Source organism: Gadus chalcogrammus, chromosome 21, assembly GCF_026213295.1.
Source record: "Gadus chalcogrammus isolate NIFS_2021 chromosome 21, NIFS_Gcha_1.0, whole genome shotgun sequence".
NCBI classification, from domain to species: domain Eukaryota; kingdom Metazoa; phylum Chordata; class Actinopteri; order Gadiformes; family Gadidae; genus Gadus; species Gadus chalcogrammus.
In genome coordinates this window covers 11,709,890-11,767,268 of record NC_079432.1, presented here as the reverse complement: position 1 = coordinate 11,767,268, position 57,379 = coordinate 11,709,890, and the positions used below count along the sequence as shown (strand labels likewise).

Sequence of the window (57,379 nt, the reverse complement as noted above, 5' to 3'; positions counted from 1 at the left end):
ATAGTCCTTCTGGCAAGAGAATAAACATAACCTTTTTGCCACCTCAAGTGAATTAACCTATCCTATCCCCAGTCAGATGTGTGTGTAAAGTCTGTCTCACTTGTATTAATTTTAGTCTGAAATAACTTGAATGGAACTTGTCATTTGGAGATAAGCAGCACAGCAGTCAGGTAGCTATTGTAAGCTATAATAAACTGCACATTTTGTTTATTTAGGTGAAGCATTATGAAAAAATGTTGATGCAAAATAAAGCATAGAATGCCATTTTCATTTTCCGTCTGGGCAAAGGCCCGGATGTTTATGAAACCTAGAAACACCCCTGGCTTAAGGAGTGGACCCATCAAAAACTCATTTCACAAATGCATGTTTTTCCAATCACAATTAGGTTGTTTCAGTCATTAGCCTGTGACGTCAGTGGGGGTGGCAAGTGGAATCACGTTACAGTACTTGGACGTTGGATGTCCATGTCCTACAAGCCGCAGCGAGACATTATAGAGTTAACCCCCTATTTGCAATGACAAATATATTAAATCTGTATCGCAAATCTTCAAATATTGAATATGTATTAGCTTATGGATTCCAAATGGATTTAGAATAATGATTTAAAAAAGTACTTTATTTTATGTTTTTCTTAGCTTGATGTCCCCTATGGAGGGTTGACGCCCTTTGTGACATCCCATACAGTCTATGCCCAGCCTTGTCTCCAAATGTATGTTCCTAGAGGTGTCTTGAAAAAAGAGAGCCTGCTTGAATTAAATATGAATATTGTCCATATTGCTCTCAAAAATGCTTGAAAAACCTTAAGCCAGCAACATGCAACTTTTCACTGTAGCGAATACTTTACTCAAAACTCATGTTTTGTTGAACAACCCTTTAACTTCCTCAGCACCCCTAAGGTCCCTTTCATCTATTGTATCCCACCATGGTTCTCCACCACAGACCAGTCCAACTATATTGTTATTCATGGGAAGCACGTTGGTTGTGATGATAGAGATGTTTTTTTTCCTTAAATGAACCTCCAAAAACAGGTACAAGCAAAGGCAAAGTGTCCAATTCATTGAGATGGCTCAATAGATTATCATACATGCGCTCAAACAGGAACTCTAAAGCATATTCAACCTGCCTCTCAGAGGGTAACAGACATCTATGTAAATCTTCTTCATTTACATAGATGTAAACAGGCATATGTGTCATTTGTTCGTTTGTGAACGTTTGTGCTGTTGGATGCATGTAACCGATCTCATAGGATATTATTTAAGCCTATCTAAATTGTCTATTCCTGATGATTGTACATCGTTGTGTTCTCGAGACTTGCTAGTGGCACCAGGATAGCGGATGTCCATCACGATTTAAAATTGAACTACTACTTAGTGCTGTTCTACACTTTAGTTTTTCTTTGACAGACAGACAGACAGACAGACAGACAGACAGACAGACAGACAGACAGTCTGTCTGTCTGTCTGTCTGTCTGTCTGTCTGTCTGTCTGTCTGTCTGTCTGTCTGTCTGTCTGTCTGTCTGTCGTCTGTCTGTCTGTCTGTCTGTCTGTCTGTCTGTCGTCTGTCTGTCTGTCTGTCTGTCTGTCTGTCTGTCTGTCTGTCTGTCTGTCTGTCTGTCTGTCTGTCGTCTGTCTGTCTGTCTGTCTGTCTGTCTGTCTGTCTGTCTGTCTGTCTGTCTGTCTGTCTGTCTGTCTGTCTGTCTGTCTGTCTGTCTGTCTGTCTGTCTGTCTGTCTGTCTGTCTGTCTGTCTGTCTGTCTGTCTGTCTGTCTGTCTGTCTGTCTGTCTGTCTGTCTGTCTGTCTGTCTGTCTGTCTGTCTGTCTGTCTGTCTGTCTGTCTGTCTGTCTGTCTGTCTGTCTGTCTGTCTGTCTGTCTGTCTGTCTGTCTGTCTGTCTGTCTGTCTGTCTGTCTGTCTGTCTGTCTGTCTGTCTGTCTGTCTGTCTGTCTGTCTGTCTGTCTGTCTGTCTGTTCCCTCAGCTCTCCCTGTTGCAGGAAAGAGAGGGCTTTTGGAAATGGAAAAAGCCCTAGAAGAAGCTGAACAACTCTTAATTTAATCAAAGTGCATTGTTGCATTTTTTCAGTGTGTAAAATTCAAGAACAAATCGTCATAGATAAAGTGTGTACTATTTATGCTTAACAAATTATCCCTTTCATTAACATTGTAAATGCAATAAAATTCATTTTTCATACAACATACAGCACATTTTTGGCTCAATTACAATTAATTTATATTTATACGATGTATAAACTAATATATCGTATTGCATAATGCCCTGACCAAGCTGAATCCTTTGGCTCGGCAAGTGCTGAGAGTTTAAAATGTTCACATGGAACAACAGCATTAGACCCACAATGCTTAAGCATCCAACTTTTAAACAGTAACATTACAACAACAACAAGCCTATATGGTGCATCATAATTAAGTCATAAACCATTTAGGTCAACAGATAGTAAGGCTTGGCTAGCAAATGGCTGAGCATTAGTGGCTGTGCTCTAGCCCTATAATACATAATGACAAACACAATGCACTTTATCAACAGTTTATTCAAACAAATTCTTACTTGACAAACAAATAATAAGCCATTAACAAACTACTACGTCTATGAAGATGGTAAAATATATTGACCATCAATAACCTTGCCCACCAATTGCTATTTATCCTACAATTTTACGACCCCCTATTATCAAGAACATAATTATTTTTGCATAACTGCTGCACAATTACCAGTAGCTAATTAAAAAATAATGCAATACATGAAGAATTGCACAACTCATTGACTAATCCGATTTTAAACATATCAAACTCAAAATTGGTTCCTCTTACAACGTTGCAGTTGATTATGTGAGTAACGTCACATGACGTTTTGCGTTATAACTCGATTCAATGGGTGTTATCATTGGGCTGATGACCATTCAATCGACTGTCAGTGTTTCAATCAGGTGGTAACAGAACCCAGGTCATTTGAGTAAGGCCTCATGCAACACAGAAGGAAGAAAGGCATCATGAGCACGAAGGGGAAGATTTGCATGCGCCTGCATCATTCAGTAACATCGGTCATGTTCTGGCTGCTGCTGCCGGAGCTCTCTACTTCAAATACCATTTCACTGGTTTTGTAGTAGTAAAGAAAAAGGAAAAAGCCTAAGAGAAGGGAACAATGTTACTCAAACACTATGCGTGGGGGAAAACCTTCATAAAACCATGTGTTGGCCAGCATATTGGATCAGGTTGGTCTACTGGATCTTTTCCTGGATGGTCTCTGTGGCCGAGCTTATCAAAGGTTCTCTTTTGTGTTAATTCCAAGGAATTTTTTGTCATTTGCTTACAGGGAAGCACTATTTGGTTTATTCAAAATACATGCCTCTCAACTTGTAAAGTGCATCACCTTAGTACTTGCAATGGAAGAGCAGTGCGGCTGTTTAGTACAATTGTTTTTATTTTCTGTATCTAAAAGTTACTAAAATAGCCAAATAGTTTTGGTAAGATGACCCAGGTTATGATGGAAGGGAGATCCAGAGAGCACCTAGGGGTCCACCTATGTCTTGCATCACTCCTCTCTAACACAGAGAGGTCACTTTTGGATCAAAATGAAAATGTGACCGTACCTTGGAAGGAATTGAGAGTGGTGAAGATGTAGTAGGAGGGGAGCCGCAGGACACCGTGTGCAAAGAACGCAAAGCCCCACGTGACGCCCAGAGCGGAGCACAGTCCAAAGACACTGCAGATGCCCGCGCTGCTTCCGCCCATTCTGACGTTCTCTTCTCGAGACGTTTTGGTCAGGTGGAGCCAGGACAGGAGGACAATGAGGGTTGAGAAGGTGAAGAGGAAGACCACGGCGTAGTAGGTGATGTTGATGATGTACTGGATCTCCTCATCTGTCATCCAGCACCTTTTGGACAGAGTAGGTTAGTGTTGACTAGAACGGTAAACCACGTACATATTTCACTTTTTGTATTTGTTATATTGTTCTTGATGTTTGAAAACATGTTTGTCGAGATGTCGCCAACTCATTTCCTCCAGTCTTCAAAATGGTTGTAATTGAAAACTAAACCTCAATCTAAATTAATCTAATCTAAACTAGAGGCTGCCTGGAACAGCCATCATCCACACACACTCCACAAAGACATGTACCTCAAGGGAATCATGTAGGCGTAATACTTACATGGTAGTCTTATGGCCTTCCGAAGCAATGGCTATCGCTCCATACTTTCCCAGAATTAAAAGGGTAACCACCAATACAATTGGAATTGCTAGAGATAGAGTGGAGGACAAAATCCCATTTCCATAAATCCACACATTCCTCCATAATCATGACAAATATGTATACTATTGACTACCACTCTCAAACTAAAAAAAAACGTCAACAACGATGGAGAAATTATAACTCACCCCAGGCTGTGACAGACACTTTGAGTATGTAACGCTGGATGGAAATGTTACCGCCATAGTAGAAGTTCAGCCAGAGGTGAAAGGCATTCATAGCAAACCATGTGAAGGTAACCAACATGGAGTAGTGCATAAAGGCTGCCATTGCCTGGCAGCTCCAAGTGCTGTGCAGGTTTGCAACCAACGCGTTGGTCAGGAAGGAGAGGTTGAGCAGGAACAGGGCAATCATCAACTGGATCAGGATCTCTTTGCTCTTGCTGGCCTTGGTCCTCCTACGAATTAATATATGAACAGTACATATAAATAAACAGATTTTTAGAGCATCGCCATTATATTTCATTATTCTGAAATGTCCTATTTTTTTACAATGTCCGTCCATTCATCTATCTACGACCCCTTCCTAGATCATGGCCTGGCCTCGACTGGACTGTATGTTCTAATTATCTTGGCCGTGTGGTCTGGAGCTGTAAGCTAGCTGGTAGAGTCACCTCAGGGGAACTTGTCTAGGGTGATATAGGTTTGGAGGTTTCGATCAACATTGTGCTTAACACACCCTCTTGGCTCTGCATGGTCCCCTGGTTGCTCTCACCATAGTTGCCTATGGTGAGAGGTAGCCAGCGAGACAGCCAATAAGTTCCTAGCCGGCTGCCACCTAGTAAGAGTTTGTCCTGCTGGCTGTGTGGACCTTGAGCGAAAGGGAGGAAAACTGAATGTTGTGTGCGCATTTGCAATTTTTTTTGGAGCATCAGAGTATGCAGCCTTCTCGGCGAAGGTGACCAAGACATTTCTCCAGCTCCTGACTGAGACATTGCCCACCTTAAGCTGAGGATTGGGGCAGAATGGCTTTACTTGACAGTAAAGTATAAGGTGCTTTTCATTGGACCTCTATGCTCGCCATGCCTTGACCATAAAAACCAAAACATTTTACCACAAGGTTGTACACAAAAGCGTACGTGGTCCTTGAGACAAAGCTTGATGAACAACTCATTATGTGTCATGTTTTGAACACTCCAACCAAGAGGAAAGTAGTGCTCGGGTATCCGTGGCCTACTGGTTAAGGAGTTGAACCGAGTTGGTTCGAATCCCGACCGTTGTAGACGGGGGGGGGGTAGTTGTGCAGCACTCTCGAGGTGTCAGATGCCTTGAGCAAGGCACCTGAATCCCCCACCTGCTCCCCGGGCGATGCACTATGGCTGCCCACTACTCCAGGTGTGCCGGTGTGCCCCCATGTGTGTGGACCTCTGACAAGGTCACTCCTCTGTGTGTGTGTGTGTGTGTGTGTGTGTGTGTGTGTGTGTGTGTGTGTGTGTGTGTGTGTGTGTGTGTGTGTGTGTGTGTGTGTGTGTGTGTGTGTGTTCCCGGATGGGTCAAAAGCAGAGAAAGAATTTCCCTCAAAAAGGGATAATAAATGATAAATTAACTTAAATCCATAACTGGGTTAAATCAGATGGCAAGGAAAACAGCTGGACAGGCCTGGTGATCCCAGGCACATTGTGAGGAGGATCCTTAGGCTTGATGGAGGCTTGATGGAGAACGGTTTGAACATTGGATTTCAACTCTCACCAGGATAGGGTCAGGAACATGATGTCTGAATGGACCCTGTTCTGAAAGCACTATGGCAACTCAATAACCTGTTGGTGGTCAAGAGTCGGAAGATAGAGGCCTTCTGGTTGTGGTCGGCTGGCGGTACTCCTGAAAGCTGAGACGTTTCGGTCATAAAAGGGCAGCAGAACTCAACTCATGGGACGTTGTGGCAGAAAGCACTGAGGCGATGAGGAAGCTCTGCAGTCACAAGGCATTGACTGGATGGGTAATGCCCAGAGTGTTCAGAATCAGTGTGGGTCTCCGGTGTGGTAGCAGAAGGCTTTCATTTTTGTTGTTTGCAGATCAATGATATTGTCCTTTTGAGCTTTGTCACACTGACCTCCAGAAAGCTCTGGAGCATAGCATCTGGACTGCTGAGCTAACTCCCAGTGATGGAGAATGTAAGAAGTTGGGGGATAGATGGGTAGATGGATGGTGTTTATAACCACTGACAGAACCCGTACAACCAGGTCAGAGGTTCCACCTGAGTTCTAATATGTTCTAACATACCCTATGACATCCATCATTTCCATAGGTTCCACATTTACATACCAGACAGCCACAGCGGTCTGAAGGGGATTAACACTATTTACATTTAGCTACCATTCATTGTTAGTGTTGTTTTTTTGCTTTATTGATGTAGTTATCATAGAAACAAAAATATGTTTTCATATTTTGTTACACTATCAAAACATTACTATTATTATTTTTGGTGGCTTCAGAATGTTTTTAGTGTGTTTCAAGTTCAACCCACTCTCCATGCCAGGCATATCAATGTTAAAACTGTCTGAACTATTTTAGTTATTATATTATAATGACTTATATAACAACTTATTTTACTTTCTCAACATTTGATCAAATCTATGACGGTCAGTCATTATTATGCAATCACTATGGTTACCTCATCACAAAATGCATGAAGAAAGCTATGCCCAGGAAGAAAATCGACAAGCCACATCCGATGTAGGTGATGTAGTTGAGGGACCTTAGGTCAGCTGCCGAGATGGTTGTGTTGTAGAGTGGAGACTGTAAAAACATTGCATCATATTATATATTAATTGTATTGCCGTATTTTTTGAGGGGAAGCAAGTTAATAAGCAACAGTGGTGATACCCGTTGTTAATCCTGCACTATGTTATGTTTCTACTGCAGCTATTTACCCAATTGAATTATCTAGAAAGAACAACGTTTTTCAAGAATTAAGCGTGCTAAAGCAAAGGTCAATCCATCCAGGGAAATGTTCTCTAGAAATCACTTTACTCATCTAGCAAATCAAGAGAGGTTGCTAATAGGAAGCATTACATATTGCAGGTTAAAATGGTAAATTTGTTGTGCTTGTAATTTTTCAATCCAAGAAATTATATTGATTTGTAGACTCAACAACCCACCATGATCACAGCAAAGAATGTCAGGTGGGAGCACTGGCATGAAACATTGTCTCCAGACACTATTGTGTCACATCCATTCTCTGTCCAGTTTGGCAGACTACCTGCACGGACGTAGAGTAAAAATGTTTTCATCTCACTAAATAACAAGTGCCAGATGCTTCTGCCAGAATGTATTTTAAAGCTTTCGGAAAAAAATTATGCGGGAATATCTCAATGAAAGTAGAGTGGAGAACAAAATAAAATACCTTCACCATTCCACGAACGACAAGATGGTATCCCTTCCTAGAAATAAAACATTTAAAATGAATAAATTCAAGATCTTTTCTTATTTTTTTAAGCACCCTTCATGGCCTACCTCTGTCCCACTCCTGAAATTTAATTTAATTCTGTCGCTGAGATTGGTTATGGCAGTCCCCATGTCAATTGCTATGACCTGGTTGAGCAAGACACCGCTGTTCAACTCATCCTGTGAACGGAAAAAAAAACATGAATAGAAAAATAACACATTATATACATTTTGCATCTCGTCGGTTTATTGTATTTGTTTTTCTTTTTACCTTATCCATATTGTTGAATCTGAAAATACCTGCAAACGGAACAGTGGCGTTCCGTATGTATGCATCTTGAAATGCTTCTTTTGAGATCAAAACAGATCCTGCACAGGTAGATAGATCTTTTTCATCATCAGCAATCTGATGAAATGTCACAGGTAAATTGTCAATGGGATAGGGTTTTGTGGGGCAAAGCACAGGGCAATAAAAATAACTTTAATGTGTATGGATGAGGATTACATTGATGTAAATTTTGCATGACAGATTGTGAATGTGAAATACTGTAAGAAATGTAACTTCCAATCTAGAAGTTTAGAACTATGTTTTCACCACTGACATTTTTATTTCATATGATTTTCTAATAACAAAAAATTAACATTATAGGAACCTAATAGACAAATAACCTTTACAGTTACATCAATGCGAAAGGACGAATCTTAATAGGCACACTCACTAGCATATCGTTATTTTCCCCACAGCCATAGCCAACAGAGACCCCACCGATCTCGTCGATTTCAAGCTCATCTTGTTTCACCATGACGCCCTTGGTGGCACCAATGGTCACGAGAGCCGAAGACTCATTCATCTTAGTAAGGTACGAGTCCAAATTATTCATAAATTTCCTGTAACAAAGAAATGGGATAAAATTATCATTAGAACTAATATCATTATTATTATCACTACTATTATTATCCTTATCATTATTATTATTTTTTTTTTATAAAAGCCTGTGCATAAATACAACATGCCAATATGTCCACACTTTAATAGGGTTCTTACGCTGCCTCAGCAGGGTTAGGTCCTTCCTCAGTGAACTGATTTTCAGATATTTCTTGCCCAGGTTTCATCCCTCTATTCTTACAAATATAGCAGCTTGATCCATTGGTTTGTATGTTGAAGAAGTAGAAAGCATCGCCCCTCATACCTAAACAGCAACAACAACAACAACAACAACAACAAAGCAGTATGGACATAGGGTCCAGAAGGAAACCGATTACACCCATCACAATTAGCACGCACAACAAAGACCAACTCTAACTCTTACTCTTAACTCCAAGTTTACTTTAATACTTTGTTTCTTCCCACCAGTTTGAGGTAGGCCTATACATACCTTTGAACCTCTCACAGTATTCACTGTTTTCATCTACAGTACCATTGCATGGGTCCCCTTTAGGGAAAAGGGTGCAGTTCAAGTCTCTGGTAGCACATTCCGGGCAGCTGCCTTGAGATTTTGGATAGCAAAATAATAATAATATTTTTTTCTGCACAATGGTTTAATTAATTCTATTGCTCATTGTAAACAAAACATTAATTTGTTAAAAGGAGAAAAATAACTGCCAGTTTTTTTGGAAATGTACACCTTTATATAGATATATAATTCGGATTGGGTTGGGGCCGCCTTTGACACACAGAGTCCTCGGTTCATCGAAGAAGGACTTTACAATTCTTAGATGTGGATCTTGATTGGTGTTTTCAATGCTCAGGAATTTTCCTAATCATGAAATAAGGAAACACACGTTAATTTTCACATTCAAGTTGGAAAATATACAAATGCAAAATTACAGTACAGTAATAAATGTGTGCATGTGCTTACCCTTCTGCAATGCATTTTTTTGCTTGATAAAACAGACATAATCCCTGCCTGGGCAGAGAATGTTGAGGAATGACACATTTGGAAAATGCAGCAGAGAAAACAATTATTGATGCAAAATATTTATTTATATTTGGTTCATCCTTGACAAAAACATATTTGAAAGGAAAAATAACTATAATTTTTATGAACTCACAATCATCTCCAGTCATGGTCACAGTGGTGAAATGACACTTATTCTCAGTAGGCCAATTGAGTTTTTTTGTTTTTATGTCGCATTTACATACTCCATTATTCCCCATGCAAGACAAGGCTGGGGAATAAGGGAAACCGATAAATTAAATGAGTAAACTTCTCCAGATAGGCATGTAATTTATCGTTGAAGATTACATTGAACATATGTGTCATACACAAATGTAAATACTGAATCGCTGAAGTAGAACCATCCCATTTTTAATTGAAAAATTGTTGTTTACTCACAAGCAAAGTGTGCCACAAACAAAACCAGAGCCATCCATTTATTTCGGTCCATGATTTTCCTCGGATGATATGATCCCTGAATTTTTCAAAGACTACATTTTAATACACATAGCAGAACTTTATGAGACACCCTACTTCCACACCTACAGTTGACATGCTCCAAGTGAAGAGAAGAATAATGCTGCATTTCTCAAATAGACTACAATATATTAAATGAAAACAACATCCCTATGATATGACATCTGAATAACCAGTTTTTTTAGTCCTGACCTGTTTGACTGTACCAGAAGTGTTGACCGTATGCTGATGTAATTTTAACCCCTAACAGTAAACAGTTATTTTCTTTACCCATGTGACCCAACTCTTAATTTGCTTAGCAAATACATTTGAACAACAACCTTGCCAGACAAACTCTGGGAGTATTTTCAGGTGAGGATAATACATGGGAAAAAATAAAACATAATGCAAAACAGACGTTATCAGACAAATGTATATATTGCACCAAAAGTTCTCTCCAGCTGGGAGAGGCCCCTGTGACTGAGAATACTGCGGTACACAGCACGCGCATCTAGGATAATGTGTTTACATAATTTGCATTCAGGGAACACGAACCACCACACACACATACAAATGCATGCACGCACACGCACACACGCACTCACACACACACACACACACACACACACACACACACACACACACACACACACACACACACACACACACACACACACACACACACACACACACACACACACACACACACACACACACACACACGAGGATGAACGGAAAACTTTAACCTTTCACAGTACTAAGGTAAGATCTGTTCTAACCTTCTTGTTTTTTGAGAAATAAGGTTGTTGTACAACTTAAAGTATTAAATATGAACTAAAACATGGACATTTTGATAAAAAAAATTACATTATGAACCCCCCCCCCAGTTGAATCTTTTATTGTGCTCTGATCCGTTTTAAATAATACGATAAAGGAAAAAAAAAACAACGAATAGGAGTTATTTAGGATTTCCACTATTCATACTTATGTACAGATGGTGGCGGTAATGAGACTACATTTTGTTTGGCCCCAGTAAAAAGAAGAAGAAGGGCGGAACGCAACGCTCGAATGATCCCCAATGGTAGTTGGTGGTAGGTCGACCACCGTGGATTCACCATGAGCAGAAAGAAGCTTTGAACTACAAGTGAGTAAACACAGCAACGTTAATGCAAATAAATGTCAGCGTCCATGTAATCGTATTGTGACTGAATTGGTGCGAAAAGGGTGTCCAATTTGACCTTCTCTTAGCATAAACAGTTACATATGTCAATATAACCAGCAGTCACTGAATTTGCTCAGAGAGCAGGACGATGTTCTTGAAGCAGTCGCTCAAGCAGTTAATTGGACATGCATCAACAGTATATCAGTTGTTTGTAGTTTGTACTTGCAACGATGCTATTGTGCTTGGTAATTTGTGTCAACACAGTCACAGAGAGTTAACATCCGACTCTCACTCTGTCTGCCACGTTACTTGTTATGCATTCACTTTTACGTTTAACAAAATGTTATTTTGATTAGTCGTTTTTGATTAGTGTAAGGCATTTAGGGCAATCAGGACCATGACGGTTAATATGATGAACACACCATGAGCATATTTCTTGTTCAGGTATTAACATTTATAATTGTATCAGTAATAATTACTACCAATTACTAAAAGTATTAAAGACCAAAAAAGATTCAATGCTTTGTTGGTTTGCTGCAACTGCTAACCTTCAGATTATTTGCACTTTAAAGTAAATAAATCTGGATTTGGAAATGTTAAAGTATAGCATAAACTGAGATGTTTTATAAATACACAAGCAAGAATACAAGTGACTTACAAACCAATGATTTTTGATTGAAATGACCACCTATTACCCACCTCTTCCAAAAGGTTTTATTTTGGGCCAATATACTACAACAAAACATCCATCTGTTGAGATATCATGTCGCTCTCTCTCCAGGCTATGTCTGCCACTCATCTTCGCTGGGCTTTGAGCCTTGCAGCAAGGCGAGCGGGCCCCAGCTGGACCGCCTCACCCAGGGCTCTTCCAACGTGCGGGGAGGAGAAGGGCTTCCTGCGTGGCCCCCCCACCGCCCCTCCGGGCCCCGGGGGCCACTTCTCGACGGAGGCCGGAGAGACCCCCCCGGCCGCCGTCGTGCCCCCTCCCAAGAAGAAGAAGCAAGACCCCAATGCGCGGACCACTATCAACAGCGTTGGCCGCAAGATCCACCTGCGGCTCCTGCAGGTGATGGGCGTGGGGGGGGAGAGCCTGGGCAACATGCACCGCAGCGACGCCATCCGCCTCATGGACGAGCAGGGCCTCAAGCTGGTGCTGGTGGACGACTCCGCCGACCCGCCCCTCTACCAACTGATGAGCGGGAAGCAGATCCACGAGGAGCAGCTGAAGCTGCGCGAGAAGCAGAAAGCCAAGCCCGGTACTAGGCGCTTTGTGGACATTTTTGGGTTCTTGCTTTTGTGTTGGGTTCCAAAGTGGACTCGCTGCTTGTGTTAAATGCAGATTGAGCTGATCCTTCAGGTGCAGTGTTATTGGTAGTCCCTTAAAGGTGAGGAGCTACTGATATTATTAAAGCTGCTGTAGGTATGATTTGAGAGTGAGCAGAAGAGAGCAAGATTTTGAACCTACACATCCAAAAAAAGTCCCCCCCCCCCCCCCCCCCCCCCCCCTGTGATTGACAGGCCAGATGGATTCCCCGAAACAATCAGGGAAGAGATTGGTCAGCCATTAGCCTGGAGCAGTCTAAAATCAAACTTGGCTCATAAGGAGGCAGGTGCCGTCAACTCAAAACAGATATTCTCAATGGGCATTTCATTCACCAATGCATTTTACCCACAGACCCTTATAATGGATTCTTTGGATTTCTTTTTTCATAATCTCCTGTTTTTCGCATACTCATAAAATTCTGCACCCTTATCAGACATGACACGCAGCCAACATGCATCATTACTTCACTAACTTTCTCTATCTGGTGTGCCCTTATTGTGGATATAGTACCAGTTGGCTTTTAAAAACGAACCAAACACAGCCTCTGGTACCCTCTTCCCAAGTTGTTCACAATTTAGCATTGATTTTTATTTGTTGTTTCTAATTGGTTCATCAATTGACATTGGTTTTTACATGCCATTTGTTGGAGTTAATCACAAATGATGATTTAGTGCCGTCTCCCTTGTGACCTTGTTTTAGTGTTTGGCTACTCCGCGCTGAGTTCCTCAAAGTGCTATGCTGATAATAATCAGACTCAAGGAATCTGAACTTCCTGTCCACTTTGCCCAGCCGCTGTTCAGGTGAAGGAGCTCACCTTTTCCTCGGATATCGCCTCGCATGACCTTTCGACGAAGCTGAAACAAGTCCAGAGCTGGCTAGAAAAGAAGAACCACGTGCGAATCACACTGCGGGCCAAACGCACAGCATCCAAAGTCGCCCTGGTGAGTATAGAAATATGGAACCACTGGATTGGTTCTCAAAGGAAAATAAGGCAAATAAATGTGAGATGCTGCAAAAAAAATAATGCAATGGTTTACATCTTTATTTCCCCCCCGTTTTGAATGCACAGGACCAGACCCTGGACGACATGGTGCAGCAGATGCCGATGACGGTGGGCTTCGTTGCCAAGCCCAAAGTCATCAGAGACGGCAGGGCCATGTGCATTCTCCGCCCGCCCTCCGCCAAGGAACTGGCGCCTCAGAAGGAGAAAAGCAAACCGCAACCACCGCCGCCAACAGACGCTACACCACAGTGCAGCGAGCCCGGAACGCCTCCCGATAGCCCTGCTGGCCCTGCTGATGCATCAAAGTACCAGGCATAACAGTAGCCCGAGAGAAGGTCTATGAACGTTTCGGTCATTTTGAGAGCACTCTACTATAACGCTACTTTGTGAATTATTGTACGAGGGTCATGTACATTGAGGTACACGTTTGGTTTTATCACCATGCTGTGTGGAGGAAGAAAGGTTGGCGATAAAAGTTGTATGGGATCATTCATTGCACTTAAATAGTTCCAAAGTCTGATAAAGGAACTATCTGGAAAGACGACGGGCGAAATGACGCCCTTCGAGTATTTTTGTGTGTAAATGTAAATGTCCAGTTCCTTGTGTGGAATCCTGCCTAAATAGAAAGTCTGGCTAAGCAGTGGTACTTGGTTCAGGTTTCTTTTGTGTATATTTTCTGATTGAGGTCTGACGGAGCTCTGCAGAAGAAGGAAAATCAAATTGCAAAGATGAAATTAATAATAAATTATGAATAAATAAATAAATAATTGGGTTAGAATGGACAGTTTCTACCAAGAGGTTTGTTAATTAATGAGACTGAGTTGCAAAGGTTAATTAACGCATTTCAAGGTAAAGTCGCCAATGCAATAAATAAGGCCTACATTTTACATCTTTATTCCAGATTTATTTTTTCATGTTTTGTAAAAAAAGAAAAGGGAAACAATTTTGGCATTCAGATACATTCAACTGTCACATTTAAATGTGTTTGACTGAAATACTAGTTTCACAACCCTTCGAGTGTAGCAGTACTTTTCCCTCGGAAGCGTGAAGACTCTGTCTTAACGCATTCAACTTAAGCCGTACTATCTATTTCTACGTAAAAAAAGTGGAGAAATATAAAGGAAACATAGGCACTGCAAGGTCCGTTAAGACCTTTTCCAAGGAACGATATTTCTGTTTTCAACGATTGCTAATGAAAAAGCGACTTCACTAGCATGCATGTGCAATATTTGTCAATAGGCCTCGAGTACTTTGAACGAGGAGAAGGGTTTGACAAAGTGGTAGTCCAGGTTTCCGCAGTGGGGGCACTGTTGCACATTGCTGTATTCTGAGAAGTACTGCATTCCCACCCGCACGTCCACCACTGGCTTGCCACAGTGCTTGCAGTTGAGACGGGCCTGCAGATATAAAGCATTAAATCATTTTTTTGTGCAATGTAATGAACTGCAACTACTCCCAATGTTTGCGACATTCATAGAACTTTTGCTGCATTTAGTGTTTCTTGATCAAAGTTATTGCCCGTAGCTTCAACTTGCAAATCCCTATTGGGCGGCTTTCTGATTGGCTCAAATTAGAGCCAGCTCAGGGGGCTCGCCATATTAAGTATGGCAACATATATTTTAGCCAATGAAAAAGCACATCTGCAGTAACCCGATTTACCCAGTTTGGTGCCCTTGCTCAACTTTCAGATTCAGCGCTTGGTTATTCTTTAGCATCTGATGGGCTTAAAACTCGCGCTCGAACTCGCACACACAGTACCGTAAACCTACCTGGCAACAAGGGGTTGCAGCCAAAATGTCGTACGTGTACATAGTGCCCAGCTGGTGCCAGCTGCCGTCCCACCGTGACTTGCACTTGATGCAGACAATCTTGTGGACGCCTTCCAGACAGTCCACACAGATGGCGTACAGGTGCATCAGTCTACCTGTTGAAGCGACATGGTGGATAGAACAGTGGGCTAAGTCTCTTATTTGTCTTCAGCAGCCATTTGACAAGAACATGAAACTGAACTGCAAATACCATTGTGGATGCTGTCTGGTATGGTAGGGGGAGGCCGGGGATATGAGTTAAGGTACAAGGACACGCAAGTGTTAGATTTCACGTTTATAAAACTGTTTAACGAAAAACATATACATTAAACATTCTTTCTATTTGAATGTTTAATCTATATGTGTATGTTACATTTTATATCTTTTATGTATTTTTATAAGTACAAGAAAACTAAGAATTATTCTATGTTTCTTCACGAAAGTGTTTAGGAACTGTTTTACAACTAATAATGACAATTAGCTAGTCAGATCATAGATAAATCACAACTTTATTTGCAATAATGCTTTGAAATTACATTTTTGTCAAGATAGAGATATAATAGTTTGTGTCACACAGTTGCACAGCCATTAGATTGGAAAGAACAATTGAGGTTTTAATTTTGAAAGTTTCCTGGATTCTAACTTCTTACACATTGTGGCTAAGTTAAGTTATAGTAAAGTGAGATCCTCTATTTAGTCTATCTATGTAAGCAGCAATAGCTGAGATTTCAGAGTTGTAAAGAGAGAGGAAGCAAAAAAGAGTGGAAGAGAGCTACATTTTGACACTAAACAAAAAAAACATCTCTTATATGCTCCCTCCCTCCATACGTTTTTTTCTACAAATTAGACCTGCCTCATTTCGCACACCTGTTTTTGACCGGCCAAATGTATCCACGGAACAAATCAGGTAGGGGATGATTGGTCAGAAATGAGCGTTGAGCGGTCTGTCTCTTACACTATTATACTCTACTTACAGAGGCAGGCGCAGTAGACTAGGAACAGATGTGCTGCGAGAGCATTTCACTCACTAATAGCTGATGGATGACCATGCCATTTTGGACAAATTGCAATTAAAAATTGCTCTTACATTTGACCTACAGCCGCTTTAATCCTAATATTATATTTCTTCCTGTGTCAGTTTGCACCAATTATGCGCATCTAGCATTCAGACGTGAACAACATTGTCAGCTATATCTGTTGTCGATAAACAATGGATAAACCCTTAACAAAGGGACACCGACCTTGGAGGTGGCAGGGGACGTCGTACTCGATCTCGTCGTGGCGCGAGGGGCTCAGGAAGAGCGTGCCGTCCACCAGGGGGAACTGCTCAAACACAGGCAGGGCCCGGTGGCACAGGGCACAGTTGACCACGTTGCGCTGGCTGGCGCTCAGGGCCGACAGTATAAACCTATTGGACCACACAGAGGGCCTTAGACACTTTATTGGGTCCTACTATGGAGGATATTACAATGTGAAACGATGGTAACACTTTAGAATTTCATTTACAATGATTAACCATTGATTAAAATTGGTTAATGCAGTAATAAGCATTGACTCACAATTAACTAACAGGTAACTTATGGTCTAGTTATAATTTACTAATGGTGTTTTCATTTATAAAATAAGTTAAGGGTAATGGGCGTTAAATAATGGGCTAATAATTTAGTTAACATGAACACCTTTAGTAAATTGAACTGTTAGGTAATGGTATGCTAATGCGTATTACTGCATTTACTAATTTTAATGAATTGTTCATTGTTGTACCCTCATGGTAAAGTGTCAGCGAAACAATTTCCACATCCGCTTTATTCATATCGTTCAACTCTATTAGAAATACATCGCTACGGGGAAAGAGAAAATGTTCTTTGACTTAGACCCACCTGACACACATTCACCTCATGCAAACGAATGCACAAAGTATGTACACCCATAAAGCAGTGAAGGTCAAGCAGAGTCAAGTTTCTTTGTTGCCCTTAACAATAGTTCGTCTTAAAGGCCTCACTCGGGAAAACTCGCCAGAAACCAGCAGGTGGAAGGATAGGGATGGCAATGGGTGCCCTTAACGACAGACGTCAAATTGTAGCAAGAATAACAATTAGTAAAACAATGTTTTTAATCTGTTTCCGTTCTCTTGTCAAATGTGTATATTTTTATATAAATGGGGATGTGTTATAAATAACTTCAATTATGTCTAATCCAAGAAGACCCTCATGAAGATCATGAAGTTATTGTCTCTGGTTTCAGTTACGGTGATCCACTTTTTCTTTCCATTCAAACCATGGCACATAACTTTCTTTCTGGTCTGGCTTGAGAAAGGAATGCATGAATACATTAGACCTCAGTTGAATTGGGACACATAATTTAATGCTACCTGCTGTGAACTTGCTCATAAACAACCCAAATGAGGGAATCAGTGATGAGTCATTATCAAGCCATGTAGAAACTGTCCATATGTTACCATCGGTAGAACTGGCCATAGAACGTCCTTAGTGTGTTCAACATTTTTGACCATAAACTATAACCATAACTGAAATAAGCAGTGTTTCCATTTGATCCGTTTAACTAATGACACGGAATGGTTGCAATGCTAAGACTTCGGCGCAAATTTGTTTTGATATGGAATGCCAATATGAAACATCTGGTCGTGTAGCACACACTCAGCAAAATAGTTTGCATTCACGGATCATCTGTCTTTATTAAGACAGATGGGGTAAAGTATTTTGCAGCTGCAAGGGGCAGGTATTATAGGTACAAAAGGACATCAGTGTCGGGGATCAGGCAGGATGGAAAACAAGGAGTAAGGAAAATGCTGCAAGTGAGATATTTAGGACCTACCATGTAGGCATGGTAGGTAATTTGTTGATAATGTATGACAAAACACACACACACACACACACACACACACACACACACACACACACACACACACACACACACACACACTACACGTGTTCCTACCTGCGCAGCTCCTCCCCCTGGCCCGCCTGTGTGTCGTCCTCCATGCGGACGTGGTAGGTGTTGAGCTTGTGGCGCGGGACGTGTGCAAACAGCTCAGAGAGGTCCAGCCTACGGAGGAACTGGACCGGGTGGTGGTGGTTGAGGTGGAGGTGTTGGTGGTGGTGGGAATGGTGCGGGTGACCGGCGTCGTGGGCCAGGCGGTGGGGGAGGGGCAAGGCGAAAGCCAGGGGGAGGACGGTGCCTCCGGCGTCCAGGTGGGACGCCCCCATCCCTCCGCTGCGGCTGATTGCCCCCCCGCCCCCGCCACAGACCCCGCCCCCGCCGGCCCCGGACAAAAGGTGCTTCCTTTCCATGAGCACGGCCGACTTGAAGAACTCGCCGAGGTGGCGGGACCCTCGGGTGGCCGGCCCTCCCCCTCCCACACCCGCCCCGAAGGGGGAGGCGGCGGAGCCGCCTGGGGAGAAGAAGGGGAAGCCGGCGGTGGGGGACTGTCCCGGGGAGCCGCAGGGAGACTTCTGCAGAGCCCCGAAGGGAAACGTCCCGCCCGGGTTATGGTGGTGCCCCGGGTACCCTAGCCCACCTCCTCCTCCTCCCCCACCCGTGGCTCCTCTCTCGGATGAGTTCTGCCGCTCCAGGGACTGCCTGCGAGGCAGCTCCTGGCTGGAGGCTCTCTGTATCAGCTTGCCACCACCAACTCCTCCCCCCGGACTCACTTTGCTCTTCTTGACCTCGTCCAGGGCGAGGCCGTCCCAGCCGGCGGCGCCCCCCCCCGCTGCCCCTCCGCAGGCCCCCAGCAGTGCCCCGGGGCCGGCCCTGCTGGAGCTCCTCTCCGTGGGCTTCTTCTTGCGGTCGTCCTGCGTGCGCTTCACCTGGTACCAGTCCGTGTCCTTGCGCAGGTGTCCCTGGCCGCAGCGGCAGGAGCAGAAGCGGAAGGCCAGGTCGTAGCCCTTCTTGGTCCACATGTTCTGCCGGCACTGCTTCTCGTTCCAGGAGCGGGCGCGGCCGATGCAGTTGAACTGGATGAGGATGGAGCTCTCCCACTCGTAGAAGCACTGCAGGTGCATCCAGTTGCCGTAGGGGCAGAGCTCGCTGTTGCAGAGCACGCGCTGGTAGTCATCCTTGTCCAGGTCGATGGGGCGCGCCAGGCTGCAGATCAGGGGGGTGGCGCATGGGGCTTCTGGGGGATAGGTGTCAGGGCGGCGGCGGGAACATACGTTTAAGTAATTAATGGAAGATTTGAGACTTTTGGGAGACCATATTCATCTTAGGTAGTACAGTAAGGATAATTATAAGCTACATCTCTTGTGCTTCATTAACATTGTCATCAACTGAAACCATCATTGAAAATGTGAAAATATTGGGCAGAATGTGGGAATATGCCATACATGCCATGTATGTAGTATATAGTGATTATAGATTAGTTATCAATGATTAGTGAATGAAAGAAGTGTGTTTAAAAAGTTTTGGTAAAAAAAGACATTTACCTAATTATGATACATCATAATTACATGGCACAACTTGAGAACAAAAAACTGTGCTACAGCATAGTGTGTCACACGTTTCAGTTTGTCATTAACTTTCATACCTTATTCAGTTTGGGACTATTAAATATTGATATAAATATAGAGGACAAAAATAATATTATCAGGAACTTCAGGTTCATTTTAAGAGTAATAATATGAGAACAAGAGATTCATTACAAAAAAAAACATAGACATCCATAGACATCCAGTTCATTTATGCCCAATCCGGGCACCTCATCCCTGATCTCTCCGCCTCCCCCACAGGTGGGTGAATGCCACAGCAGACACGGAGGGAGGCAGGGAACAGAGAGGGAGGTGGCGTTTCTTTGGTTTTTGTTTAAATACTGCTCTGTCTCTTTAAAATGCTCTAATCTTACCCATCAGCTTTAAAGTGAACCATAGGCCTATACATTCTCAAATGATGGATGTTGAGGGTAATTATCTCCGGAAATTGTTATGCTTATTATGAAACACTCTTTGATACACAAAATAAGAAATGTATAATTGTTGTGAGAAACGATATCGTCCTTCTTGTTACTCATCTGGGTACTTCATGAACATACATACCACTAACAAAATTCAATATGTTTATGTTTAAGAGAGTTTTTCAAAACGATTCCAGCTCTCTGCGGGGAACTTTAAGAATCACACAGAACAGGAGATTGTTGTTTCGATTGTCATTGGTATAAGGTCAAAGTTGTAAGTTGTAAGCGACAAATTAAAACGTAACCCTAATCATTATTTTTTTTATTCATAGAATAAAGAATGAATGACAATATGTGTAGGAAATGTCTTATTTCAAATAATAGTCTCAAGTTTCTCTCTCTATTTCAAACACACACACACACACACACACACACACACACACACACACACACACACACACACACACACACACACACACACACACACACACACACACACACACACACACTAGTAGGTAATTAAAATGCATATGCCGTTAAGGAATAAGGGATCTTAGAATAAAACCATTTTGAACATAGCCTAAGTCAATTGATTGTTGCAAATGGTCTAGGTGCGTTGTAACTTGTGTAGGCTACTATGCGTACATCATCATATTATAATAGTTCATCGCAACTGTTCCAAACAGAGTGCAACTGCGACGATGGGCATATGTGCATAACGTTACAAAAACAAGTAGCCTGTCACTCTTGCTTATCCTGCCCCAAAGGTGGAAAAGGCGCTAAAAAGAGTATAACACTCAATGAAGGCCATAACCCCCCCCCCCCCCCCCACACAAAGAAAACTGGAAACGGTGCGCGTCATAAAGACGAGACAAAATATGTCGGGCCTTATCCAATAATATATACTGCCTATAAATATTCGACTCTGCGTCGATTACATTTTAAATGACAACTGCATTAAGTGTTTATAACAACATATTTGCAGCCAGTTAATCATAACTCATGCAACTCGAGATCACATTCTTGAATGCTACTGAGGAGAAACCAATGCATCACAGGCTGCTTTATTGTTATAAACATTGCACACTAGACCACTCTTACCACTTGTGCGCCCGCTCCGAGGTGCAGCAGTCGCCCCCACTAGAGCTGCTGTGGCTGCCCCCCCTGTTGCAGTCGCACTGGCTCCATTTTCTTGTTCATCTCCGCTGCTGTTGGTGCGTTTGCTTTTCTTCCCTTTGATGTTCTTCTGGTTGGGCATTTTACAGCACTGACACCATGTATTTACAGGCACTCTCAACGACTGTCAGCGACTGACATTTCTGCTGATTCCATGTTGGGCTACCTGTCTAAAATGGAGGCTTCTGTTGGTGCCGTCTTTCTAATATAAGACGTGGTGGCGAGATTGTCTTCTCTATGATAATGCAAATCCACAGTCTTATTTTCATGCACTCTACCAGTGGTTATAATGCTAGTCTAGAAAGGCAACCTATGCAAAAGAAGGCGTTCCCGTCTCTTGTTTTGATTCCTGCTCTCCGTGCTCGCCGTCAGTTGCTGTTTTCTGCCAGCCCCTGACGTCACAGCGACCCGCCCATAAATAGAGAGCGACCAGCGGAGTCCCAAACATTAGTGACGAGCAGGAATTTGTGACCTTACCTACCTGGTACAGGTCACAAATCAACAATGCAGATGATGTATGCATTCAAGCTTGTTTCAACACGCGGTGGAACATATTCCAACATTGCAATCAAAAGGTTTTTCAAATTGTGTTCTTGTAGTAAAAAAACATTACTTTGAGATTAAAATGTTTTATGATATTTAGAATTGATGTAATGTTACATAGGTGCCAAATTGTTCATACATAGCACGATTTATTTACCTAATCAGTTCGTTAGAAATAATAAAATCGGAATAGATTTACATAAAAAATGAACTTTGCTGCAATGCATGCAGGCTCATTCGGACATGCATTGACAATTCAAACTAATCCAAATATCAGGATACAACCCCTCCTCAGCTATATACTCAAAGTTGAACATACAACAAACATGGTAAGAAACTAGTATTACTTGTATTCTAGTATTCTGTTGGACTGGTATCTGAAAAAGACCACTCAATTTTAATTAAAAATGATGAATCACAATAATATTTTTTTCTAGACGATTTTTATTACAATCCAATTGGATGTGTTTAATTTCAATGATAACGTTTTTGAATGTAAAGTGTGCAACAACCACCAAGTCAAAAGACATGGGTCATATGACATCAGAGTTCCCCTTATCCTGATCAAAGACCATATAGCATACCATTTACTTAAAGGACATAAACACTCAGCATCAAGAATAAGCAATGTGATATAAGAGAAAAAGGGAGTTTGAGAAGTAATGTAAAATAAAGTAAATATAACAAAAAATCTATTACATCTAAGCAATATGTAAATTTGATATTTCCTAAACACGGACATCGTGTAGACGATATTCATCTATCACAAGTCTTTGAAACATTTTTATATTTGGTCCTGAGAAACAACATTGCAAAAGCTCCATTTGGCAACAATTGAAATGATAAGACATTTGCAAAGGTCATACAATGGAAATCACTTCGTTGTTCAACTTTAGGAACATTCCCGATAGGTACCCTCAGACAGTGGTATGAATACAAACATCAAATTAAATAAGTCTGGCATTAGGTATTTTTGTTCCCCGTTCCTTGAGATTGAAAAAGGAATATTGGTCTAACGTCATCCTATTACAAAGTACACCAGAGGTAGTAAAAATCACCCAATGTAAACAATAAAAAGGGTCATTTGGTGACCCATGGTGGACCCCAGCATATTCACTGTAGGAGAACCTGTAAGGCTTGGTTTCAAGAACATATGTAGCCCTTTGTGGTCTAAAATGAAACCCAGTGGCTCTGTGCAATCCACAATCCATCTCTAGAATCAGCCCACTGTGCTTGTGAGTGAGACTTTTTTGTTGAGATTGACGGCCACATTTCCTAGTACATTTTCACCACAGTGACATACATAGTATACATAAAAAGGCATATCTTGATATACATTTTGCATTCCTGATCTGTGCGTTTATAGTCTTAAAGGTCCATAAAATATGCGCAGTAGATCGTTTTTATGATCCATGATTGCTGGACTGTTTGCGCACGCGAGGGTGAACTTTTCATTTTATTTTTAAAAAAATGTGATGGAAGTTAAATGGAATTTGTGACCGTTTTCAAACCCCAAAGCTCATTAGTGATGTAGACGTAGCATGGTGTCTTGCCAGCTTAAGCAGTTTGTTCACTTAGCAACTTATACAACGGCCATGCTTGTTTATTTGAAATCTGGGTCTAAAAGATTAAGAGCAGATCTGGTCACATCACATCAGAGTATCTTTAAGGCTCCCAAATGGTATTTCATTTTTTTGGCAAATGGTTACGCTTGCCCAGGAGAGAACAAGCAACAAAAACAAAGATAAGAGGGTCAAATAAGCTGTATGTAGCTGTAATTCAATGTCAAATAATTAAATGGTCACCATGCCTAACGGCTGGGCCCTGACAGAGACACAGTCCATAGAAATACTGTCAACCAATCACAGTCAGTGATTGACGAGGGCCACCTCGATGAAATTAGGTGATTGATCCGAGCTCATGTTATTGCTAAAAATAAGTATTTGGAATGATTCACATGACCCAGATATGCTCAATGCTGACCCCTCCCCCCCACACCTCGCTGAGTGAGAGGTGTCACTCAGCGAGCAGGACAACTTCAACGTTATCGTGGACCCCTTGCAGTAGCAGCTCCCCCTGAAACGTAATGATCTTCCTCTTTTTGGCTGCCCGCAAGGTGCCAACCAGTGCCTCAAAGATGTTGGCGCACCGGGTGTCTTCGAACAAGACCCCGAACTTCACGCTTGTCTTCCCCTCGGCGTCTGCATGACAAAGGTTTGCTTAGTAGGATTGTGAGAGTGAGAATTACAATCGCTGTTCGCCTGTCAGATTAAGCAAATATTGGGCTCTCACACGGGATAAAAGCAGAAAGTTTTAAATCAACACTATGTACGTCTTCCCATTAGCAAACTCTAGTGGCTTGAGTTACAGCTACAATTGTGTGACTGTCTGTCCCACGTTGGGGTGGAATGTCACGGATTGGTACGTTCAATTCTTAAGAAAGCAGTACAAAAGTTACATAGTGCAGTTTTGAAGACAATGCAATGCATTGTGACAAAACAATTCACTGATTGTCAATCGCTGTATCTCTCTTATCTGTGATAAGCCTTGTGAATTGAGCATAATATATAGTTATAATCGTCTCTATAAATGCAAAGCAATCTGTGAATTTCCTAAATGCATTGCAGAATTAACCAATTCACAAATCCAAAAACATAAATATAACTTACTTGGACTCCCAAGACGTTTGATTTCCTCCACAAGCAATGAAACTTCATGATCGACATTCATTTTGACTAAAGGAGGGACAAAAGTAATTTACATTAATCAATTGATTAATACATTGCTTAAAACAAGACAAGACGATAGGATGCAAAATAACAATGATTAACCTTTGATTTTAGCTGACCAAATATAGCCACTACGGTTGAATGTAATGCGGAAGTGATAATCGTGGTACATTTACATATAGCTGACGTACCCCAGTTATGGCTCTTCTAATGTAACATTGAGACTCAATTTATTACGTATACCTGTCAAATACCAGAACTTTCCTAGTTTTAAACATTTAGACAAACAGATATCTGAAAGTAGACAAAGCTTCCGACAGTTAAACGCCCGTTACCTAATTTAAGCCCTGGGTAGACTCAATGAAATAGTGCCAACGAGGCTAAAATGACCTCATTCGGTAAACGTATGAGGTGTTTCAGAAAACACTAGAACACAATATTAGTATGTTATAGTTTAAAGTGTTCTATTACCTGAAGATGATCTTTTTCTTAGGAGCTTGTCGAAAGAGATGTGATTGCGTCTAGACAAGAGTCAGGAATTTGCCCCTCCCTCTACGTCATGTCACCGTGGCCCAATAGGAAAAGAGCTATAGAGCGACACTGACTTAAAGCAATGGCACCGACTTTTCCGCTAACATAAAATTACAAACGCCCTTATGTATTAATTTAAGGATTGTACTTCTAGAAAATGTTGTGGGAAAAAATTAAATGCATTTGGAGAAGGTTTTCTTCAGTAAAGGTACGGTAAAGGCTCTTTAGGGTCCACATAACTTTAGTGTTGACATCCTTCATCCGGGCGTTCGGAGGACCCATGGACCTGGAGGACCCGCAAGCTGTCGGAAGAGTGGGCACGCTGACGTCACGAGGCCATAGGAACCCAATGGGCAGGAATGGCAGAGCCGACTCCGGGGGAAGGAACTAAAACAGCCTGAAACTTTACTTCTAACGGTTCTGCAAATGAATTTATCGCAACCGAAACCTGGACTACCACTATTAAACGGAGTATCGAAAACAAAAGTGTTATCAGACGTGGATATTCCAGAAGATATCTGGCTAATCAGACGGGGCGCACTTTCGGAGCCGCTTGTTAGCCTTGTGCCGCTGACTTTGATTCAAGGTAGCTGCTAGCTAGGTTAGCTGGCGTGTGCTAGCCAGCTGCTGGCTTATTGGTTTAACTAGCCCAACAAGTTAACTGTGTTGGAGAATTTAATGACTCCATATTCATACTGCTGAATTATAGTATATTGCAAATACAATGCAATTTACACATTTGTTGTCAGTTGAAATATAAGATCTTAACAGAGCAGACTTGTTCATTCACATATTGCGAATTTCGGAGCTAACGTGAACGCTAGCTAGTGCGTTCAGGTTAGCTGCTTAGAGATTCTGAAGTATCCCCATTTTTTGATCTATCCCCAACCAGTCAAAAGGCCTGATCATTCGCCCACGAATCGAAGTTCAGTCTTTTAATTGATTATATAATGGAAAGCCTAACGCTAAGTGACGGTGAGCAGCGATATTACTCGGATTTATTCGTTTATTGCGACACGGACAATACCAAAAAAGTGGCGTCTAATGGGAGGGTTCTTGACCTTTTCCGGGCGGCCCAGCTACCCAGCGAAGTTGTCCTGCAGGTAAGCTACTAGTCACCAGTACCCTTGTTACTTTGCAGTGTCTTGTGGCTACCCTACAATCCCATGCTATCGTGGTTGAGTTGGCACTCTGATCTTCCATACATTGAAGCTAACGTTAGGGTTGCTGGTTAGCTGTCTTGCAAGTGACACGCCTTCTTCTGGCTAATGTCAGCTTGGGCTAACAGTAACAGTTAGTTGTTTAGTTAACGGACAACTGCTGACGTTTTTAAAATGGCCCTTATAATGTATGCATACAAAATTGATCTCTGCATTAGACAAGGCTATTTCCTAACAGACAAGACGGTATCACTAAAAACTAGCTCTATCAAAATATACCCAGGAAACAATGTATCCCTCCTTCAAGCTTTTGCTTAACTCACTCCCTTTCTAGTGCTTCTTCTATAGATTGTCTGTAGATATAGTCAGTTTAATTGTTTTTCCACTAGATTCAGCCTAACGTTAATCATTGGGGATATATACACTAAAAGGCGTCCATACAAGACCAAACCAAGCGATTGGATCAGTGTTTATGAATTTCAATGGCCGAGTAGTCGGATAAGTATAGCAGTCCACTCTTGTGACCATTCTTGGCTTCAGCAAGCCAGTGTTTGCAGTTTATGAGTCAGCATCCTTTTCAAGGTCAACAAGGGAGCTGTTTGATAGAGCGTAAAGCAGTTATTTTTGTTCATGCCATTCTACGAAATGGCATGAACAGAAGAAGACGCCTTTCAGTGGTGTTCCTACCTGCTCCTATTAATGAATGCGTGTTTGGTGGTATGCATCCAACACATTCAGACTAAGCACTTAGTCAGCTAAATGAATCTGAACTGGGCGGGGTGTTCCTGCCGTTTTGTACTTTGAAGTTACACACTTTTGCAATATAGCTGCTTGCCTGATTATTCTGCCTACATTATGCCGTTATGTTATTTCTGCATTGTGCATTAACATCAATTTCTCAATGAACTGAAAGTTATATCAAAGTCAGACGTCAGAAAGGTCCATTTGTGGACATCTAATGAATAAAATTGGTGTGCACATTAACATTAATTTTAATCAAGGGAAACCATTTATTTTTGTCATTGCCTGTGCTCCTCTATTTTGTACATAGTTCTGTCCGTCTGACAGTGTGTAAGCAACTGCTCTGTTGATACTACATGCCAAACAGTCGTGTAGTAGGTCATTCCCTGTTATCGATGTGAGTATGAGGGCATATATTGTCAGCAGAGTCTGCCTGGATTTCTGCACATTCACACACAGCTGCTTGTTGCTAGTAGTTAGGCATGTACATGGCTACATGCCACCCTTTCCGAGGGTGATAGTGAGCTGCTCGCTTATTAGTTTAACTAGTCTGTGTGTCTGCAAGAGTCCATATTCAAGTGGCGTTAGTACCACATTGCAAATACAATACAATCGACCGTTGCTGTCGGTGGTAATAGAAGATCTAATATGAGAACAGACCAGACTTGTTTGTCAACATTTTGCGAATGTGAAGGCACCACAGCCACATGCTTGACATTCGTTCCACGACCGTTCTGCGTGTAGTTTAACCATGTCCACAAGGTTCAGCGTGTGAACTGTTGTTCTTGTGTTTCTTGTTTGTCTTTGTACACATGTTCAGATAACAGAGCTCTGTGGAGCCACTCGGCTGGGACATTTTGGGCGGAGCCAGTTCTACATCGCCCTGAAGCTCATCGCCATTGCCCAGTCTGGTCTGCCTCTCAGAGTGGAGAGTCTCAACTCAGGTGAGCACTGAGAAGATGGGTCAACTTTTGAATTGGTTCATTCAAATTAATTTCTAGGTTCTCCTTCCTTGTCCTTTATTCAATACTCCCTCAGGGCTTAATAGGGCAGAGGCAAACATGGTTTGGCCTGTGCCGTATATCTAAAAAGTATTGTTGTGTTTTAATCCAAACTGATCTTTTATCAATAACAATTTAAACAAAAAAAATGTTTGTATTAAGTCCAGTAGACATTTGTAGCTAGCTGAGTGACAGTTTAAACATCAATTTGGATTTCGGGTTCAAGCCTCTCAGGCCAAAACTTAAACATATGTTAGGTTTGTGTTTTCATTTGCTGTTAAAAACACAACAGTGGATTTGTGATTGCTCAATTTCTGATGTTTAAAAGATGAGGAAGTACATTATTTACTTCCTCAAACCTTTCCAGGCATGCAAATACAAAGCCAACTTTAAGAAGCCCTGTTCTCAACTACAGCTTTTACAAACTAAGTTTGGCAATATAGCAAAGAATATCTCAATATATTTTTGTCACCTTTTAGGCGGTTCATGATCTTGATATGATAGCAGACTCTATAAAATGGTTAAAAGAAAGGATTTTCTAATCAGAAGAACCAAGATCAAACGTCCTTTTTAGAAAAAAACCATGACCCATTAAAATGACACATTTTATTCAAAAGTATATCTTGAATACCTTCTCCCTTCTTGGTTGTTTGTTTTTCTTTGTATTGTTTTTGCATGTAAGAAGACCCATATTGGCAACTGAAATTGGTCATCGACAATAACGCAAGTCCTGGTGGGTGAAATGACCCACAGCATTAGTTTGGGAGGCCAAATTGCAGATAAGCTGGTGCTAATATGGAGGACTTCACCCAAAGGCATCTCTCTGACTCAGTTTTCTGCCTTGTCTTCTGTTCTCAGTCAAGGACCTGCCGCTGCCCAGGTTCGTGGTTGGCAAGAACGAGGCAGAAGCGAGGCACGCAGCCCTGTACCAGGAGGCCGACAGCCAGGGAATCTATCCCGGTGCCGGGGTCATCCCCAGGCCGCCGGGCCGAGGCCTGCAGAACAAGAAAGTCACCCCCGTCGTCCCCCCAGTGGTCCCCGTGCACGAGGTCACCCAGGCCCTCGCACCTGCCAGTGAACCGCAGGTTGGTAAACACGCCGCTCTCCCATGCCCAAAAAAACCAACCCTCTTATCACCAACGTAATAGTGCTGGCATCCATCCAAGCATGTAGATAAGCCTAAGATTAGTCCAGCCCGGAGGACGCTTCATAGAAAAGGTCATTGATTGGTTTGGTCTAAAACTTCAAAGCTATAACAATAAGGGGTGTAACGGTACCCAAAAATCTCGGTTCGGTACGTACCTTGGTTTTCAGGTCACGGTTCGGTTCATTTTCGGTACAGTAAGAAAACAATGCAAAATATAAATGTGCTAGTTGTTCATAACACACTTTTGTGCTTTTAACAATAGGAACATTAGACAATACAAAGCTAGAATTCTGCTCAAAAATATAAATACAAGATTCTGAAATGTAGAAATAAAAATAAATAACATTGGCTCAGACTGTTTCTTTAAAAAATATATTTTCTCCATGTACAAAATTGAACAATTGCAACACTAAACAGTTTCAAGTTGTTGCTCAGATTAAATAACATGAATAAGCTTCAGACTGTTTCTTTAAAAACAATTTTTTTCTCAATCTAATGTGCTAGAAATGTGTTAGAAATGTCAACAATTTATTTGGGATTTAACATAGAATATTTAACATTCAAAATTATTTAAAAAAAACTTGAACAAGGAAATGTAACATTCAACATCAATGCAACCTCCAGCTTTCCTCGTGAGTGCCCGGTTTGTTTACATGATGTGGTTGATCTGTCTGCGTCACACAAATATCCGGCGCATTTACTGACGCAAATGACGTTTACAATGTTCAGCGTAGTGTCCGAATTCTCGTTTGTTCGTTCCCTAAATAGTGCACTATATCATGAACACTATATATGGAATAGTGAGTGAGTGAATAGGGAACGATTTCGAACACAGCTATGGTGTGCGCAACTGTGCATGTTCGGCTGCAGCATGTTCCACACATGTGGTCCTCTACTTAATATGTCCGTATGGAAACTCGTTCGGTACGCCTCCGTACCGAACCGAGCACCCCGTACCGAAACGGTTCAATACAAATACATGTACCGTTACACCCCTAATAACAATGTATATGTTGGATCTGGTGAGATCTACTTTAAGGGTCAAACAGACAAAAATAACATTGGAAATCCGGGTTAGCAATGACATTAGTACGACATCACACAAACAACTTGAAATACACTGCAAACTACAAAATACGTGCATTTAAGTTTGAAATCAAATGCAATGTTCAAGCAGGTTATTGGTTTTTCCCTCTAAAAGAAAAAGAGCAGGGGACATTCACAGATGTGTTCATTTACACAGTATACATATGCATGCAGTCTTGTCAGGCTGCTTACACATGAGCTGAAATGAGTCGGTCAACTTGCTTGACAAGTTGATCCATTAGAGAGGGACCGAGAAAGAGAGCAATGTTTGTTCTTCACACGCACACAGTCAGGCCAACACGCCCCCGAGGAGTGGCCTTCGTTGAACCATTTTGTTTAGGCGCGCGCCTGCATGTGGACTCCCAGAGGGTCAAACCCTCTACGACGCGCTGTATCTTTTGTTGGCCGATCTTTTCTGTTCACTACCTTTTTCCTCTTATTGCCGGTATGTTCTAGTGCATGGTCCAGCCCGACTCCACGTCGCCAGTGGTCTCCCCCCACCAGTCCCCACCCACCTCACCCCACTCCTGGAGGAAACACAAGCGGCAGGCGAGTGGCGGCAGCAGTGCCGCAGACCGGCCGCCGGCAGTGGCAACCGCCCCCGCTGGCGTCTGGACACAGTTCAGAGAAGCACCGACAGGTGTGCACACCTGCACGCATCTCTGAGCCAAAGCACTCGTATGTTTCAGAATTAGATTAGACGGTTCACTGTGGATCCCAGGCGGGAATTTCAGAAGATAATAAATAATCGTATAATATATAATCCGTGAGCAGGGTCATAATAAATAAGTAAATAGTGTGTTTGAAAACCGGTAAAGATAAAAGTCTGCCTATCTTTGCCTGCCTTCAGTACCAGTACCAGTGCCTGGGGACGGGATGTGGTCGGCCCATTCTCCCCCTCCGCCCCCTGTTCAGGAGACGTGGGTCAGCTTCACGGCGGACACACCGCCATCCAGTGCCATCCCCGCCATGCACCCCTCGTCCGTCCAGGTAACAGCATCTGCTGAGTCCAGGTCGTCCATAAGTGGCTCCATGAGGCCTGGAAGAACACGGCATGTCACGTAACGCCTGTTAATGAGAGCCAATCTCAGAAACATAGGTTTATTGTATTTTGAACAAAGACCCATCCCTAATTTATGCCCTCCCCTAGCACATTGTTCAGTGGACGATTTGTTCGCAAGGTAGCCCACCTCAGAGTATGCGTACTGCATGTCCCTAGCAACATTCTGACAAAACGGCGTCTTTAAATGATGCAGCCTCAAAATGGAATGATCTTCCCCTTTTATTTCTTATTTTTACACTTGTGGAAAAGTTTAGTTAGTTCAGTTAATTCCGAGGCAATCTAAACTGCTTCATGGCTCTTCTTCTGAATCAATACAAAGGGACTTCATCTGATCCCTCGACACTTAAATTCTTGAAAAACAACAAGATTGTTGAGATTCTTCCTTGCAATATTATCTTCATTGAACGATGATGCTCTATTTTTTTATCTTTCCTCATCTGATTTCCCACATGTGTCTTCGGAGAATCTGATCCTGTCTCTTCCCAAACTGGTTTAATTTGATGCATGTGACGTTCAGAACTGTAGGCCAACACTCAAGCCTACCCTTTCTACTTAAAACCATCTATCCAACCATCCAGGCATTTATAAAGGCTGTGTACAGATTTGCCAACTTCGTGTTTTTATCATTGTGTGTATATGCATATATATATATTGTCTGTGACCATTCCTTACGACTCGTTTGCAGGAAAGCACGACGGTGCGGACGGTGGCCTCGGCAGCAACCACCAATGAGATCCAGCGTCAGTCCAGCGCCTACGACGACCCATGGAGGATCACGGACGAGCAGAGGCAGTACTACATCAACCAGTTCAAGACCATCCAGCCCGACCTCAACGGCTTCATACCCGGTGAGAGACACATACACACTCCTCAAAGACGCATGTCGAAATGGGTTTTTTGTTGACACGTTTGTATTTGTTTTTCAGGCTCGGCAGCAAAAGAGTTCTTCACCAAATCCAAATTACCCATCCTAGAGTTGTCACACATATGGTGAGCTCCTCCATAGGTTTTCAGTATGGTTACTGAATCCTACCTACTTATTTTACAACAGAAGTGTGTACAGATTCCAGGGAGGTATGTTTTGATATAATAAATATTAAACTGATACCCGTGTGCATTTACTATATATCCATGGAATCTGAACATTTCAGGGCATTAAATCAAAAGCCTTTTATTACACAATTATAATTTAAAATAAAACCCTTTGGCCTTATGTGCCATGCCTGTTTCCCGTTGCTTTAAGCTACTCCTACTGCTATGGACATTGTTGTCACTAGCTGTCTTCTCACTGTCTCTCTTCATCCCTCTCCCTCCAGGGAGCTGTCAGACTTCGACAAGGACGGCGCGCTGACGCTAGACGAGTTCTGCGCAGCCTTCCACCTGGTGGTAGCGAGGAAGAACGGCTACGACCTCCCAGAGAAGCTACCCGAGAGCCTGATGCCAAAGCTGATAGACCTGGATGACTCGGCAGGTACGCAGTGGCCCCGCCCCAGATCAGCTCCCGACTCAGTGGCCAGAGGCTCAGGCCTCACGGGTCACAAGAGCCAACGTTTTAGTGAAGCACATTGTTTTAAACGTGTGTGTGTGTGTGTGTGTGTATATATATATATATATATATATATATATATATATATATATATATATATATATATAGTTTCGAAAGATTCATAATTAATTCCAAAGTTGTTCACACTTCGAGTTACACTAAATTGAGTTGACCCAATTGCATGTCTTAACACTGATGGGGTCTTGGGCTGTCGAGTGAAATAACGCCCCCGGCGTTGCGGTTACGTTCCCCTACCAGCTCGCGCTGTGTTTCTCTCGGCTGCTCTGTGTGTGATGTGTATGCGTCACCGCACCGTGTCTCTTCTCCTGCTTGCAGAGGTGTCCGAGGCAGCAGTGGATGTGGGCTACTCTGGCTCACCAGTGGAGGTCACCCCAAACAAGTCTCCCTCCATGCCCTCACTCAACCAGACCTGGCCAGAGATGAACCAGGCCAATGAGGTTCTAAACGCACGCCACAGATTTAAACTCCTCTTAAACAAACTTACAGGCACACACACAGAGCTATGCCCTGTTGTTTAGGATGCAAGTGACTTAGTTCGTCTGGTGCTATTTTCTATTTTTCTGCAGAGAGGTTGAATTTGGTTAGTTTTTCGCCGTGCTGGTTGATATTGTGACTTGATTGCCGTTTGATTCATAAACTGATGCTTGAATGCTCCCCTGAATAGCCTTCCTAATGTAATTCGACCCCACCGTTGGCACGCCGTCTCCTTCTCCTGTGCACATCATGTCCCATCACATCACAGGGGTGGAGGGGGCTGCTGTCGCTCAGAATGATGTGTCAATTGATGTCACTGCGCTTGCTGACTGACATGTTATTTCTCCTTCTCCCCCCCCCCACCCCTCTGACTTCCTGTCTGTCTCCTGCAGCAGTGGGAGACGTTTAGCGAGCGCTCCTCCAGCTCACAAACTCTGACCCAATTTGACTCTAACATTGCACCAGCTGACCCTGTAAGTCAATCACTTAGAATGTATGCATGACTCTCTATTAATTGGTTTGGATATTAACCTGCTGCGGATTTCTGACATGCCTCTCTCTCTCTCTCTCTCTCTCTCTCTGTGTTTCTCTCTCTCTCTGTCTCTCTGTCTCTGTCTCTGTCTCTGTCTCTGTCTCTGTCTCTGTCTCTGTCTCTCTCTCCCCCCCCCCCCCTTCTCTGTAATCTATTATCTATTGCTATCAATGCATGGGGTTTCCGTTGTACAAATCAAACTACATCATCAATGGCAGGGCTATCTTCTGATTTGGCATGCAAAGCATCTCCTGGACAACAACTCTTTTCACAGTGACATCAAATCCTCATTGGAATGAAAAGCGTCTTTCTGTTTCCAAAACGTCACAACATTGGCTCATATGGCGTTGTTGTCACCAGCAAAGACGGATTTAATAAACAGAAAAAATAGAAGTTTAATACAATAGATGACGCAAGTCACGTAATAACTGCTGATTGAGAGTCACCACATGACCTACCATACATATTGAGAAAGGATCCTATACTATGGAGAAAGGATGCAATAAATAAATAAACATGAATAAAATGTTCTTTATCTATTTGAATCAACAACCAGATGGCCTGTGTTTGTTCAAACCCCAACAAACAGTGTTTTAAGTTATGCAGCACACTATCAAACATCCATAAAAACCTTGGCTGAGCCTTCTTTGCTGAAAATATAGGCTTTCCCATACAAGCGCTGGAGTACCTTTGCAGTTTGGGCTTTTACCTCCAGTGAGTAATTGAAATGCACACGAAGCAGTTAGTAGGTAAAGTTTCAAGCACCCAATCTTTATCGCCTTAATCATCGGCACATCGTATTTGACGATGACCTGTGAATCAATTACTTTAATTATCCATTGTTTAGGAAGTCCCAATCTGAAAGTACTGGACACTGTTTTTCTGCTCCCCCGCTCACTCTGTGAGTGGAGAATGAGCATAGAGGACCTGTCGCAACACATGTGAGGGTGCATTGATTTTCCTGGCTTGTTTGTTCCTGGTCAGCACCGCTCACCCTCTTTTTAATTACAGACTCGGCTTATTGTTTTGTTTTGTGCATCGGTATCGGCTTTCTATAACGAGAAAACGATGGGCTGAATGTAGCACCGTGAGGCGGGAGAACAGTGGTGGACTCTAAACCTAATGTCTTACCCACTCTGGTTGCTTAGCGCATTCGATCGATAGGAGTTCTTTTTGGAACAGTGGAAACATGTCCAGGGCGCTAAGTATCATCGTTAATCCTTCATTCCATCGGCATATTCAGTCGTTAAAAGATTCTTGGGAAGAGGGTTAGGGTTGATGGACTGAGCTGTTTTTATCTTTTAAATATGAATTCCATAAGTATAATGCAGTAAAGATTCCAGTGAAGACAACGTTGAAAGTTGCGTTTAGATGTGTGCATTCGCATTACAGTATCTTCAATGGGAGCTTATGATTTAGGATTCAGATAGTCTTGCGGGGAGTTGCACAATCACATCAGGAATACATGACTTGCCTAGCTTGTTGTACAACACAACGTATCATATTATACACCACACCATGTACACATGCAGCATGGGCCATGTTGCAGCTGAGCAGCTATACTCAGAGATGATGACGGAGGTGTTTCCTACAATTGATCCTGTTGACTCGGGTAGAAGTCTAACCCCTCTGGGCCCCGTCTCTCCTTGTCTGACCGCTCCACAGGACACCGCTATCGTCCACCCGGTCCCCATTCGAATGACTCCAAGTAAGATCCACATGCAGGAGATGGAGCTCAAGAGGACCGGCAGTGGTAAGACACCTGCTCTCTCGGAGAGCCAAACATTTACTGTCTGCCTCCAAAAGGACATGAGTGGCTGGGCTGGGCAAGGGGCGGGGAACGGGGAATATGTGACTTCAAAACTGGCAGATTAATCAATTCGAGGTACATTGAGCATTTAAAAAAAGAAGTGCAACAGTGTGTAAAACGGACTGAAATCCACATTCTCTGTCAGGTCCCATAGATTACCCCTTTTTTGACGGATACTAATTCTCTGGTGTTTCCGGTAGGTGACCCTGCCCTCCCCAAAGTACAGTACCCCTGGGAGAACCCAACAGCCACCCTGATCCATTTGAAGCTTTACCATGTTCTTAGGCGGCCAGGCCCGGCTCCTGCACCGTGGCAACATTGTATCAGGGAAATGCCCTCTTCACACATGCAAGTCATTGCTTCTCACCCTCAGACCACAACCACCCCACAAGCCCACTGCTGGCGAAGCCTCCAGAGCTGTCTGAAGAGACCAAGCTGGCTGCCTCCTTGAAGTTTGTTGCTGACAATGCTGTCGGTGAGTACCTCCACAAAGGCCAAGATAATGGGGAACAAGGTCCCACACTTTTTGAGTTAATATTTCTCTATATGTATGCATATAATTTCATGAAATCCATTGCAATCACAGGTAATTTCGGTATATTAGTTTTAGCTGAGTTGGTGACCAATTACCGTACATTCATGTGGCCCAGGCAGTGACCAATTACTATACAATCACGTAACGGCAACGCTGCAGCTAATAAACGCTTGACAGTGTTTCAGACTCGAGGGAAGTACAAACTACACAAAAAAGCGAGGGGTGGGAGGGATTTGTCTTTATTAGCTGACTGAGATATAGATTATATATGTATTAATATACATTTTCAACTTTTGCCTGACAAAGATATTTAATAATAATAATAATAATGGCTAGATTTGTTAGATCCTGTTCATCACTTTAGGTGACATTTTTCCACCAGCCACATTTCAAATGTTTAATTCTTCTGCTTGTCGTTTCACAGGGGAAGGTTACAGTAGTTCAGATTCCTACACCTCGGACCAGGAGCCGATCACCAGACAGAGGTTAGTGAGAGTAAAAATCATCCCTTTTGTATGATTGTTTACTCTGTTGACCGTTTCCTCTGTATGCTATGTAGAATATTGGTCCATTGATATCAAATATCAATATCAATATATATATTAAATATTGATCTAAATCAAGATAGTTTCTAGATCGGCATGATGTTTGTTCCACATGATCTTTCCCTCCCTGTGCATTCACACCTCCTCCATCTGTTGACTGTGCCCAGGTCTCATTCTGGGACGTCTCCGGAGGCCTTGAAGGTGGTGGGGGCTGCGCCTCCCCCCCCTCCGCCGCGCCCCCACCCGTCCCACTCGCGCTCCTCCTCCCTGGACATGAACCGCAGCTTTGCAGCGGGGGCGGTCGCCGGACAGCCGCAGCCCGGTGCCATAGCCTACCCCCCTGCCGTCCCGCCCCGGCCGCTGCCCACACAGGTGAACTGAAGGGACCCACTGGGCCCGACCCCTTTCCACTCTCTAGGGGCAGGAGACTCCCATCCAGCACTTGCCAGAAACTATGTTCGAAGGAGGATTTGTAGGCTATTTTATGATTTGTTAAACCCCTACTTTTTGTTCTTGCTTAAGTTGCTAAATCTCAATTTTTTTTTAACATGAAGAGACACAGGTACGAGGCAAACTGATCCGTTCAAACCCCCTCCTGACTCTCTGTTCCTCCCCCCCCGCCCACCTACCAGACGTCTATGCCCCACGGCGGGCATCGCAGCGAGGTGGAGGGCGGAGGGGGCACCCCGCTCACCGCCTCCGCCCCCACCACCGTCACCACCACCACCACCGCCGCCGCCGCCGCCGCCACCCCCGCAGCCCCCGCCACCTCCCCGCACCTGATCCCCCATCAGCCCAACTTTGCAGACTTCAGCCAGTTCCAGGCCTTCGCCACCTCGGACCAGCCCTCGAGCCTGCCCGAGGTGGACAAGCACAGCGAGGCGGCGGCAGCGGTGGTGGTGGTGGCGGCGGTGGCGGCGGGGCAGGTGGGTGTGCTTCACACGGTACGCCGGGTGGGGGACACCGTGGGGACGCGGGGCAACCGACTGAGTGTATGGCGATACCACTCTGGCTTTGTGCTTTTTTGGCTGGTCTTGAACTTCTACCCTTTTGCTTTCCGCCATGAAAATGATGGTTCACCATGAGAAGACGCATGGGACAAACCCTGTGTGTGTGTGTGTGTGTGTGTGTGTGTGTGTGTGTGTGTGTGTGTGTGTGTGTGTGTGTGTGTGTGTGTGTGTGTGTGTGTGTGTGTGTGTGTGTGTGTGTGTGTGTGTGTGTGTGTGTGTGTGTTCTCCCCAGGTGGAGAAGCCGCCGGAGGGAGCGGGTCCGCTGAGGACGGTGAAGAGCGACGGCCCGGCGGAAGAGCGGACCCCCACCAGCCTTAACTCGGTACGTCAACGGTGGTCTGTGTGCCGCCTCCGGGGGGGGGAAACGGAACCCCTCTGCGGAGAACAGAGGAGGAGGGGTGGGAGTGGGGTGTCGCAATGCGCCAATCAGCGCATATCCGTTCTACGTTCTTGATAGGGAGGCTAATCAAGCGGCTAGGAGGCCTAGTCGACCGCCGCAGTCTCCATCGCCCCACCCATTGGTTCAGAGGTTCTAAAGCTTTCCCCCCCACGGTCCGTGGGCTCCGCAGGCCAAGGGGGCGTCGGGTCCCCTCGCCCCTCCCCCCAAGCCGGTGCGTCGGAGGCTGAAGTCGGAGGACGAGCTGCGGCCGGAGGACGAGCCGCACGGCCCGCAGAGGTCCAACCTCATCGCCGCCGTCCTGGCCACGCAGCCCTCCATCCCCAGGTAACGGCGGCCGGTCTGGGCGCCGACAGCCTACGCAGTGGCCCAACCCTGGAGACCAGGGAGATTAGACTGCTGGAGGCGCAGGATTAGGCTGCATAATTGGAAGCATTTTGTCATTGATTATTGTTTTTTTATTTTTATGCTAATTTGTATGGTATGTAAGAGATGCGTCAACAAGGCAGGAATGGGACAGGCAAACTCGTGTATCAACAGCAGTAGAGTTCATGATTGCATTCTGATGGCTAGTGTGAATGGAGGACCTGCTTGCTGTAGGGCTGCTCGATTAGGGAAAAATCATAATCACGATTATTTTGGTCAATATTGAAATCACGATTATTCAAACGATTATTTTTGGATTTGAAAAACATGTTGTATTTATTCAGCGTGTCTCTCCCAAAAAAAACGTTGTAACCGAGAACTTTGAAATTTCGCGTTAAAAAAATAAACAAAATGGTCAAAAGGAAAATGTATCTAAAATAATATCCCGATATGTATCCAGCTGTTCTGCCCTTTCTATAAAACATAAAAAAAAGAAGAAAATTCGATTATTTAAATTTTGTGATCGTTTGACGATAAAATCGAAATCGTGATCAAAATTCGATGAATCGCCCAGCCCTAGCTTGCTGTAACGTTTAACCTATGCCTTTTTGGTTTCAGGTCAATAGGGAAAGACAAGAAGGCGATCCAAGCATCCATCAGGAGAAACAAGGAGACCAACACAGTGCTGGCACGACTCAATAGTGAACTTCAGCAGCAGCTCAAGGTACAGCGCACCCCTTGGGGAAGGACCAAACAATATGTAGATATAATTCAGGCTATAGCCATCTAGAAGTAACATTTCTGTGCATGCGGCTCCAGGACTAGCTAGCCAGCTCACGTGCTTCCTAAGCTCATCGTGTCCCGAGCCCTGTGGCGTGTCCCTAGCCTTGTAGGAGAGCCCAGAGCTGTCCCCCTATCCCCAAGCTCACCCTGACGCCAGCGTGTTGCATGTTGTCGTTGCCAGGACCTGCTGGAGGAGCGGATATCCCTGGAGGTGCAGCTGGAGCAGCTCCGACCCTTTTCCCACCTCTAGAACCAGGCCCCGCACTCTTAAGAAGAAGAAGAAGAACAACAACAGGAGGGGGGAGGGTGGGGGGGGCCCTGGTCGTAGAGGGAGCCACTCGCAGGGGCCCTCCATGTGATCAGTCGCCCTAAAGCCACTTAACTTCCCGCCTCCATCGCCCCTTGCTCCCTGTACCCCCCTCGTCCTGCCACGCACACCAGCCCTGCCAAACGCTAATGACCCGATGCCCTGATGTGGACTAACTCCTACAAACACACACGTACACATTCACATGCATACACATTCATCGACACGCGCATTTCAGGGGGGAGGTTGGCACGGTGGGAGGCGTGGTAACAAACTGGCACTTTCTACAAAGATTCAGTGGAGGAATGCATAACGAGTCCAGATGGTTTCTGACCCTGCCTGTTCGGCTGCAGCGTGAGTCGCCAGACATGTTAATTTTATACTCTCCCAGTGACTGAATAAGAGAGATTTTTTTTTTTTTAAGTTGTATTGAGTGTGTGTGTGTGTGTGTGCGCGATGGAGCGTGCAGGTGTGCCTGCTAGACCCTGCGACTGTGCCTAGGTCTGCGTCCCTGTCCCATCCACACTCTTCTGAGGAGTTTGTGTGCATGTTTGTCTAGGGCCAGGTTCAAGATAATCACGGTAAAGGCTTTCCACCATCCATGTGAACAGAAATCAAGCTTCCTTCCGTGTTTGTGTACGTACGTATGTGGGTGGGTGTGCGTGAGCATGGATATGCATTTCAGTTGAATGCAGGACTAGAAGAAGTGGGTATAGGTTCTATTCCGGCATTTGACTTGTTGTGCGATTGCTTTTCTGAATGACTCGCTGAGTACAAGCTCGCTCTCTACTGAATACCAAGTTCCAATTGTCCAATCGGAAAGCCCAATTTTCTCTCTTTGGGTTAACGTGTCTTTTTTTCTTGCTTTGCTCTTGTTGTTCCACTCTGCATTGGAATATAGCCTTAAAAGGAACCGCATGTTATTTAACAAGGGTTTTAATAGCCTGAGGTTGCCGCAGAGCTGTCCCACATGGGTCCCATAACCCCCCTTCGACCCTTCTACCTGGAGCGGTCAGCCTACTGGAACATGCTTGTCATGTTGTTAAGGCGACAGGGGAAAATAAAATAGACGGGGGGGAAAAGAGAAGCCCAACTGTTGTGGACAGACGTTGGTTATAAAGTCTGATGTGGACATAATATACGGACCCCCCCAGTAATTTGGCGCTATGCAACCCTTGACGGTATATCCTCCATAAACATTTACGATACCTTTTTCTTTTTCTTCTTTTTTTCGTTTTTTTTTGTAATCCGGTAACAACTGTGTCAACTGTTGTATTGTCTCTTGGGTATTAAAATAAAACATGACCCATGTCCAGGATCTAATCGCCACAACCCCCAACTGGTGCTGAATTAATCGCAGTTCGAGGATAACTGGTCCTAATTTGGGTACCTGCTATTGCATTTGGGTATAACTGCGCGTGTTCGTGCACATGCACCCTAACCTGTGAGGCTTGGCAGTAGATGAAGCTTAGCGACATACCAAATGGATACCGTTGACAGAAGAGGGAGACCTGAAAGACCAAGCTGCACTTTAACCCCACCCTAACCTATTTTCTTTTTATTTTTGGTTTTCTTTGACGTTTCTATTTGTTCTGGCACATTCTTCCTTAACATAATTTTTGTTTTTGTAAACCTGCATGGTGTTCCAGTCCTATATGTCTATTATAATAAATTACGCTTTAATGAGAAACAATGAGAATCTTGAACCACTCTTGTTTTTATACACTGGTAACCTGAAATCACATTCAGAACGGCCTCTTGCTTTCTACTCTAAATCTTGCATTTCTGCTGTGTTTCTTCTCTTAACCATCATGTATTTTAGGAACCCCCCTCTCATTGATGTCAGGTTTCCATGGTGACTGACCTTATTCCCATTGATATACCAACTGTGTGTGTGTGTGTGTGTGTGTGTGTGTGTGTGTGTGTGTGTGTGTGTGTGTGTGTGTGTGTGTGTGTGTGTGTGTGTGTGTGTGTGTGTGTGTGTGTGTGTGTTGGGAGTAGACCTGGAACTAATACCATTTAAAACCTTAATTACCTGATACAGGATTGGTTCCAATCTTTCCTGGCACATTGCCCTCCCCATCTGCCTATAAACCCTTGTCTATGTTGAAATGCAGGCAGAGAACAAATTATTTCCTTTGAATGGGCTTTTGGATTGTTATTTGCACCCAGGTCTATGTTGTACATTGTACATGATAAACTTTTGAACTCGTATGTACATTTTCATCAATTGCTGACTAACGAGAGATAGGAGATGATTCCTTTAATAATTGTTTCTCTTGGATGTGGGATCCTAGGTGTTTAAACTGCATGGATGTGTCTCTGCAGATCAACTAGCAGCTGTGTGGTTTTTACACAAATAAAAAAAAACAGCACAATATTTAAAACATGGTCCTCAAAATACGTTTTTATTGACATGTGTGGTGAGTGTTTCAAATTTAAACCAGCTTTCTTAAATCCCATGGTTTACCTCGACAATAGGTAGGTAGAGGTCATTAAGCAAAGTGAAGTTGTTAATCTCCTTAGGTTCTGCTGTTACTGCTGCCTTGATGGACTTGGAGAGTTTGCGAAGGATCTTGTGACTTGATATACTATTGATTGTATTTGGGATCATGGGTTGGACATAGGGATGGCCTGTGTTACTTTCTGGGAAAGTTAGGGTCAGGGGAAAGAGGGCTGATTCTGTTTCTAAAGTGACTGAAGACGGAAGTCGTTGATTTTAATGTTACGCTTGGCAGAGTGGAAAATAGGAGCAAGTCAGGGAGGGTGTGTCAGGAGAATTTGGAGAAAGAAGAGAGGGGGAGACAAAAAAATATTTTCAAAGTTGGGGTCAACAAGTTAAACACCTGTTGGTCGGGCAAAGAGGGATGTGGTTAAATTGACAACTGGTTTGGGCACAGTGGGTTGAATCCCTATCTAGGGTTAAAAGGAAGCACTTCACGGGGTTGTGGGAATAGGGTCGTGAGGAGACACTACAGCACTTAATGTTCTACTGTAGGAGTTAAACTTTGGAATATGTTGGGTGTAATTCGTCTGCAGTCCTGTGGAGGGCATTGTTGCGCATCAATAGATTTAATTTGAGGGAAAGTTGGGGAAACCAAACAATAATTCCTGTGAGGAATTATGTTATAAATAAACTCGAAAGTGCTGTATATCACTTGCTGCAAAACCCAGATTTTGAAAATGTACTGACGAAGTCCATTCTGCATTTTATTTATTGCAGTGGATTCAGTTTGAAGTGGTTATTGAGCAGTCAGGGCCATGTGTAGAATTCCTGCAGATACGATGCAGATATTGGGGATCAGAACCTTATGACTGGGAGTGCAGCACCCTGGCCCCGCTCCTAAGTAGCACATATGTGTGAGGCCTTCTACATTCCTGTGTTGGCATTCGACTAATGTTGGAGTTGGATATATTTACAGCATGTGTGCAATTTTTTATTTTAATTTTTTATGTATCATTTTTTATTCATATATTACCTTAATTGAAGAGAGGGGGAGTTTTTATTTGGGGGAAAGGGATTTGTTCAGTAATGAATAATGATTCTGAGCGATCTGATTGGCCTCCTCCAGCCAACACTCCTCAACTGATCTTAGGAAAGTAAATGCATTTCAGTATTAACAAATTAGACTTCATTGGTTAATACTGAAATGCATTTAGTTACAATGAGACTTCATTGGTTATACTGAAATTTAGTTTAGCATTTAGTTTCCTTCAATTAATTGTATTCATTGCAATAGATGTTGAACAGTTAGGCTCCTCTTTAATGATCAACATTGATAGACTGCTATAAAAGGCAAGGAATTAATTATTAATCCATTCCTTTAACTCTGATAGGCCTAGTATCAATCTGATACCCAATGATTGATCTTGTTGATATGTTTAAGATTAATGACTGATTGTACAGAAGATTCACAGAAGTCAGGTTGAGCAGCTTTTTATTAATCTCCAAGCATTCCTTCACTGCTGCGCTGATTTGCATTAGAAAAAAAAACGCTTGCTAGCTAGTTCAATCAAGATTAAAGCATATCCTTCTACAAAATAGGCTTTAGTTTAACTAATAAGACCACAACCTCGTCAATAATGAATGGGTGGTGGCTTTTGCCATTACCCATTATCTCCGATCACTTGAAACAAAAACGTAGGTGTAGTTGAGTAGCCAAGTTGAAGAGCAAAGATCCATTTCGACCTGGAATGGGGTTCATTTGACTTTTATTATTAAGTATTAGGATGCGTATCTGGTTATTCATCTTATCTATAATCAAATCAATAATCGATTTTGCAGCCAGAGGTCTGTATATCTATACTTTATAGCAGAACAGAAAATGTCTCCCAGCCTTTCGGGTGACCAGGCGTTTTCTGCCGGACAGGCAGGGGTGCAGGGTTCTTTGCAGGGATTCCAGGTGTGCCAGTATGGTTAATGTCTTCTTTGCAGGGGTTGTTATCTATGCAGCTCTGGATGTAAATAAGGTGGGTCATTTCTAGAACATTCTATGGTCAGCAGGGATTGCAAGAGGGGGGGTGGGTGGGTCAAAGTCCAGCATGGCTTTACTTGACAACCCTGTCGGGAGAAAAATATGGACTTTCAGAAATAAATAACCAAACCATACCATCATGTCAATTATTGATATTATGATCATGATTGATTCAAATCAAACTGAATTCGGAATCGATGCACTTTTGTACACAATTGTAAGCTTGCAAAGGCTTTGAATTGTACGTGTGGCCGAACGACTAGTGGTTTTGGACCAATCCTTATATTTCTGAGGAACTATGTGATCTATGGGAAAGACAGCGTATTGGCTATTAACCTATCAGGTTAATAGCCAATACTTGGTTATTAACCTGCCAAGTATATTCATAAAGTGCCTGCCTCTTCCAAACCGTTTCCAAGGTTGATGGTTCTGTGCAGCCAAGCATCTGGCGCGTAAGATGCCTACTCTGTCTCTGAAACCACAGTCCTGATGATGACAAAGCCCTCTTCTAAACTACACCGCCCGTCAATCACTCATAAGAACAGCGCACCACAGAATACCCAAGCCTCTAGACCAAGACCTGAATGCATTCGAGATCACGCGTTCGCTGGCCTCACTTACACTGAGCCCTCCTTATAGCGATCCAGAGCCTTCTGGGCCACCACCTCGGTGAACTTGGGTTCGGACCAGGGTATGTCCCCCGGCACCTGCAGGGTCATAGGGGGGGCGTCGAAGAGGTGGACGGACACCTCGGTCTGGCCCGGCTCGTTCTCCTCACCCCCCTTCTCCTGCCTTTCCTTAGAGATCACCTAGACAAAACCATGATAAAAAAAACAACATATTTTACTTCATAAACTGGGCCGAGAACGGCAGTTCCTAAAAGCGGGAGAATTCCTATGAATCCTTAATATTTATAAAACTAAATAAGGGTAAAGAAACGAAAGAGTTGTTGGTTGAGAAACAGACTTGAGAGGTGCGAGCCACTCACCGCTTGCACCTGGAAGATGGGGTTTTTGGCGTCGGTGCTGTTGGCCAGGCTAGACACCCAGCTGAACTGCTGGTTCAGGAAGTCCAGCACGGCCGAGGTGTTGTACATGCGCTCCTCGAAGCTCCTGAGGAGGGCGCTGTAGAGCTGGGTCAGGCGCTCGGCCACGGCCAGGGCCTCCTCCAGCTCAGCCTTTAGGGGTCCTTCCAGGGGCTTTCTGCCCGAGCAGTCTACCACGTAGGACAAGAAATAACGATTTGCAGAGTTGGCATTGATTGTAATGGCTGTTCCTTATGTATATATGTAGGGTGGTGTGTTTTGACAAAGATTTGAAACACAAGCCACTGTTTTCCACATCAATGAAGACCCCTTTAATGTATCACTCTGACCCTAATGCTGAACCATTCCGCTTCTCAAACCTTTGTCTGCAGCGGCTTCATACAAAGGCCCCGGCTCAGAGAATGAGAGGCCAGAACTAGCAATCAGCGCTCCTATTTATATAATTAACATAATCTGCAAATCTAATTGCATTACAAGGATGGCTGGGTACATTGCAACCCAATTAAATTAAGTGATAGCCCTTTCCCTGGGTTCTTAAAATGCTTTTTTTTTTGTGGGATCTGGATAGGGTTAGGGATCTAAGATAAATTGTAGGATTTTCCGACTAAATCCGACTTCCGTAAAATCCTACCTAATCCGGGAATGCACCAACAATATAGAAAATTGACGCCAAAGTACCCAGATTCTTTATGTCCTTGCACTTCTGGCACTCCTCACGGAGCTTGATGCAGCCGGCAGAGTTTCGCCGGATCTCCCTGCAGGTCATCTGGCCGGTGCCAAAAGGTTTGGTGATAACCACGTCTTCGTTGACACTGCCGTCTGCAACCAAAACAAATAAAGGTTAGACACAGTTCATGTATTTCCAAACGAAAACTTAAGACTCTTGAGAAGAAGAGGAGGAAAAAAAATCTCCAAACTCTTAAGACGTTAGCTTTTAGGACCGAGTGGTAAAGCAGACTGAACAACATTAACAGAGTCATCCCTTTACCCTCAGAGGTGGGGGCCTCCATGTCGCCATCGCCATCCACCATGGGGCCCATGTGGCTGAAGAGGTCCCTGGCCGACTCCATCATGGGGAAGAACATGCTCTGGAAGCCGTGGAAGCTGGGTTCCTGGAGCGGGGAGCGAGCCACGCGGATTTCGCCGGCCAGCGCTCCAGGCTGGCCGCGATGTTGCTTCTGCCCCCACAGGCTGGGCATGCGGAAGGGGAAGAGCGGGGGGTCCAAGGAGCGCATGTGGTCGAACACCTGGAGGACAGGAGGACAAGGAGGATTGGATGTCAGAGGTTGGATTTATTTTACCATACGTACGATATATTTAATATATACGATAGGTTCCATCGTTCCAAAATCACGCCGGAAGACGAATGGATTCTAAACTACTTATTGTCTCATTGCGCGGTAGGGTGTGTATAGGGCCCGACCGATTCATCGGCCTGCCGATTTAATCGGCCAATTATAGCCTTTTTGAAAATAATCGATTACATTTTAAATTACAGTAATTTTTTACTGTAAATGTATTCTAAAACACTCAAAGGTTCTGCATTCAATTCACATATTCGTCAAAAGTGTTTAAAGTATATTTAAGGTATCAAAAACTACGTTTTATATGCTTTTTTTTTTTAATCGGCCGATTAAATCGTAATTTTTCTCTGAAAATAATCGGCATCGGCATCGGCACTCAAAAATCAATATCGGTCGGGCCCACCAACCTTCATGCTGTCAGAGAAGATGCCGTCCACGCCGTCTTCCACCTCAGAGTATTTGTCCTCCAGGCTGTGGAAGCGCTGGTTCTGTCTCTCGCTCTCCTTCTCCAGCGTCTCCACGTTCTCCCCGTTGATCCAGATGGAGAAGGGCGAGGTTCTGTTCAGGACCCTGTCCAGCTGGGAATAGGGACGGAGGAGGGATCGAACTGGGATTTGGCCAACTGCAACTACGACTAACGATATTGGCCACTCACTGCTATTGAGTCGTTTGGTTTTGATCAAAAGCGTCTTATTATGATATGAAATAGGGTCCAGGTAAAAAAACGTTAACGACACGCATTCCTGGTCGACAGTGATTCCTGGTGCATGTTTAAAGATTCTTCAGCCACTTTTGGTCCCATCAGTAGGCAATTCAATCAGAACAGGAATTTAAGTCAATGAGACCGAAATGATGAAAATTAGGTCCAAATTGAAAACCCCAGAATGTATCCAATATGGAGCAGGTAAGTGTCATGGGGTGTAGTGATTCCACCCTTTTTAGTCTCAAGTACCCCGCCACACCTTTCAGAACTGCTCAAACACCCCTTCATCCCCACCAAACCAGAAATGTTCTACTGTGAAGTAATATTATACTGTTCAGACCTATACTAAAATTGAGAATCATTATTATTGTTGTAGTGACCTAGGAATTTTAAATAGTAGTTTAAAATGTAAGTTTAGTAGTTAAATAGTTTCTATTTCTGCTGTTAACTCTGTTGATCTGCAAATAATCATATCTCACCTCATCCTCTTTGTTTTGTAGGGGATAACATGGCAAAATCCAAATCCTTACGAGTACCCCCTGGATGCCGCTCACGAACGTGTGTGTGTGTGTGTGTGTGTGTGTGTGTGTGTGTGTGTGTGTGTGTGTGTGTGTGTGTGTGTGTGTGTGTGTGTGTGTGTGTGTGTGTGTGTGTGTGTGTGTGTGTGTGTGTGTGTGTGTCTACCTGGCGTCCCACCATCCCCGCTCCGCTGCTGCAGGTGCGGGAGTAGTACTTGACGCAGGTGTTCTTCAGGCAGGGCTTACACTCCTCCCACAGGGCCCGCATGGTCTCGTTGCACACCTCCTCCTCCTGCTCCAGTTTGGTCTCCATCTCCTGGGCCGTGCGCAGGGCCTCCTGGGGAGGGAGGGAGGGAGGGAGGGAGAGAGGGAGAGATTAAATTGAACTTGAACTTCCACACAGCACATTGTAGGAATCGAGTGTATGAGCTCAGTTGACCTATATCATTTCATCCTTAAAAGGGTCAATTATGAAGGAATTCATTTTGGTTCTTTGTCAACTATTCCGCACTGACAATGTTTTTTTTTTCTAGGCAGAATAATGGAAGCACTCACACATGCCAAATGTGAATATCCCATCAAATCCATTGAGGGTTAGGGTCCATTCCAGTCTAACTGAAAGAGGACATGTGATTTTGGAGGTGTGGGTGGCTTAGCGATGATAGTGGAGAAAGATGAAAGGGGTGGCGGTGCCTTCAGAACCAGATCAGAAAACATGTGGCTTCTGGCCAGGCCTTTTTGTTATTGCAAATAAAATAAACTACAAGTGAACTGTGTGAAAGGAAGCTGTCCTGATTTCAATAAGTGGGCTGGCTTGCCTCTTTCTTCAGCTTGGTCTCCTCAAGGCTGTTGAGAAATGTCTTGTGTTCGTCGGAGGACTTGTCCATGATGCTCTTCATCTCCTTCACGCCGTTGATAGCGTTCTCAATCTGTTTATCCAGGTACTTCTCGCCCAGCTGTGACATCTCTGCGAGGCCAGACGGCACGCGTTGTGTGAGGACACACGGGGCAAATGTTACAAGTACAATTTCAATGAAATACACCATTGTTGTTGAATATGTGCTTTGCATTGAAAGAACTGCTGAAGTAATGGCACTGCACATAATGGCATCACATTGTACAACACTGAATGTCGTGACATCACATTTTACCGCACTGAGTCGTTGTTCCATTGTACTGCACATTAAAGCTGCCCATCAGCGATTGTCGCTCGTCCCACCATGTCAACATTAATTAGTGTTTTGATTGAGTCTCACGGTTCCCAATGGTTTGTTTGACCTCTGGCCAGCGCTATAGATCCGAGAAAGCGGGGCCAGCGACCCTGGCTGACGGCAGCTTTAGGGTGAGCCGGGCTGCTAGCTTACGGGAGAGGTCATGGTCCGTTGGAGACAGGATGCCGTTGGCAGCGGAGACCAGGAGGAGCGCCACCACCGCCAGGGTCTTGGTGGCCTTTTTCTTCATCATCATCATCAACATCAACATCCTCTCTGACGCTCACGGGGCCAGCAGGATGATGAAGGTAATAACACCTGAGGAGGACACCACAGAAGCACAGCGGTGTGGCCGTGGGTTGCTTTATTTAATATCGCCACACGCGCGCACACACACGAACACACGCACACAAACAATGGAGATTGCGTTGCGCTGTCTCATCCTTGATGACCTCACCTCCCCTCCTGCGCTTGGTGTTGTTGTAATGTCTCTACACAGCCACAGGGTGGGGCATTTCCCAAAACAACCCGGCAACAGACTTACTTCATTAGCAGTTCAGGTATGTTTATTCACCAATACATAACAGCGCTGTATTTTGTACATATATAACTTTCTGATACATAAACAAGCTTAATTGTAGATTATGTGGAGCTCTTATAGTCTAGAACACACTTTGTTAGGCTGCATTGGGGAATTTCACCTATGACCTTGTTTTTCTGATTCCAAGTGCTACTCTGCACTCTGTCCAGTTTACTTTTTTTTAACTAGGTCATGCGGCATCTTTTTTTTGTAGCCATTCAGAGCCTTTTGTCAGTGCCTTTGGATGAAAATGTCCTCTGAATAAACAGACTGTAGCCTACTTGCTTTCCCTCTTTCCTTCACCTCCTCTTCTCTCTAGTATGGGAAAAGCACACATGCACCCACACGGTCCATTGCATTTCTGACAGATGAACTCATTCTGTTTCTCTCCCAGAACTGGCTGTACCCACTGAGCTGACCCCTATTTTACTGCAATAGACTCTCTCAGGCTTTGACCCCTAATGATGAAAGAGGACAACAGGCCATTAATCCCTGAACACATCTGTGAGGGATTGTTAACAACATTGTAAAACAATTTCACCACACATTACACGTCAACACTGGCCAAATATCGTAAAATGTATCGTTGTATTATCCTGCCCTTGCAGCTGACAGCTTTCAAGGGGGAAATGTGTAACTACTGCTGCCTTCTCCCTATAAAAAGATGTACGGCGGTCAAACTAGGCCAACTTCGTGCCATAATCATTGTGTTAGTAAAAAAAAAAAACGACAAGGTCGAGATTGAAAGTAGAGCTTAATGTCCCAGATGGAGACCCCCCCCCCCCCCCCAAGCGGAGGAAGAGGAAAGAAAAACGGCCCAATTCTCCAGGAACGACCGTGTTCTTGTAATGACCGTGCGTTGTTTCGGTGGAGCTATAGTGATACAATGGGTGCCCTGAATGTGTGTGTCGTTCGTTCAAACATGGTAATAGTTTACACAGGCCCCAGCGGGGATCCTAGTTACGCAACAAGGAGAACGCAAACAACTATAGTGACAAAAGAACAATGAACAAGAAGATAACTAGTCATCAGATAACTAGAGGTTCTAACTAAAATTCACTTCACTCTCCCCATAAAAACATTTCTGCAAGCTCATGTAGGCTGAGAAACTGGCTCCTTGAGAAGAATAGCAGTGTAAAAAGTGCATTGTTGTGTTTTCCGCTGCACGCTACCATCTGCGTCATGATTGCTTTAACAACACCGATCACGATGGAAGTAAAGCCAGGACTTCATGGTGTTATCCCTGACGATGATGCAGCCCCTCAGGATGCCGTTGACCTTTTATCTTACCTGTCAAACAATTCCGCTAAAGGCTAAACTATACTAGGCTGTATTTATATTCATACAGCAGCACCACGTTGTGTAGGCCTATCCTAATACTAGATTATTCTCATATTGTTTCTCTCTGTTCTGTGCACGCTTTCCTGGCTCATATTTAGCAGTGTACCTTTGTTCTTACGACCTGGGATGCGAACGCCCCTAGTTGGAGTGATGCGACCCGAGGATGACGAAGCCCATCCTACCAGCCTATCGATTGTTTTGATCAGTGCGCGTCACTCCCATGAGTAAGCAATGCAAACCAGCCCTCAAAAGGTTACATCGCAGGAGACCAAAATACATAATTTCTGCTGAAGCAAAAATATTCACAAAAAATGAAATAACGCCTACAAATAATCAATGAATACAACTTCAACTTGGATATAATTAAATGTTATTAACATAACCTACAGTACATCACAGTGCAGTGATTCATGGAATCACCCGCTAAACAACTGTACACCACAAGATATGCATGATTCAAAAAACAAATACAGCAAGGTTAAGTCACACAAACAGCCTCTTAACATCACTGCGCAATAGAGAGGTTCTACTTACTGCAGTTGCGCGTCTCCGAAGCAGCTCGCACGCTCGGTCGGTGTCGCTAGCGCCCTATTTATACCAGCGGTTAACGGGGACGATGCTGACTTGTGGGAGGCAGAAGCACAGCGGACGACGCTGACTGGTGGGAGGCACTCCAGGATGTGCGTGGCCCAGGACCTTTCCAGAAGTTGTGTAAATAATCCGCAACGCTGAAGGACCGCAGCAAGAGGGCGCCTCCGCGTTGTGTCTGAAAGTAAAGCTGTGAGTGTGCTTTTTTTATTTTCCCTTTTTTCCTCTTGGACACGCTCTGAGCGATTACCTGTCCCGCTGCGAGATGTACTTTATCCTGGAGAAGCTGGAGGGGTGTGTGTGTGTGTGTGTGTGTGTGTGTGTGTGTGTGTGTGTGTGTGTGTGTGTGTGTGTGTGTGTGTGTGTGTGTGTGTGTGTGTGTGTGTGTGTGTGTGTGTGTGTGTGTGTGTGTGTGTGCGAAAACGAGAGAGATAGGGTGTATAATATAATGTTGGTGTGAGTAGGCCTACCAGCTCCTTCTGTTAGCCTATGATGTGAGGGTGATGAATGGCAATGGCTGATGGCTTTTACATGGGGTCTCAGTTCCTCCTGCCGTCTTCTCCTCTACAAAATCAACTCAATCAACACACACACTATAACCAATACTTGAACTTAATGAAAAATGAAAAAAACATTTATTTACTCCCAGATAATCATGCTATTCTATGTTTAAAGTTCACAATTATCTGAAATCCAGGTGAATGATGAAGTGCTTTTGTGCAGTCCATCATGTTACTTTCACAACATCACTTCACCAGTATTAAACCAGTCTACTAATCCAAGCTGAACCAGTCTACTAACCCTAACTGAACCAGTCTCACAACTGATCAGTCTACTGACTCACTGAACCAGTCTACTGACTAACTGACAAGCATACTAACCCTTACTGAACCAGTCTACTGACTAACTGGACCAGTCTATCTACTCACCCAAACTAAACAAGTCGGCTGACTGTAGAGAGAGAGATTTACGTGCAATCCAGGGATAAAATCGAGGCTGCCTATCCCCATTGCATGTTTTGACTCTGGCCAGCAGCTGCCCTGAAACTCTGTGCATACAGTTACCCAGTGTTTGTGAGCTATAATGAGGCGGGATGTAATCTGGGATCCAGGAAGGATTACATGCATCATCACAGTAACCACAGTAACCTTTAGGGTTAGGACACAGAGCGTGCCTACAGTGGCTCATGCACCTGCCCCAAATGCCGTGGTGTGTGTGTGTGTGTGTGTGTGTGTGTGTGTGTGTGTGTGTGTGTGTGTGTGTGTGTGTGTGTGTGTGTGTGTGTGTGTGTGTGTGTGTGTGTGTGTGTGTGTGTGTGTGTGTGTGTGTGTGTGTGTGTGTGTGTGTGTGTGTGTGTGTGTGTCGACTGTCAAGACGACAAGTGTAACACCAGAATGTGACCACAAGGTGGCATCGATAACATCTTGTTTAATAATATCATAACGTGTTTAACATGCCTGACGCATGGCACTTTTCCATGGACAACCATTCTTGTTATATGTTAGGCCTACACGTCCACCGTCACCCGCTTTGCTTTGCTCTAAATCCGAAAGTGTAACTTTACGGTTATTTAATAACGTTGTAAGATAAATAAGGCAAGAAAAGAAGCAAGGACATTCCTATTAAGGTCCTGGCATTCTGAGGGCAAAAGCAGCTACACATGTCATAGGTGAAAAAGCAGCTTTATAAGCAGTTTTACATACCTACATACAACACATTATTATGTAGCAGTACAGTATTTTTGTAGTTTTAGAATTCTTTAACGTAACAACATGCGGCGATGCCCTTATGTCCTCTAGTGGCCGCAACTTCGCACTTTCCAGAATATGTCAACATATAAAACCCAGCAATCATGACTTCAAAATATGACAAAGCTACTTCGACTGACTCCCAGTCTGTAGAAGTATCAAACAAGGTATGAACACTATGATAACACTGATAATTCATAAACACAATGCTGTTTAGCTTAAAGCGTTGTTTTTTCTTTCAGTTTATAATTCTGCTTGTCGCAATTGGATCCTACTTCACTTCCAATACCAGAGTGCACTTCTTCAGGCCAGGTCAGGAAACTAGAATCTGGATCTGGAAGCTGGAGCTGGAATGTACTTCAGAGGAAGAGAAACACATTCACGGTTCAGAAGATGTTCCCGGAAAAATAACACATTTCTTGTCCTTCATGTCCTTGTTTTTACCCCTTGGATAACAGGACTGCATGTGATCTGTTCAAAAAGTGTCTCACACACAGGCCCAAGCACACACGCAACCAAATGTTTTGCAAACTTAACTGTGAAACAAAGAGTAATGGGGCTTTGAATAGATTTTAACAGGTGGACCTACATGGGGCACAGCGTGCCATCGTTTTGAGGTTGATTTTTTTTCCAACATCACTCTGATGTTATGTTCAATGTGATTTAACATAATTGGAATTGTATGTTTGTAAGTGCTTTTGTGTGCTTGTGTGTGTTTGTGTGTGTGTGTGTGTGTGTGCGTGCGCGCATGTGTGTGTGTGTGTATTTGCATTTGCATGTGCACACACACAGCACATGCACTCACTCAAACCCAAAAATGATTTGCAGAAGCTAAAATTGGTGCTTAATTGTCAAAACAGGAACAATGGTTGATAGATGACAGTAACAAAGCTATTGTTTTACTATTTCAGTGTTCTTGTAGTTTGGGTTTTATGTTATGCCTGCAGCAAGTGTGTGTTTCTATTTCTAAACTTCTGTGTGTGTTTGTGTTTGCAGACACAAACAGTAATCTTTTAATGTACAAAGGCATTTAGCATTCGACAGGGAATTTGAATGCAGACAATGAGCATGGGTTGACTTTCAATGTTTATTGTTACGTTTCAGGGACAACGGGAATCCAATTGGCATATGTGAGATCCAAGAAACTATACAAGCGGAAGGAAAACCTTTCACACAATACGTCAAGCAGGCATTGTGGCATTGTGTAAAAGACACAAGCAGGCATGAAGGCACACACACACGCACACATGCACACACTCACACACACTGGTACAGACAAACACACACACACACACACACACACACACACACACACACACACACAGGTACACACACACACACTGGTACACACACACACACACACACACACACACACACACACACACACACACACACTGGTACACATACACACACACACACACACTGGTACACACACACACACACTGGTACACACACACACACACACACACACACACACACACACACACACACACACACACACACACACACACACACACACTGGTACACACAAACTATTTCCCTGTCTCCCAGCGCCAAGGACACAGATATTCAAGGTGCTCCGTTGCCTTCGTTCAAACATTTGTTAGCCATTAGCCTCGGCCACAAAAACCAAGTTTTAAATAAAACACATGGACACTGACCCTCCCTGCTCCCTCCCTCCCTCACTCTGGCTCTCTCTCATGCCTTTTTTTCTGTTTGCCTCCTCTGCCTTTTGCCACTCCCTCTTTTCATTATTTCTTTGTCTCCTCCATCTCTCTCTCTCTCCCTCTTTGCTCTCTCTCCTTCTCTCTCTTTCCACCAAATACTCTCTCTCTCTCTCTCTCTCTCTCTCTCTCTCTCTCTCTCTCTCTCTCTCTCTCTCTCTCTCTCTCTCTCTCTCTCTCTCTCTCGTCCCACTCTTGCTGACTCCTGCGCCACATGTGGGTTTTTTCCCCTTCAGTCCAGGGGTTTGGTTTCCTCGACCTCTGCAGGGGAAAGCTTGGATGTGTTGAAACGCAAGAGACTCAGAGACACACAGACACACACAGCCGACACACACTTACTAAAGACTTAACTCAGGACACAGGGAGCAGCAGAGAAAACAGTGAACTACAGGGTGGAAGCCTCATGCAGCAATCGACCAACCATCTGTAGCTTCAGGAGAGCAAAACCCCCCAGAAAACGTTTTTTCCTGCATCAGCAGAATTCCGACCAGGTGGACCCGACGCCGTCAACCGACTGCACGGATATCATATGTACATGTCGCCTATGACGAGAGAACCGCTTCCCTAAAAGTCCAGGAGGAGAAAGGGGGTGTGTGTGTTGTTGAGGGGAGGCGGTGGGGGTGTTGGTGGTGGTGGTGGTGGGGGGAGGTGAGTGTAGGGCAGCCATCGGTCAGAGAGCTCATCTGGCTGAGCGTGGTGCTCCTCTCATTCCAGGATAAAGCATTCTTCTTCTTCCTCATCGGCTCTCTCTCCCACTCTCTCCCTCTCTCTGGATCATTGTCTCCATACCGGGGAAACAAGCAAGCCTATGGTGGCAGCTGGTTCTGAGGAGTAGTGACACTGGGGACTCTCCTGTGCTGCACACGTGTTCCTATTGGACAGTGAGAGAGAGTTACCGCCACCACCACCACCACCACCACCACCACCACCACCAACAGCCAGCTTTCATCAGCTGACCTGAGTTCAGGTGGATACGGCAGCGTGGACAAGAAGCAGACGCAATGAAAGGTAACACTTTTTGATGTTGTGGTTGTTGTGTTCGTTGTTGAGAAGTCTGTGGTTGAACTTGAAATTAGATCATAACGGTGAGAGGCTGCCCAAAAAGAAGAAAATAATTAACGTTGATGATTATTTTTGTTGGATGCTAAGGGAGCGTGAACATGTCGGCCTTCTGTATGTGAAGACAGAACGTGGGCCGTTGCACTTGTGTGTGAGGGGCCACCAAAAGTGCAGACAGGTACTTTTCTGAAAGCCTGGCTGAAGCCACAGGAGCCTGAAGAAAGTGCAGTGAGTGTTGCTCTTGGATGCCAAACCAGAACCCAGTCAGCTTTAGTCTGTGTGTGTGTGATGTGTGTGGGGGGGGAGGTGTCTGCGTGTTGTGTGTGTGTGTGTGTGTGTGTGTGTGTGTGTGTGTGTGTGTGTGTGTGTGTGTGTGTGTGTGTGTGTGTGTGTGTGTGTGTGTGTGCGATGTGTGGGGGGGAGGTGTCTGCGTGTTATGTGTGTGTGTGTGTGTGTGTGTGTGTGTGTAGCTCTGAGGGGCCCGGCAGGGTGCCAGACATCCAGGGGGTTTGTGGCGTCGTAGTTATTTTCTTCTTCTGCCCGTTCCCACTTTAAAGGGTTGCGTGTGTGAAAGAACATCTTCCATTTGTGCTGATTCACAACATGGCACGAAACATGAGCTGCCAGCGACCCAGATGTGTGTGTGTGTGTGTGTGTGTGTGTGTGTGTGTGTGTGTGTGTGTGTGTGTGTGTGTGTGTGTGTGTGTGTGTGTGTGTGTGTGTGTGTGTGTGAGACAGAGAGGGAGATAGAAAATACGAATGAGACTGTAAAACAAATAAAGAACATGGCCATACAGTGTAAGATATGGCAGCATGTGTTTGTGTGTGTGTGTGTGTGTGGAGGGGGGGGGGGGGGGTGGAGGAGAGAGAGCAGCCTACAGAGAAACATGGAGTGGAAACGGGGGTGGTCTAAGGAGTGTGAACGGGGGAGGCAACCTGGACGATTGAAGCACGCGGCCCATATGCTCCGGAAGGTGGTAGAATGTGTTGACATATTTAGTGAAACGGCCCCAGTGGAGACCAACACACACCTGGCACTGGGTCAGCTAACGTAAGCTTTGTTTATGTGCGCTCATTGATGTTGAACGCCGCTGATGATAGCAGTTAATGTGGTCTCTGCTTTTGTGTTGGGGTGTGTGTGTGTGTGTGTGTGTGCACTTGTGTGTGTAATGGGATGAAAACCAATTGAGAAATTGAGAGCGACAGATAAACTGTTCAACACACACACGCAAGTGTACGTAGCCACAACCACACACACACCTTAAGAAAGTAACCTTGTGTGACTGACACCATCGCACATTTCTAACTCTGCACTTTTGCCTGGACGGGGAAGTCCATGCTATCGT

The 57,379-nt window shown here is 44.0% G+C and overlaps 7 protein-coding genes across 11 annotated transcripts in view; 3 read left to right on the top strand and 4 right to left on the bottom strand.

The window, feature by feature from the left end:
• Nucleotides 1–2,156: 2,156 nt before the first annotated feature.
• On the bottom strand, nt 2,157–10,316 carry LOC130374046 (adhesion G-protein coupled receptor G2-like). 2 transcript variants are annotated; one of them, XM_056580607.1, is made up of 17 exons: nt 10,245–10,316; nt 9,975–10,050; nt 9,691–9,807; nt 9,498–9,545; nt 9,264–9,395; nt 9,015–9,125; nt 8,684–8,828; nt 8,358–8,526; nt 7,910–8,044; nt 7,708–7,818; nt 7,598–7,634; nt 7,353–7,453; nt 6,866–6,990; nt 4,384–4,652; nt 4,157–4,244; nt 3,600–3,883; nt 2,157–3,135 (listed from the first exon to the last, which is right to left on the bottom strand). In XM_056580607.1, the coding sequence occupies exons 2-17, from the start codon at nt 10,024–10,026 to the stop codon at nt 3,035–3,037; spliced, it is 2,025 nt and encodes a 674-aa protein (XP_056436582.1). In that variant the 5' UTR covers nt 10,027–10,050; nt 10,245–10,316; the 3' UTR covers nt 2,157–3,034. The 2 variants fall into 2 exon arrangements, with proteins under 2 accessions (XP_056436582.1, XP_056436581.1); XM_056580606.1 differs by lacking the exon at nt 10,245–10,316 and having other exon boundaries at nt 9,975–10,238.
• A 742-nt stretch (nt 10,317–11,058) lies between these two features.
• On the top strand, nt 11,059–14,908 carry mtif3 (mitochondrial translational initiation factor 3). The gene is made up of 4 exons (XM_056581991.1): nt 11,059–11,175; nt 11,975–12,449; nt 13,307–13,458; nt 13,587–14,908. The coding sequence occupies exons 2-4, from the start codon at nt 11,978–11,980 to the stop codon at nt 13,836–13,838; spliced, it is 876 nt and encodes a 291-aa protein (XP_056437966.1). The 5' UTR covers nt 11,059–11,175; nt 11,975–11,977; the 3' UTR covers nt 13,839–14,908.
• heca (hdc homolog, cell cycle regulator) lies at nt 12,772–22,081 on the bottom strand. Its single transcript, XM_056581989.1, has 5 exons — nt 21,336–22,081; nt 18,287–19,463; nt 16,570–16,736; nt 15,290–15,444; nt 12,772–14,917 (listed from the first exon to the last, which is right to left on the bottom strand). Exons 1-5 carry the CDS (start codon nt 21,490–21,492, stop codon nt 14,753–14,755), a joined length of 1,821 nt encoding a protein of 606 aa, XP_056437964.1. The 5' UTR covers nt 21,493–22,081; the 3' UTR covers nt 12,772–14,752.
• Nucleotides 22,082–22,378: 297 nt separating this feature from the next.
• On the bottom strand, nt 22,379–25,260 carry abracl (ABRA C-terminal like). The gene is made up of 3 exons (XM_056581993.1): nt 25,154–25,260; nt 24,623–24,688; nt 22,379–24,154 (listed from the first exon to the last, which is right to left on the bottom strand). The coding sequence occupies exons 2-3, from the start codon at nt 24,681–24,683 to the stop codon at nt 23,970–23,972; spliced, it is 246 nt and encodes an 81-aa protein (XP_056437968.1). The 5' UTR covers nt 24,684–24,688; nt 25,154–25,260; the 3' UTR covers nt 22,379–23,969.
• A 7-nt stretch (nt 25,261–25,267) lies between these two features.
• reps1 (RALBP1 associated Eps domain containing 1) lies at nt 25,268–43,262 on the top strand. 4 transcript variants are annotated; one of them, XM_056581986.1, is made up of 19 exons: nt 25,269–26,316; nt 27,935–28,058; nt 28,974–29,200; nt 30,805–30,988; nt 31,199–31,338; nt 32,097–32,259; nt 32,338–32,401; nt 32,728–32,882; nt 33,294–33,415; nt 33,845–33,925; nt 35,650–35,737; nt 36,168–36,269; nt 36,754–36,814; nt 37,042–37,246; nt 37,507–37,800; nt 38,117–38,206; nt 38,454–38,608; nt 39,266–39,371; nt 39,612–43,261. In XM_056581986.1, the coding sequence occupies exons 1-19, from the start codon at nt 26,164–26,166 to the stop codon at nt 39,678–39,680; spliced, it is 2,583 nt and encodes an 860-aa protein (XP_056437961.1). In that variant the 5' UTR covers nt 25,269–26,163; the 3' UTR covers nt 39,681–43,261. The 4 variants fall into 4 exon arrangements, with proteins under 4 accessions (XP_056437962.1, XP_056437961.1, XP_056437960.1 ...); XM_056581985.1 differs by having other exon boundaries at nt 37,507–37,818; XM_056581987.1 differs by lacking the exon at nt 33,845–33,925 and having other exon boundaries at nt 25,268–26,316; nt 37,507–37,818; nt 39,612–43,262.
• A 396-nt stretch (nt 43,263–43,658) lies between these two features.
• Nucleotides 43,659–51,559, bottom strand: clu (clusterin). Its single transcript, XM_056581990.1, has 10 exons — nt 51,449–51,559; nt 49,147–49,311; nt 48,601–48,749; nt 47,949–48,119; nt 46,969–47,139; nt 46,246–46,504; nt 45,936–46,076; nt 45,201–45,427; nt 44,834–45,021; nt 43,659–44,298 (listed from the first exon to the last, which is right to left on the bottom strand). The coding sequence occupies exons 2-10, from the start codon at nt 49,262–49,264 to the stop codon at nt 44,286–44,288; spliced, it is 1,437 nt and encodes a 478-aa protein (XP_056437965.1). The 5' UTR covers nt 49,265–49,311; nt 51,449–51,559; the 3' UTR covers nt 43,659–44,285.
• Nucleotides 51,560–55,198: 3,639 nt separating this feature from the next.
• Nucleotides 55,199–57,379, top strand: part of scara3 (scavenger receptor class A, member 3) — a 20,242-nt gene continuing 18,061 nt past the window's right edge. The window contains exon 1 of the mRNA XM_056581575.1: nt 55,199–55,982. Within this exon, the coding sequence (XP_056437550.1) occupies nt 55,976–55,982 (7 nt within the window). The 5' untranslated portion in view covers nt 55,199–55,975. The remainder of the gene's footprint in view (nt 55,983–57,379) is intronic.

What these genes read in the sequence shown, in the direction of transcription:
- LOC130374046 (XM_056580607.1), bottom strand. Translation starts at nt 10,026, where the DNA reads ATGGACCGAAATAAATGGATGGCTCTGGTTTTGTTTGTGGCACACTTT. An exon ending in TTCATGCATTTTGTGATGAG is followed by an intron (nt 4,653 to 6,865) that starts GTAACCATAGTG and finishes ATTAATTCGTAG; the next exon opens with GAGGACCAAGGCCAGCAAGA. An exon ending in CACTCTCAATTCCTTCCAAG is followed by an intron (nt 3,136 to 3,599) that starts GTACGGTCACAT and finishes CCCTTCTCTTAG; the next exon opens with GCTTTTTCCTTTTTCTTTAC.
- mtif3 (XM_056581991.1), top strand. Translation starts at nt 11,978, where the DNA reads ATGTCTGCCACTCATCTTCGCTGGGCTTTGAGCCTTGCAGCAAGGCGA. An exon ending in GAAGCAGAAAGCCAAGCCCG is followed by an intron (nt 12,450 to 13,306) that starts GTACTAGGCGCT and finishes CACTTTGCCCAG; the next exon opens with CCGCTGTTCAGGTGAAGGAG. An exon ending in CAGCATCCAAAGTCGCCCTG is followed by an intron (nt 13,459 to 13,586) that starts GTGAGTATAGAA and finishes TTGAATGCACAG; the next exon opens with GACCAGACCCTGGACGACAT.
- heca (XM_056581989.1), bottom strand. Translation starts at nt 21,492, where the DNA reads ATGCCCAACCAGAAGAACATCAAAGGGAAGAAAAGCAAACGCACCAAC. An exon ending in TCGGAGCGGGCGCACAAGTG is followed by an intron (nt 19,464 to 21,335) that starts GTAAGAGTGGTC and finishes CCTATCCCCCAG; the next exon opens with AAGCCCCATGCGCCACCCCC. An exon ending in CTGCAACCCCTTGTTGCCAG is followed by an intron (nt 14,918 to 15,289) that starts GTAGGTTTACGG and finishes TTATATCTGCAG; the next exon opens with GCCCGTCTCAACTGCAAGCA.
- abracl (XM_056581993.1), bottom strand. Translation starts at nt 24,683, where the DNA reads ATGAATGTCGATCATGAAGTTTCATTGCTTGTGGAGGAAATCAAACGT. An exon ending in CAAACGTCTTGGGAGTCCAA is followed by an intron (nt 24,155 to 24,622) that starts GTAAGTTATATT and finishes TTTGTCATGCAG; the next exon opens with ACGCCGAGGGGAAGACAAGC.
- reps1 (XM_056581985.1), top strand. Translation starts at nt 26,164, where the DNA reads ATGGAAAGCCTAACGCTAAGTGACGGTGAGCAGCGATATTACTCGGAT. An exon ending in CCTCAACGGCTTCATACCCG is followed by an intron (nt 32,260 to 32,337) that starts GTGAGAGACACA and finishes TTTGTTTTTCAG; the next exon opens with GCTCGGCAGCAAAAGAGTTC. An exon ending in TGTTGCTGACAATGCTGTCG is followed by an intron (nt 36,270 to 36,753) that starts GTGAGTACCTCC and finishes GTCGTTTCACAG; the next exon opens with GGGAAGGTTACAGTAGTTCA.
- clu (XM_056581990.1), bottom strand. Translation starts at nt 49,264, where the DNA reads ATGTTGATGTTGATGATGATGATGAAGAAAAAGGCCACCAAGACCCTG. An exon ending in CGGGGATGGTGGGACGCCAG is followed by an intron (nt 47,140 to 47,948) that starts GTAGACACACAC and finishes CCCTATTCCCAG; the next exon opens with CTGGACAGGGTCCTGAACAG. An exon ending in CAAGGACATAAAGAATCTGG is followed by an intron (nt 45,428 to 45,935) that starts GTACTTTGGCGT and finishes CCTACGTGGTAG; the next exon opens with ACTGCTCGGGCAGAAAGCCC.